Below are 72089 nucleotides of genomic sequence, written 5' to 3'. Positions count from 1 at the left end.
TATCATTAAGTATTAATATATTGTGTTTTATGACTTCATTATTTCATGACAAATTTCATAATTTATACATTCATCATAATATTCATACATTCCTTACATCATTCATATTGATCACAATTCACAACAATGGTGTTCATGTACCATTGTACTCAAAACATTCTCTCTTTCTCTTATAAAGACAACTAATGTTCCATTCATATTTTCATATGATTCATTTATTCATTACAATATTTATATGAATTCATAACTCATACAAGATATTATCTTATTTGTATGGAAGCATAAATCCTAATGTAAACCTCATCCCATTTATACTCAACAATCCATCTAGGTTAATGTCATTTCATATTCAAGTGGTATTACTTATGTTTTATTAGACCTACTAGTAATGGGACTACAAATTTTAACTATATACTCACATAACTTAAATGTTCATTAAGTAATTTCGGTGAATTACTATTTCTATTCCAAGTAATCCATGAATGTTTCATGGATTCCAAATTTCATACCTTAATTTCCCCTACCAATTTAGTTATTACACTTTGTGTCTTTGTATTACTATTCACATTACTATTCACTCAAATTATTGACTTTTTAATACATCATAAATTTACTGAACCTAAGTTCACAAAGATACCACATTTTGCATTTTAAAGTTGTTGGTATTGGTTGCCAATACCATTTCAAAGCTTACCTTATGTTATTCAAAATTTTCAGATTTCATGCCCTAGGTTTACTGTTCCATTGGTCATTTGTACAATAGGAATTTTATAAAATTGTCTTCATGAAAGTTGTTCCTTATTGTGTCTAGTTACATTTCTTTTTTCGAATCACTCCATTTGAAGTTCTGTAGCTCAAGTTATGGTCATTTTACCATAACTGGCCAGATTGACCTGTACCCAGAATTTCTGGGCAATTTGGTACTGCTAGATTTGGTGACCTATGTTTAGTTGGCAATTTGACTAGGTTATGGCCAGAATTTAGATTTGTGTTCTTCATAAAAGTTGTAGGGCTATGTCTCAGCTTTCTGCTGGTAAAATTTCAGATCAATTGAACTTTTCTACACTGAGTTATGACCATTTGAACAAATACTATTCATTTAGTCATTTTCCAGGGATAGCATGTTGGTCACCCGGATTGGGGCAGTTTTTAGGTTATCCTAAGTTGGTTTTCTGGGCATGGTTTCTTCACAAAAAATGTGTCATTATGTCCTAAGTTTAATGTCCAATTTTTCTCACCCCAATTGGTGTAACCTAACTCTACTTATGGTCACATTTATGTATTGGATAAGTCCAAAAAATCCTACATGAACACAACACTTCTAATACCCCCTATTCCACACTACTACCAACTTCAATCACATTCAATACACTTCAAATACTCCATAATTAATCTCAACACATCAATTTATCAACATAATATCAAATTCCCAATTTAGCAAAACCTAAATCGATTTGGTGCAACTTCAAAATCCAAAGGAATTGATAGCACTAACCTTGTTCCTTAGCTTCACTCAACTTCAATTCAACCTTCTAATCAATCAAAAACTTGAAGCTCCTTCTTGGTCCACCTTGGCTGAAATTCCTCTTGCCCCAAACCCTTAATTTTTTTTGGTTTTCTTAAGTGCTTTTTACTAATTAGGCTTTAGTTTTGGGTGGGCTATAATATTTCAAAGAGAAAATTTGGTTGAGACTTAGGGTTTCAAGCTTTGGATTTTGGGTTTCAATGGAGAATTTTAGAGAAGAAGGGAAGAAGGCAAGTGGACGGGAAGAAGAAGGGAAAAAGATGCAGATTTTTGTTCGATAATTAACCTATATAATAATTAAATATTTAATGGCAATATGGTAAATAAGTAGAATGGCAAATTTGAAATTATTTTGAAGTTTATAATCATTATAATTTGACTTTTCAATAATTATTTTTAATTTTCATAATTTCAATTAATTAAATTAATTTAGCTTCATTAAATTAATAATCATCATTTTTGGTCAATATTGGACTCTCAAATTTAATTGACCAAATTTTGCTCTTACTGAATTGTCGGTCTATCTTTCTTTCTTCTTTCTTTCACTCATTTTTAATTTAATTTTCATCAATATTTATTCATATTTTATGTCATAATAATTATTTATTTAATTGGACAAGTCAGTCAAAAGTCATCTCCGAAGACGAAATGACCAAAATTCCCTCCGTTTGGCTTATTGTGCCAAAATCATATGTACCGATCGAAAAAATTTTCTAAACCTTTTCTTGGCATTCTAATGTCATAGAAACCCCAATGACCCTTCTTTGGAGTCCCAAAAATTATTTTAAGAATTTTCCCCTAGGTCTAGGGCTCCTAGTTGCGAGAATCGCAACTTCCTGCTAGGTTACCCATCGCTTGAGCACCGGCTCATTTAACTTGGTTGTATTTTATTTCTAAAATTTTTTCTAAACTTTTCTTATTAATATTTGAGTTAATTATGGTTCCTCACTTTAGTTTAAATATTTTTTCCGGATGTTCTAACTGTCCGGACTGACACTGGTCACCGAAACAGTTGAATGTACGGAGTGGCTACAGGGAGGGTGTTACAGAGAGAATTGAATCTGAAGCGGCCCCTGAGAAAAAGAAATTAGAGAAGACATAAAAAGAGGAAAAGTCAATAGAACAGAGTTCCAGTGGTCCTACTGGGAAGAGGAAAAACTTTGGGGGACACAGCAGGGATGGTAAGAAGTCCGGTAGGGGAAGATATTCAGGACAGAAACCTCCTTTATCTGGTCAGCAGAGTATCAGAAGTTCCTACCCTCCCCGCCAATGTGAAACTTATGGAAGAAATCATGGTGGGGTGTGCTACAAGGCCATAGGAGCCTGTTATAACTGTGGAGGCGCAAGGTACTTTGCCAAAGACTGCACCAGTACTCGCAGAGTTGGACTCCTACTACTGCTGAAGGGTCAGTTTAGAGCCCTGTTACCAGAGGTTCACAACCACCTAGCAGAGGTAGAGGCAGGGGTAGATGTAGTCCAGTAGGTAGCCAAGGCACTGTGAATCAATCAGAGCAAGGCAGTGCTCCAGTCAGAGTCTATACAATGAGACAGAGAGAAGAGGCTGAGAAATCTGATGTTATGGCTGGTACCTTCTCAACTTTTAATCAAGATGTGTTTGTGTTATTTGATCCTGGTTCTACCCATTCTTATGTGAGTGCTAGCATCATTGATTGCATTGCTGTTCCATGTACAAAAATAGACTTTGAGGTGCTAGTAACAGGTCCGCTAGGACAAGAGGTCAGGGTTAATAGAATGTATCGGAATTGTCCTTTGGTGATCCAAGGACACACTTTTCTATCTAATCTCATTGAAATGCCCTTCAGAGATTATGATATCATCTTGGGCATGGATTGGTTAGCTAGGCATCACGCCATGATTGACTGTAGACTGAAGACAGTCACTTTTGGCCTTCCTCAGCACAGTGATGTGGTAATACATGGGGAGAGGCAGCTATTGCCATCAAACATCGTTTCGGCTGCACTAGCCAGAAAAATGATCAGAAAGGGGTGTGAAGCCTACTTGGCACATATGGTAGACACCTAAGTGGGGAGTCTAGCATTGAGGGACATCCCTACAGTATATGACTTTCCAGATGTGTTTTCTGATGAATTGCTAGGATTACCTCCAGAAAGAGAGGTGTAGTTTGAAATTAATGTTATGCCTAGTGTGGATCCAATCTCCATAACACCATACAGAATGGCACCAGTAGAGTTGAAGGAGTTGAAGGTACAGTTGCAAGAACTACTTGAAAAGGGCTTCATCTGCCCTAGTGTGTCACCTTGGGGAGTGCCAGTATTGTTTGTTAAGAAGAAAGATGGCACTCTCTGCTTATATATTGACTACCGACAATTGAATAAGGTGACAATAAAAAACAGATATCCATTGCCTCGCATTGATGATCTGTTTGATCAGTTGAAGGGTGCAGTTGTATTCTCTAAAATTAATTTGTGATCTGGTTATTATCAGTTGAAAGTACAAGAGCAGAGTATTCTAAAAACTGCTTTCAGAACTCGATATGGCCACTATGAGTTTCTAGTAATGCCATTCGGGTTAACTAATGCTCCAGCTGCTTTTATGGATCTGATGAACACTATCTTCAGACTATATCTCGACCAATTAGTGGTGGTGTTTATTGATGATATTTTGATATATTCAAGGAATGCAAAGGAGCATGATAGACATCTGCGGATTGTACTGCAGACTTTAAGAGAGAAACAACTATATGCCAAATTGTCGAAATGTGAATTTTGGCTGAAAGAAATCTCCTTCTTGGGACATGTTGTGTCAGCTGAAGGGATCAAGGTAGATTCCAATAAGGTAGAAGCTATCCTTAATTGGAAGCCACCTAGTAATATCGCAGAAATTCACAGTTTTCTGGGTTTAGCTAGATATTACCGCCGGTTTGTGAAAGGATTTTCTATGTTAGCTTCTCCACTGACCAAGCTGCTTTGCAAAGATGTAAAATTTCAGTGGACAGATAAATGCCAGCAGAGTTTTGATGAGTTAAAGTGGTGTTTGACTGAAGCTCCAGTCCTTACTTTACCTACACCGGGTAAAGAGTATATAGTTTATAATGATGCGTCTCATAATGGGTTAGGCTGTGTACTGATGCAAGATCGAAATGTCATTGCTTATACATCACGCCAACTGAAACTGCATGAGAGGAACTACCCAACACATGATTTGGAGCTAGCAGCTATTATTTTTGCTCTAAAGATCTGGAGACACTATTTGTATGGGGAGAAATGCTACTTTTACACAGATCATAAGAGCTTGAAGTATTTGGGCACTTAGAAGGAATTGAACTTGAGGCAGAGGAGATGGTTAGAACTGATTAAAGACTATGATTACGTAATAGACTATCAGCCAGGGAAAGTAAATGTGGTGGCTGACGCCTTAAGTCGCAAGACTATGGTAAGTCTCAGAGTTTCTCCTTTGTCTATGGTACATGAGTTGAAAGCACAGCATGCCAGTTTGGAGATTGATGATGAGGGACAGACAATAGTTGCGTGGCATGTATAGCCAGTGTTGATTGATCATATCAGAATGGCTACTTAGAGTGATGATAAATATCAGAAGCTACTGAAAGAAGTCCAGTAGGGCAAGAAACCTGAATTCTCTGTGAGAGATGATGGTTTACTACTACATCAGGGCAGAATGTGCATTCCTAATGATGTTGAATTGAGACAGATCATTATGAAGGAAGCACATGAATCTCCTTTTGCTATGCATCCTGGTGGAACTAAAATGTACAGAGGGCTGAAAGAGCATTATTGGTGGATGGGTATGAAGAAGGATATAGCTGAAATTATTTCCAAATGCCTAACTTGTCAGCAAGTAAAGGCAGAACATCAAGTACCAGCAGGTTTGTTACATCCATTGCCAGTACCAGAGTGGAAATGGGAACAGATAACTATGGATTTTGTGATGGGACTTCTGAGAACACAGAATAGTCATGATGCAGTATGGGTTATAGTTGATAGACTAACCAAGTCTGCTCACTTTTTGCCAGTCCGGATGGACTATAGCCTGGAGAGATTAGCCAGATTGTACATAAATAAGATTATAAGACTGCATGGAGTGCCAGTATCGATTGTATCTGACAGAGATCCTAGGTTTACTTCTAGATTCTGGGGTAGTCTTCAGAGAGCCCTAGGAACTAGATTGAACTTCAGCACAGCATTCCACCCACAGACAAATGGCCAGTCTAAGAGGGTAATTCAGATATTGGAGGATATGCTACAGGCTTGTGTGATTGAGTTTAAAGGTAGTTGGGATACACACATGCCTTTGATTGAGTTTGCTTATAACAATAGCTACCAATCAAGTATTGGGATGCCTCCATATGAAACTTTGTATGGCAGGAAGTGCAGAACTCCCCTAAGTTGGGATGAAATAGGTGAAATAAAGATAATTGGGCTTGAAATTGTTCAGCAGACAGAGGAAAAGATCAGATTGATCAGAGATCAACTCAAGGCTGCATCAGACCGTCAGAAGTCCTATGTTAATCTAAAGAGAAGAGATATTGAATATGCAGTGGGTGATAAGGTATTCTTTAAAGTTTCTCCTTGGAAGAGGATTATGAGTGTAACACGCTAGGTAAATCCCACATAGGCAAAACACGGGAGAGATGCTGGATTTATAAGTTAGTGGTTTGTAACCCCTAGTGACACGTTTTAAAATCGTGAGGGCTTCAGCTTAGAGCGGACAATATCACTAGTGGGCCGGGCCATTACATTTGTAGTGATATTGTCCACTCTGAGCCAAAGCCCTCATGGTTTTAAAACACGTCACTAGGGGTTACGAACCGCCAACTTATAAACCCAGCATCTCTCTCATGTTTTACCTATGTGGGATTTGCCTAGGGTGTTACAATACACCCCCCTTATGGGACTCAGCATCGTCGCTAAGGTTTGCCCCACCATCGCTCAAGGTTGCACGCGGAGCGGCTCTGATACCACAAATGCAATAGCCCGGCCCACTAGTTGATACTTTGTGCTAGAAATATTGTCACTCATATTCTTTTAATTTCTCATTAATTAAATTCATATTTAAACACTTTCAATATAAATTTAACTTATGCTATACATCCAATAATCTAGATTTGGTTTCAAGTCATGCTAGGGACTTTGCAATTTAATTGCAAACCAAACCTATTTAATTAATCAATTAGACTCTTTAATTAATTAATTAAATCATATTTAAATAGGTGATAACTTGTGTATGTGTGTGACTTACTAGGCTCATCACTAATTGGCAATGAGACATGATATCAACTCTTAATATCATCAGAACTCTTTCTTACCATAAATGATTTCTCTAAATCATTTTATGAACCTCATAGACCATGGTTAACATCTAGCATAGCATGCCATGGCCACCCAATTAGTAATAAGGTTTACCTTAAATGAACCTATAATCATATGTTACCATGCACTAGAATCTCTCTGCATAAAATCCCAACTCAAGCCGAGTCATGGTTTATGTCAAACTCCATTTGCTATGAATATTATGTTCTCTTTTAATTCCAGTTCTTGATTAAAAAGATTTTCTCATCAGAAACTCTTTTCTGAATAAATCTATCTGTCCTGGCCATGAACTTGAAACATCAAGAACAATTAAATGAACATAGAATTTTATCTCTATTTACTTAGAGGAACAGATTCCATCTTGATCAACACCTAACTCCATATATAACTAGTAGGAGCCAACAGATGCCCATATACCCATACATAGTACAAGTATGAAAGCAGTATCAAACTCAAACTACCTATATACAAGATAACTGTGCTATCTCAGGTCTAAAGATTATATGCACTGATATGATTTATGACAAAACATTGACAAGAGTAAACTCCATGTGCTTGTCATAAGTGTCACTGGTTCGGCCTACTTATTATTTATAAGTGCCTATCATGTTTGTTATATGGCATGAGACTCACCGTTCCATCTTATTTATATCTCATATAAATAACTTGGGAACAAATATGAATACAATCTTTCTAGATAAGTCATGTCCTTATTATGAAGTATCCTCGATTGTGAACCTATTTAAGATACTTTGTGCTAGAAATATTGTCACTCATATTCTTAACAACTTAAGAATAATATTTCTAACAAAATATCAATGGATTTTTCTATTACACATAAATATATTATGTAAACGGAAAAGCGAAAGTACCTTTTATTAATAAAAATATGTACAAGATACATATTAAATGATATGCTCTAGGGTATACTACTAACAATCTCCCACTAGCACTAGAGCCATTCATTACAATATCTTAGACCTATCTTCTCAAGATGTCGGTCTAACTGAGTCTGTGACATAGGCTTAGTGAATGGATCAGCTGGATTTTCAGTTGATCCTATTTTCTGTATGGCTACATCGCCTTGCCCAATTATTTCTCTGATAATGTGGTAGCGTCTTTCTATGTGTTTGGATTTCTGGTGAGACCTTGGTTCCTTAGCTCAGATGATCGCTCCATTGTTGTCACAAGTAGTGGAACTACGACTCAATGGAAGGAACTACTATAAGTTCTGTCACAAACTTCTTTATCCAAATACTTCCTTTGCAAGATCTCGATGCGAGAATATACTCGACCTCAGAGTGGAATCTGCGGTCATGCTCTGTTTAGAACTCTTTCAACCGATCGCACCTCCATTACAAATGAACACATATCCAGAGGTAGACTTTCTATCATCGATATCCGATTGGAAATCGAATCGTGATAACCATCCAATTGCAAGTCTCCACCTCCATAAATTAAGAATAAATCCTTATTTCTTCTCAAGTACTTAAGGATATTCTTGATACTATCCAGATGTTCCAAACCTAGATTGATTGATACCGTTAGTCAAACTAATAAAGATATGCGATATCCGGCCTAGTACACAACATTGCATACATTAAACTTCCAATAGCCAAAGCATATGGAATCCTGGCCATCTTATCTCTTTCTTCAGGTGTCTTTGGAGACATCTCTTTAGAAAGGTGGATGCCATGTCTCACTGGTAACAATCCTCTCTTGGAATCAAGCATGTTAAACCTCTTTAATACCTTTTCCAAGTATAGACTTTGGGATAAACCAATTATTCTTTTCGCTCTATCTCTATATATGCGAATCCCAAGAATATAGGTTGCCTCCCCTAAGTCTTTCATGGAGAATGTATTTGACAACCATACCTTTATAGTTGTCAACATACCTGTGTCATTACCCATCAACAGCATGTCATCCATATATAGGACAAGGAAAGTGATAGCACTGTCACTAAACTTCTTATATACACATGGCTCATCCTCATTTTTGGTAAAACCAAAGGATTTAATGGCTTCATCAAAACTGATGTTCCAACTCCTCGAAGCTTGTTTCAACCCATAAATGGATCGCTTTAGCTTGTATACCTTGGAACCATCTTGGGATTCAAAACCCCTAGGTTGTTCCATGAAAATGTTTTCTTCAATGTATCCATTAAGAAAAGCTATTTTGACATCCATCTGCCAAATCTCATAATCGTAGTATGCAGCTATTGCTAATAAAATCCTAATTGATTTAAGCATGGCAACAGGCGAGAAAGTCTCCTCATAGTCGACTCCTTGCCTTTCACGAAACCCTTTCGCTACTACCTTGCCTTATAGGTCTTTACCTTTCCATCAGAACAAATTTTCTTCTTGAAAACCCATTTGTTCCTTATAGGTACAATACCTTCAGGTGGGTCAACAAGATCCCAAACTTGATTCTTATACATGGAATCAATCTCGGATTTCATAGCATCAATCCATTTTGAAGAGTCTATATCTGATTTAGCTTCTTCATAGGTAAGTGGATCATCTCCATGATCTACTTCTTCATGAATAGACAACTCTTTTTCTTCTTCATAAAGAAAACCATATCTCACTGGTGGGTGAGATACCCTGGTTGTTCTATGAGGAATAGCTGTAGATGTTTCATCAACGGGTATAGGTTGACTAGATGGATCTATATCCATCTGATCTATTGGTTGGTCATAATTCTCCAATTCTAACTCTATTTGCCTTCCTTTGCCTCCTTTTTGAACAAACTATTGTTCAAGAAATGTGGCATCTCTACTTATCACAACCTTTTGTATAGTAGGCAAATAAAAATAATATCCAAAACCGTCTTTTGGATATCCAACAAATCAATCATTTTCTGATCTGGTCTCCAATTTATCAGTGTTCAGCTTTTTAATATAAGCTGGAAAACCCCAAATCTTAACATGCTTAAGACTTGGTTTTCTTCTATGCCATATCTCATAAGGTGTGGAAGAAACTGATTTTGATGGAATCCTATTCAGAATATACAAAGCTGATTCTAATGCAAATCCCCAAAAGAAGATTGGCATATTAGTATAGCTCATCATGCTACGTACCATATCCAATAGGGTACGATTTCTCCTTTCAGATACACCATTCACCGTATGCCTCGAGGAGTCAGCTGAGAAACAATGCCATGCTCTCTCAAGTATTCATCAAATTCAGTACTCAAATTTTCACCTCTACGATCTGATCGAAGAGCTTTAATACTCTTTCCTGTTTGATTATCTACTTCAGATTTAAATTCTTTAAACTTTTCAAAGGATTCATGTTTGTATATCATCAAATACAAATACCCAAATCTTGATTTATCATCAGTAAAGGTAATAAAATAATGAAAGCCCCCTCTAGCCATTTATTTAAATGGACCACATACATCACTATGTATCAGTTCCAAAATATTTTCAGCTCTTAGCCCTTGTCCAACAAAGAGTGATCTAGTCATTTTGCCCTGAAGGCAAGATTCACAAGTTGGAGTAGGCTCAGAGCCCAATAAGGATAGAATCCCCATTTTCTCCAGTTTTGCAATCCTATCTTCTGCAACATGACATAACCTTAAGTGCCAAATATATTTTGAACTTGAGTTGGTTTTCACCATGGCATTGCATTCTTTTAGATCACTTGAATTCAATTTGTGTTTGTCATTATTATCCAAATAATAAAGACCATCATTCATATAACCCAAACCAACATATTTATTTCCAAAATAAATATTGCAAACATCATCTGTGAACTGAAATTCATAGCCATTTCTAGTCAAACTAGAAAAAGAAATGATGTTCTTAAAAGCATCAGGTACATATAAAATATTATCCAAACACAAAACATGTCCAAACATGTAAAAAGATTTATATCCTATGGCTAAAGCTTCAACAGTTGAGCCATTGCCAATCCGAACTCTAATATCTTGAGAACGCAAGCTGCTACTATTTGTTAGTTCCTGCATATCATTAGAAATGTGAGAACTGGCACCAGTATCTAAAACCCAAGCTGTAGATGAACTATGAGTATCATTAGAATCTAAATAATAAGATATGGACATAACTTCCGAAGGTGTATCCTTCTTGTCCTTCAGAGAAGCAAGATACTCTGGGCAGTTCCTTTTCCAGTGCCCATCCTTTTAGCAGTGGAAACACTTTCCTTTGCCTCCATTAGCTTTAGTCTTCCTTTTATGTTTAGCTATTTTCTTGGAAGGACCTGAAATATGAGGTTTCTTTTTCTTATTACCCTTCTTCTTGTTGGACTTTCCAGCAGAAGAAGAAGCAATCAAAGCTACCTCTTTTCCTTTATTGCCCGACATATTCTTTTGGGCAATAACCAGCATGTTGAGTAAACCAGCTAAGGTGCATTCCTGTTGAGTCATATGGAAATTTGTCACAAAATTCCCAAAAGACTCAGGAAGGGACTGAAGGATCAAATCCGTCTGTAGTTGGAAATCCATGTTGAAGTCAAGATGTTCCAACTGCTCAATCAGCCAAATCATCTTGTGGACATGATCCCCAACATTTTGTCCCTCAGACATCCTCATACGGAATAGCTTTCAAGATATCTCATACCTAGCATTCTTGCTGTGCTCACCACACAACTCTTGTAGGTGAAGGAGGATCTCACTCGCACTCAACATGTTCTGATGCTGCTTTTGTAACTCATTACTCATTGAAGTAAGCATGTAACACTTAGCTCTCATATCATGCTCCTTCCACTTATCCAAAGTTTCATGTTCCTCTTGTGTGGCCTCTGGAGGTAAGGGACCAGGAACATTTGAATCTAGAACATGTTAGTAGTATGCCCTAGAGCATATCATTTAGTATGTATCTTGTACATATTTTTAATAATAAAAGGCATTTCCACTTTTCCGTTTACATAATATATTTATGTGTAATAGAAAAGGTCCATTGATATTTTGTTAGAAATATTATTCTTAAGTTGTTAAGAATATGAGTGACAATATTTCTAGCACAAAGTATCATAAATAGGTTCACAATCGAGGATACTTCATAATAAGGACATGACTTATCCAGAAAGATTGTATTCATGTTTGTTCCCAAGTTATTTATATGAGATATAAATAAGATGGAATGGTGAGTCTCATGCCATATAACAAACATGATAGGCACTTATAAATGATAAGTAGGCCGAACCAGTGACACTTATGACAAGCACATGGAGTTTACTCTTGTCAATGTTTTGTCATAAATCATATCGATGCATATAATCTTTAGACCTGAGATAGCACAGCTTATCTTGTATATAGGTAGTTTGAGTTTGATATCGCTTTCATACTTGTACTATGTATGGGTATATGGGCATGTGTTGGCTCCTGCTAGTTATATATGGAGGTAGGTGTTGATCAAGATGGAATCTGTTCCTCTAAGTAAATAGAGATAAAATCCTATGTTCATTTAATTGTTCTTGATGTTTCAAGTTCTGCCAGACAGATAGATTTATTCGTAAAAGAGTTTCGATGAGAAAAATCTTTTAATCAAGAACTGGAATTAAAAGAGAACATAATATTCATAGCAAATGGAGTTTGACATAAACCATGACTCAGCTTGAGTTGGGATTTTGTAAATGAGAGATTCTAGTGCATGGTAACATATGATTATAGGTTCATTTAAGGTAAATCTTATTACTAATTGGGTGGCCATGGCATGCTATGCTAGGTGTTAACCATGGACTATGAGGTTCATAAAATGATTTAGAGAAATCATTTATGGTAAGAAAGAGTTCGATGATATTAAGAGTTGATATCATGTCTCATTGCCAATTAGTGATGAGCCTAGTAAGTCACACACATACACAAGTTATCACCTATTTAAATATGATTTAATTAATTAATTAAAGAGTTTAATTGATTAATTAAATAGATTTGGTTGCAATAAAATTGCAAAGTCCCTAGCATGACTTGAAACCAAATCTAGATTATTGGATGTAGTATAAATTAAATTTATATTTAAAGTGTTTAAATATGAATTTAATTGATGAGAAATTAATTAATAGAGATTAATTAATTAATTTATATTTGATATAAATTAATTAGAAGAAGAAAATAATTATTTTGGGTTAAGAACTCAAAATTAAGACACGAGGCATTTTGGTCATTTTGCAGTGTGACACGTGGCACCATGAGATGGTGACACATGGCATAACACATAAGCTTGCCAAATATTTTTAATCATGTAAGATGATTAAAATCAAGATTAAATATAGGTTTGACACTTGGCACAATGTGATTGGGTCACTTAAACCTAGAGCTAATCAAAAGGTGACATGTGGCTAGGGTTTAATGTGTTAACCTAGCTATTTAAGTGGGGTTATGAAAAGAAAACATAACCAGCAGCCTCTCCTCTCATATGTCACGCCATTTTGAGCCTCTCCAGCTATTTCTCTTCATCTCTCATCAATTCAAAGAGATTAGCCATCAATCTCTTGAATTAAGAACACTAGAAATTGTTTCTAGTGTCCTGTTTGCATCTCTAATCTCTTAAAAGGCAGAACTCGAATTTCTAATTAATAGAAAAGGCTTTAGAAGCTGTTCAAGGGCTGCCATAGGTGTTCTTGGTGTGGACAAGCTAGAGGGACAACATCCGTGTCTCAAGACGAATCTCAAAGCGCAGACACGCTACAGCACATCAAGAGGTTAGTGTAATCGTTCTTGATTTAATCTAGGGTTCTAAAATTAATCTGATTAATTTTAAAATCTTAAATGGCAAATACAGATCCAAAAACATATTAAAAGAGTTTTAATATGTTGCTTATCATTGAAATCAAATAGATAAAAGTAAATCTTGCATGGTGCTTGTGACTCTAGGTGAAAATTTTTGAATTCAATGGTATAATCTTGTGTTTTTCACGCTTCCGTTCCTTCAATTGGTATCAGAGCCACTATATTTGCCATTTAGATTGTTGATTATATAATTTAATTGTGTGTTTAATCATGAGATCAAGAGATTCATTGCTGGTTGGATCATGAGATGTGGCGTCACACATGGAGAAGCCACCATTGGTGGCGGCAACAATGGTTCCATGGGTGGTTCAAGGTTTGGCTTTTAATTCTGCAATTGTTGTATGATCTAAGGCCTATTCTTTGACTAATTAAAGTGTTTAATTAGTTGTTTTAATCACACAATTAAATTATGATTCAAATCAGAATTTTAAAAATTGTTTGAATGTGATTCAAATCTGAATTTTAAAAGTTGTTTGAATGTGATTCAAATCTGAATTTTTAAAGTTGTTTGAATCATATTTAAATCTGATTTTTTAAAATTGATTCAATAAAATTCAGATCTGATTTTTTAAAAAATATTTGAATGTGATTCAAATCTGATTTTTTTAAAAATGTTTGAATGTGATTCAAATCTGAATTTTTGAAGTTGTTTGAATGTGATTCAAATCTGAATTTTTAAATTTATTTGAATGAGATTCAAATCTGAATTTTTAAATTTATTTGAATCATATTCAAATCTGGATTTTTAAGTTGAATATGAGATATTCAATTTAATTTAAGTATGTATGTTTTATTTAATTGTTAAATAGTGATATGCATGATGGATGATCATGGACTATAAAAGACAAATGTGATTGGATTTATTTCTTTTATGTTTCTTTGGGATTGTAAATTAATTAATTTATTTTAATTTATTTTGGGCATGTATTATTAAGTTTGTAATATTTTTGGGTTGTAATTTCATTTATTTAAGTTCTTGTAAATTCGCCTTGGTATGCCAAGGATTACTATGTAATATTGGATTGCAAGAAGTTCAAGGAGGTCAAGAGCATTGGTGGGACCAGTGGGAGGAATTCAATGTCAAGTGTTGATTATGTACTCCTTCAGCAACTCTTGTAAAATGAATGAATGAAATGCACCTAGGAATGCCCTGATTCAATTCTTGGTGGCTCAGAATTGAATCCCTTAGAAAGTCCATGATCATACCATATTTACTGCTTATCCATGAATGCATGAGATGTATGGGAATGTATGCAATTATATGATATATGCATGCTAAATGGATAAAGTGCAAAGTGAGACCTTAATAGTAATTAGGATGGCTATAAAATCTTCCAAACAAATGATTAAGTTGAAAATGCTATAATTAAAGTAATTATAACATAAGCCCTCCATTGGGGCAATTATTTTAAGAAATTTTAAATAGTTGCATGAGATGCAATTAATTTAATAGATTTTCTTAAGAATAATTGTTAAGCATGAGATGTTGTAAATATGTAAATGGTTTGGTGGCCAATATTGGATGTACCTGAGGACATTAAAATTATTTGCATAATTACTGGCTCAATGGGATCAACTTAACTAATGCAAGATAAGTCAATATTGGATGTACGAGATTTTGAGCATTAGGGGCTAGCAAAGGATTGAACCTCACATGAGATGTGATGGGCAAGGAGTTGCTCACTTATAGTTTATTGTAATTCCAATAATGGATGTACCTGAGGATGATCAATAGAATTATAAGAATTCAATCACCCACTAGAAATCCATCCAACTAGGATTTCCGTTTTCTACTTTGGAAGTGTAGGATTCGCTAAGTTAGTGGGAGGACCAATTTGATTAAAAGACCATAATCATTTTGGTTAATTACATGATACATTTACTAATTAATCTGGTTATTTTCTGCGGTTAATTTTACGATAAAAATGAGCACAAAACAACCACCACCATCCAATATCCTTGCAAGCATACTTGATCACAACAGTTGACAGGACCTAATCATGCGATTGGCTAAGAAATTTGAAACTTGTCCTGAACCTTGAACATATAGGATATGTTCTATATTCAAATGTTCTGGTCCCTTACCTCCGGAGGCCACACAAGAGGAACATGATACTTTGGACAAGTGGAAGGAGCATGATATGAGAGCTAAGTGTTACATGCTTGCTTCCATGAGTAATGAGTTCTGAAGCAACATGAGAACATGCAGAGTGCTAGTGAGATCCTCCTTCACCTACAAGAGTTGTATGGTGAGCACAAAGAGGAATGCAAGGTATGAGATATCTAAACAGTTATTCCGTATGAGGATGTCGAGGGCAGAATGTTGGGGATCATGTCCACAAGATGATTCGGCTGATTGAGCAGTTGGAACATCTTGACTTCAACATGGATTTCCAACTACAAACGGATTTGATCCTTCAGTCCCTTCCTGAGTCTTTTGGGAATTTTGTGACAAATTTCCATATGACTAAACAGGAATGCACCTTAGCTGAATTACTCAACATGCTGGTTATTGCCCAAAAGAATATGCCATGCAATAAAGGAAAAGAGGTAGCTTTGGTTGCATCTTCTTCTGCTGGAAAGTCCAACAAGAAGAAAGGCAATAAGAAAAAGAAACCTCATATTCCTGGTCCTTCCAAGAAAATAGCTAAACAGAAAAGGAAGACTAAAGCTGATGAAGGCAAAGGAAAGTGTTTCCCTTTGCCAAAGGATGGGCACTGGAAAGGAACCGCCTGAGTTTCTTGCTTCTCTGAAGGACAAGAAGGATACACCTTCGGAAGGTATGTCCATATCTTGTTATTTAGATTATGATGATACTTATAGTTCATCTACAGCTTGGGTTTTAGATACTGGTGCCAGTTCTCACATTTCTAATGATATGCAGGAACTAGCAAGCGATGGCGACTTGCATTCTCAAGATATTAGAGTCCGGATTGGCAATGGCTCAACTGTTGAAGCTTTAGCCATAGGATCTAAATCTTTTTACATGTTTGGACATGTTTTGTGTTTGGATAATATTTTATATGTACCTGATGCTTTTAAGAACATCATTTCTATATCTAGTTTGACTAGAAATGGCTATGAATTTCAATTCACAGATGATGTTTGCAATATTTATTTTGGAAATAAATATGTTGGTTCGGGTTATATGAATGATGGTCTTTATTATTTGGATAATAATGACAAACACAAAATGAATGCAAGTGATCTAAAAGAATACAATGCCATGGTGAAAACCAACTCAAGTTCAAAATATATTTGGCACTTAAGGTTATGTCATGTTGCAGAAGATAGGATTGCAAAATTGGAGAAAATGGGGATTCTATCCTCATTGGGCTCTGAGCCTACTCCAACTTGTGAATCTTGCCTTCAAGGCAAAATGACTAGATCACCCTTTGTTGGACAAGGGCTAAGAGCTGAAAATATTTTGGAACTAATACATAGTGATGTATGTGGTCCGTTTAAAGAAATGGCTAGAGGGGGCTTTCATTATTTTATTACCTTTACTGATGATAAATCAAGGTTTGGGTATTTGTATTTGATGAAATACAAACATGAATCCTTTGAAAAGTTCAAAGAATTTAAATCTGAAGTAGAAAATCAAACAGGAAAAAATATTAAAGCTCTTCGATCAGATCGTGGAGGTGAATATTTGAGTACTGAATTTGATGAATACTTGAGAGAGCATGGCATTGTTTCTCAGCTGACTCCTCCAGGAACGCCACAACTGAATGGTGTATCTGAAAGGAGAAATCGTACCCTATTGGATATGGTACGTAGTATGATGAGCTATACTGATCTGCCAATCTCCTTTTGGGGATTTGCATTAGAATCAGCTTTATACATTCTGAATAGGATTCCATCAAAATCAGTTTCTTCCACACCTTATGAGATATGGCATGGAAGAAAACCAAGTCTTAAGCATGTTAAGATTTGGGGTTGTCCAGCTTATATCAAAAAGCTGAACACTGATAAATTGGAGACCAGATCAAAAAAAAGGTCGATTTGTTGGATATTGAGGAACGGAAGCGTGAAAAACACAAGATTATACCATTGAATTCAAAAATTTTCACCTAGGGTCACAAGCACCATGCAAGATTTATTTTTATCTATTTGATTTCAATGATAAGCAACATATTAAAACTCTTTTAATATGTTTTTGGATCTGTATTTGCCATTTAAGATTTTAAAATTAATCAGATTAATTTTAGAACCCTAGATTAAATCAAGAACGATTACACTAACCTCTTGATGTCTTTGCAGCGTGTCGCGCCTTTGAGATTCGTCTTCAGGACACCAGATGTTGTCCCTCTAGCTTGTCCACACCAAGAACACCTATGGCAGCCCTTGAACAGCTTCTAAAGCCTTTTCTATTAATTAGAAATTCGAGTTCTGCCTTTTAAGAGATTAGAGATGCAAACAGGACACTAGAAACAATTTCTAGTGTTCTTAATTCAAGAGATTGATGGCTAATCTCTTTGAATTGATGAGAGATGAAGAGAAATAGCTGGAGAGGCTCAAAATGGCGTGACATATGAGAGGAGAGGCTGCTGGTTATGTTTTCTTTTCATAACCCCACTTAAATAGCTAGGTTAACACATTAAACCCTAGCCACATGTCACCTTTTGATTAGCTCTAGGTTTAAGTGACCCAATCACATTGTGCCAAGTGTCAAACCTATATTTAATCTTGATTTTAATCATCTTACATGATTAAAAATATTTGGCAAGCTTATGTGTTATGCCATGTGTCACCATCTCATGGTGCCACGTGTCACTCTGCAAAATGACCAAAATGCCCCTGTGTCTTAATTTTGAGTTCTTAACCCAAAATAATTATTTTCTTCTTCTAATTAATTTATATCAAATATAAATTAATTAATTAATCTCTATTAATTAATTTCTCATCAATTAAATTCATATTTAAACACTTTAAATATAAATTTAATTTATACTACACATCCAATAATCTAGATTTGGTTTCAAGTCATGCTAGGGACTTTGCAATTTTATTGCAAACCAAATCTATTTAATTAATCAATTAAACTCTTTAATTAATTAATTAAATCATATTTAAATAGGTGATAACTTGTGTATGTGTGTGACTTACTAGGCTCATCACTAATTGGCAATGAGACATGATATCAACTCTTAATATCATCAGAACTCTTTCTTACCATAAATGATTTCTCTAAATCATTTTATGAACCTCATAGTCCATGGTTAACACCTAGCATAGCATGCCATGGGCACCCAATTAGTAATAAGATTTACCTTAAATGAACCTATAATCATATGTTACCATGCACTAGAATCTCTCTGTTACAAAATCCCAACTCAATTTGGAGTCATGGTTTATGTCAAACTCCATTTGCTATGAATATTATGTTCTCTTTTAATTCCAGTTCTTGATTAAAAGATTTTTCTCATCAGAAACTCTTTTCTGAATAAATCTATCTGTCCTGGCCAGGAACTTGAAACATCAAGAACAATTAAATGAACATAGGATTTTATCTCTATTTACTTAGAGGTACAGATTCCATCTTGATCAACACCTAACTACAAATATAACTAGCAGGAGCCAACACAAGCCAATATACCCATACATAGTAAAATTATGAAAGCGATATCAAACTCAAACTACCTATATACAAGATAAGCTGTGCTATCTCAGTCTAAAGATTATATGCATCGATATGATTTATGACAAAACATTAAAAACAGTAAACTACATCTGCTTGTCCTAAGTGTCACACGTTCGGCCTACTTATCATTTAAAAGTGCCTATCATGTTTGTTATATGGCATGAGACTCACCATTCCATCTTATTTATATCTCATATAAATAACTTGGGAACCAACTTGAATACTATCTTTATGGATAAGTCATGTCCTTATTGTGTAGGATCCTCGTTTGTGAACCTATTTATGATACTTTGTGCTAGAAATATTGTCACTCATATTCTTAACAACTTAAGAATAATATTTCTAACAAAATATCAATGGACCTTTTCTATTACACATAAATATATTATGTAAACGGAAAAGTGGAAATGCCTTTTATTATTAAAAATATGTACAAGATACATACTAAATGATATGCTCTAGGGCATACTACTAACAATCTCCCACTAGCACTAGAGCCATTCATTACAATATCTTAGACCTATCTTCTCAAGATGTCGGTCTAACTGAGTCTGTGACATAGGCTTAGTGAATGGATCAGCTGGATTTTCAGCTGATGCTATTTTCTGCATGGCTACATCGCCTCGCCCAACTATTTCTCTGATAATGTGGTAGTGCCTTTCTATGTGTTTGGATTTTGGGTGAGACCTTAGTTCCTTAGCCTGTATGACTGCTCCATTATTGTCACGATGTAGTGGGCTGGCGACTCAATGGAAGGAACTCTTGTAAGTTACATCACGAACTTCTTTATCCAAACGACTTCCTGCGGCATCGATGCGACAATATACTCGACCTCGATGAGTGGAATCTGCAGTCGTGCTCTATTTGGAACTCTTCCAACTGACTGCATCTCCATTACAAATGAACACATATCCAGAGGTAGACTTTCTATCATCGATATCTGATTGGAAATCAGAATCAGTATAACCATCCAATTGTAAGTCTCCACCTCCATAAATCAAGAATAAATCCTGTGTTCTTCTCAAGTACTTAAGGATATTCTTGTGACTATCGATGTTCCAAACCTGGATTGGATTGATACCTGCTAGTCAAACTAACAGCATATGCGATATCCGGCCTAGTACACAACATTGCATACATTAAACTTCCAATAGCCGAAGCATATGGAATCCTGGCCATCTTATCTCTTTCTTCAGGTGTCTTTGGAGACATCTCTTTAGAAAGGTGGATACCATGTCTCACTGGTAACAATCCTCTCTTGGAATCAAGCATGTTAAACCTCTTTAACACCTTTTCCAAGTATAGACTTTGGGATAAACCAATTATTCTTTTCGCTCTATCTCTATAGATGCGAATCCCAAGAATATAGGTTGCCTCCCCTAATTCTTTCATGGAGAATGTATTTGACAACCATACCTTTATTGTCGTCAACATACCGTATCATTACCCATCAACGAGATGTCATCCACATATAAGACAAGGAAAGTGATAGCACTGTCACTAACCTTCTTATATACACATGGCTCATCCTCATTTTTGATAAAACCAAAGGATTTAATGGCTTCATCAAAACGGATGTTCCAACTCCTCGAAGCTTGTTTCAACCCATAAATGGATCGCTTTAGCTTGCATACCTTGGAACCATCTTGGGATTCAAATCCCTAGGTTGTTCCATGAAAATGTTTTCTTCAATGTATCCATTGAGAAAGTCGCTTTGACATCCATCTGCCAAAACTCATAATCATAGTATGCAGCTATTGCTAATAAAATCCTAATTGATTTAAGCATGGCAACAGGCGAGAAAGTCTCCTCATAGTCTATTCCTTGCCTTTGGCGAAACCCTTTCGCTACTAGCCTTGCCTTATAGGTCTCTACCTTTCCATCAGAACCAATTTTCTTCTTGAAAACCCATTTGTTCCCTATAGGTACAATACCTTCAGGTGGGTCAACAAGATCCCAAACTTGATTCTTATACATGGAATCAATCTCGGATTTCATAGCATTAATCCATTTTGAAGAGTCTATATCTGATATAGCTTCTTCATAGGTAAGTGGATCATCTCCATGATCTACTTCTTCATGAGTAGACAACTCTTGTTCTTCTTCATGAAGAAAACCATATCTCACTGGTGGGTGAGATACCCTGGTTGTTCTACGAGGAACAGATGTAGATGTTTCATCAATGGGTATAGGTTGACTAGATGGATCTATATCCATCTGATCTGTTGGTTGGTCAGAATTCTCCAATTCTAACTCTATTTGCCTTCCTTTGCCTCCTTCTTGAACAAACTGTTGTTCAAGAATGTGGCATCTCTACTTATCACAACCTTTTGTGAAGTAGGCAAATAAAAATAATAGAACATATCCTACGTGTTTAAGGTTCAAGACAAGTTTCAAATTTCTTAGCCAATCAGAGAGATTAGATCCTGTCAACCTATTGCGATCAAGTATGCTTGCAAGGATATTGGATGGTGGTGGTTCTTCTGTGCTCATTTTTATCAAAAAATTAACTACAGAAAATAACCAGATTAATTAATAAATGTATCATGTAATTAACCAAAATGATTATGGTCTTTTAATCAAATTAGTCCTCCCACTAACTTAACAAATCCTACACTTCTAAAGTAGAAAACATAAATCCTAGTTGGATGGATTTCTAGTGGGTGATTGAATTCTTATAATTCTATTGATCATCCTCAGGTACATCCATTATTGGAATTATAATAAACTATAAGTGAGCAACTCCTTGCCCATCACATCTCATGTGAGGTTCAATCCTTTACCTAGCCCCTAATGCTCAAAATCTCAGGTACATCCATTATTAACTTATCTTGCATTAGTTAAGTTGATCCTATTGAGCCAGTAATTATGCAAATAATTTTAATGTCCTTAGGTACATCCAATATTGGCCACCAAACTATTTACATATTTACAACATCTCATGCTTAACAATTATTCTTAAGAAAATCTCTTAAATTAATTGCATCTTATACAACTATTTAAAATTTCTTAAAATAATTGCCCCAATGGAGGGCCTATGTTACAATTATTTTAATTATAGCATTTCCAACTTAATCATTTATTTGAAAGATTTTATGGTCATTCTAATTACTATTAAGGTCTCACTTTGCACATTATCCATTTAGCATGCATATATCATATAATTGCATACATTCCCATACATCTCATGCATTCATGGATAAGCAGTAAATATGGTATGATCATGGACTTTCTAAGGGATTCAATTCTGAGCCACCAAGAATTGAATCAGGGCATTCCTAGGTGCATTTCATTCATTCATTTTACAAGAGTTGCTGAAGGAGTACATAATCAACACTTGATCTTGAATTCCTCCCACTGGTCCCACCAATGCTCTTGACCTCCTTGAACTTCTTGCAATCCAATATTACATAGTAATCCTTGGCATACCAAGGCGAATTTACAAGAACTTAAATAAATGAAATTACAGCCCAAAAATTATTACAAACTTAATAATACATGCCCAAAATAAATTAAAATAAATTAATTAATTTACAATCCCAAAGAAACGTAAAAGAAATAAATGCAATCACATTGGTCTTTTATAGTCCATGATCATCCATCATGCATATCACTATTTAACAATTAAATAAAATATACATACTTAAATTAAATTGAATATCTCATATTCAACTTAAAAATCCAGATTTGAATATGATTCAAATAAATTTAAAAATTTAGATTTGAATCTCATTCAAACAAATTTAAAAATTCAGATTTGAATCACATTCAAACAACTTTAAAAATTCAGATTTGAATCACATTCAAACATTTTTTAAAAAATCAGATTTGAATCACATTCAAACATTTTTTAAAAAATCAGATCTGAATTTTATTCAATCAATTTTAAAAAATCAGATTTAAATATGATTCAAACAACTTTAAAAATTCAGATTTGAATCACATTCAAACAACTTTTAAAATTCAAATTTGAATCACATTCAAATAATTTTTAAAATTCTGATTTGAATCATAATTTAATTGTGTGATAAAAATTCTAATTAAACAATTTAATTAGACATAAAATGGATCTTAGATCATACAACAATTGCACATTCACCATCCATTTACCTTTGCACACCATTGTGGTGCATCAACCATGTGCACCATGGTGTTCATCATTTGTGCCGCCGCCTTGGCTTTGCAACCAGCAATGAACTTTTGATCTCATGATAAAACACACAATTAAATCATATAAACATTAATCTAAATTGCAAATATAGTGGCTCTGATACCAATTGAAGGAACGGAAGCGTGAAAAACACAAGTTTATACCATTGAATTCAAAAATTTTCACTTAGGGTCACATGCATCATGCAAGATATATTTTTATCTATTTGATTTCATTGATAAACAACATATTAAAACTCTTTTAATATATTTTTGGATCTGTATTTGCCATTTAAGATTTTAAAATTAATCAGATTAATTTTAGAACCCTAGATTAAATCAAGAACGATTACACTAATCTCTTGATGCACTGCAGCGTGTCTGCGCCTTTGAGATTTGTCTTCAGGACACCAAATGTTCTCCCTCTAGCTTGTCTACACCAAGAACACCTATGGCAGCCCTTGAACAGCTTCTAAAGCTTTTTCTATTAATTAGAAATTCAAGTTCGGCCTTTTAAGAGATTAGAGATGTAAACATGACACTAGAAACAATTTCTAGTGTTCTCAATTCAAGAGATTGATGGCTAATCTCTTTGAATTGATGAGAGATGAAGAAGAATAGATGGAGAGCCTCAGAATGGCCTGACAAAGGAGTGTGGCTGTTTTAAGTCCCTAGCATGACTTGAAACCAAATCTAGATTATTGGATGTATAGTATAAGTTAAATTTATTTTGAAAGTTTTTAAATATGAATTTAATTAATGAGAAATTAATTAATAGAGATTAATTAATTAATTTATATTTGATATAAATTAGAAGAAGAAAAATAATTATTTTGGGTTAAGAACTCAAAATTAAGACACAGGGGCATTTTGGTCATTTCACAGTGTGACACGTGGCACCATGAGATGGTGACACATGGGATTACACATAAGCTTGCCAAATGTTTTTTAATCATGTAAGATGATTAAAATCAAGATTAGATATAGGTTTGACACTTGGCACAATGTGTTTGGGTCACTTAAACCTAGAGCTAATCAAAGGGTGACATGTGGCAAGGGTTTAATGTGTTAACCTAGCTATTTAAGTGTGGTTATGAAAAGAAAAATAACCAGCAGCCACTCCTCTCCTTTGTCACGCCACTTTGAGGCTTTTCATCTATTCTTCTTCTTCTCTCATCAATTCAAAGAGATTAGCCATCAATCTCTTGAATTAAGAACACTAGAAATTGTTTCTAGTGTCCTGTTTACATCTCTAATCTCTTAAAAGGTAGAACTTGAATTTCTAATTAATAGAAAAAGCTTTAGAAGCTGTTCAAGGGCTGCCATAGGTGTTCTTGGTGTGGACAAGCTAGATGGACAACATCTGGTGTCCTGAAGATGAATCTCAAAAGCGCAGACATTGCGATTGCATCAAGAGGTTAGTGTAATCGTTCTTGATTTAATCTAGGGTTCTAAAATTAATCTGATTAATTTTAAAATCTTAAATGGCAAATACAGATCCAAAAACATATTAAAAGAATTTTAATATGTTGTTTATCATTGAAATCAAATAGATAAAAATAAATCTTGCATGATGCATGTGACCCTAGGTGAAAATTTTTGAATTCAATGGTATAAACTTGTGTTTTTCACACTTCCGTTCCTTCAATAGTGATATTATCCTCTCTAGGCCGAAGCCCTCACAGTTTTAAATTGAGTCACTAGGGGTTACGAACCACCAACTTATAAACCCAGCATCTCTTTTGTGTTTTGCCGATGTAGGATTTGCTTAGGGTGTTACAATGAGATTTAGCAGAAAGGGGAAACTGAGTCCTCGTTTCATCGGACCATATGAGGTTCTAGAAAGAGTGGGTCCTTTTGGCATATCGATTGGCATTACCTCCAGAGCTAGAAAGGATACACAGTGTCTTCCATGTGTCCATGTTAAGGAGGTACAGATCTGACCCATCTCATGTTCTATCAGTTGAAGAGATTGAGCTAAATCCAGACCTCTCATATGATGAAGAACCCATACAAATTCTGGCATATAAGGTGAAACAGCTGAGGAACAAACAGATACACTTGGTTAAAGTGCTGTGGAACCATCATTCAGGCCAAGAAGCTACTTGGGAACATGAAGAGGACATGAGGAGACAGCACCTACAGCTGTTCAGAAACTGATGCCAGGTAAAATTTTGAGATGAAATTTGTTTTAAAGGGGGGTGAATTGTAACACCCTTATGTTCGGCAGTGCGTTCTACTGTTCCGATGACTAGTGTCTGTCCAGATGGCTAGAATGCCTAGAACTATACTTAAATATTGATGAGGAGGCATAAAATAATAAAATACAAGAAAAGAAAATATAAGAAAAACAAAGGAAAAATAATAGCAATGAAATGTAACCAAGTTAAACGAGCCGAGAACCTTAGCGATGGGTGACCGCACCGGGAAGTTGCGGCGTGGACCGTTGACTAGCCCTGAACAGCGGGGAACTCAGGAAAATATTTTTAAGACATAATTAAAGACTTATTGAAGTATAAATATCATTAGAAATATCAAAGAAAAATTAATTGATTAGTACAAAGAAAAACGAGAAATCGAGAAAACGACAAAACTCGGTGTTACCGAAAAATCGGGAATGCAATCCGAATAGGGGCATTGTGGTCATTTGACAGCCCGAGTTGTCTTTTAACCTAAATTTCTATTAAAAATAAATGATATTACACTTGGAAAATGTCATGAAAAATTAAAATAGTGGTACATAATCTAAATAGCAAAAGATAGGAGGAAAATATGGAAAATTGGAAAGTTTAACATTAAAATATACTTTTAATTCAACTAGTGCTCCACTAACACCACTAAAGTGGACCATTAAGCATCATTGTGGCAGAATATGCCTTCATCTTGCTCACTTTGCAAAACCAGCCGAAACCTTGGTGAAAGAAACCTCCATGGCCGAATTGCATGCAAGCTCCATTCTTCCATCTTCAAGCCATGATCATTGCATTTTCCTTCACTAAACTTCACCTACGCATCTTGGGAAACATATAGGCAGCAAGAAAGTTAAGTTTTGGTGAGGTTTTGAAGAATTTCAAAAGTGGTAAGTATGTATTTTTTATTCTTGTTTCATTAAACTTTGAATGGATGTTGTGGGTAGTTGATTTGTGGAAGAACTTTTGAAGTTTGATGAGTTAGAGGAAATGTACATTTTGGCAGCTATGGAACTTCACTATGAACAGTTTTTTCTTGCATGTAAATAGTGGTTTGAATGATGATTTAAATGTTTGGTTGTATTGTAGTTGAATTCCATGAGTAAGGTTTGATTTGTAAGCTTGAAAATTGTAAATGGAGGTTGATGGGTATGTGTAAACTTGTGGCAGCCTCATGAAGAAGATTGAAGTGTTTGAGTTCATGAAATATTGTTGAATTATGTTATCATGGATGGCAGCATGTGTGTGTGTTTAATTGTTACAATTTGGACATGGAAATGAGGTATGTTCTTGTGGTTGAATTGTGGTAAATGGGACTTTAATTGTCGCAAATGGGACTTTGGAAAATTCTGTATTATTGTGTGTATGTTGAGAGTGGTTACAAGCTGCCAAAATGACAAAAAATGTGTTGCTAAATGTGTTAATGTTATGGTACAAACCAGAATTGGCATGGAAGAGTGAACTTGGTAAGCATAGGATGTGTAATTGGTAAAGGATGAACAAATTGTAATAGGGTAGTGTATGTTTTGGCTTAGAACATTAAGTGTGTGACTCCAATTGATATTAGACCAATTAGAGGTGAAACTAGGCACAAAATGTGCCAACTTTCATGAAGGAAGCTTACCAAAATTCTGCCTAGAAGGTGACTTGAAAAATGACCAAATCCGGATTAGTGCTTTGAAAGCTTGAAAATTGACCATTTGCACAGTAGTTAGTGTTTTGGCCATAACACACTCAAAATAGGTCCAATTGATCTGCAATTTTTACCATGAATAGTTTAGACATAGATCTACAATTCTTATGAAGATACCAAAGCCCAGAAATGGCCAGAACCAAGCCAAATAGCTTGCATAAGTTCGGGTATAAAAACTAGCCGAACCAAAAGTGACCTAAAAATGACCTAAAGTTACCATTTTGGTGCATTCTGTCCAGCATTGGTAAATTGACCATAACTTGGTCTACACAACTCAGAATGACCTGAAATTTTACCTCGCGTGCAGTAGGATATTGACCTACAAGTTTGTAGTTTGGACCGAAACCTGAAAACCGAGGGAACTAGGTCATCCAGCTAGGTCAAATTAGTATACCGAAATCCGGCAAATTGCAATAAAATGCAATATACTTGAAAATGAATTCGGTAACATGTACCAACACTAAAAGGCTATAAAATGTGACATATTGGTAACATCAAACCTAATTCACCTAGAGTGCATCGAGGGTCGACATTTTAGGTTGACTAAGGGAAATAATAGTATTCAATAAACTAATTATTAAGCATTCTTGTTATAGACAGTTTAAATGAGTACTGAAACACTTCAAATTATGTGTTTCAATTAGCAAAGACTCAGGAAAGGGGAAGGAAACACTGAGTCTGGGCTAAGAGGCTACACTTCAGAGGTTTGTGCACAACAGTTATTTCTTTTGACTTTTTAATTGAAATAAATTATGAGAATTTTGTATGTTATTGTTTTGAATTGTGAAAATTTGTTTGAATGATATTTGATGGATACTTAGTGATTGAAAAGCATTCTAAATGGTTTGAAACCACAGCTATCATGTATATTGATTGAATTCCTCACTAGCTTGTCTAGTAGGATGAATTGACTTTGAATTTCCTCTCTGGCTGAAGTGTTGAGGTGTGTGCCTGTTGAGGACGAATAGAATGAGTACTCATATTATTGCTAGCTATCTATGTTATTTCTCATTAGCCATCGGCTCTCGGGATGAATTGGACTTTGGAACATGATTAAGCTGTGTGTGATTTTATTGATATTTATTGTGATATTATGAAATGGAGTTTAAATTCTTTATGACATTCACTGTCTTTGAATTTAACTATGGTTTTAAGTATCCACTATTTATATGACTTATGATTTGTGATTTAAAGTTGCATTGTGTTAATGTTGTGCACCACTGAGACATTGGCTCAACGATAGCTTTTCATTGCTGTCGCAGGTAGACAGACTGACAGGGCAGCAGACTAGGCTGCTAGTGCTTCAATGAGAGTTCATCGGGTATATTGAGTATACCATACTTTGCATTTTGTATTGTAATGTATGTTCACTGTATGTATATATTGTTCTTGGTTTTGAGCAGTTATAAATTAAAATTGTACATTAAAGTTGTAAACTAAATTTGTGAATTATTTTGGATTGTAAAATTTGTGATATATTTCTTTTATCTTAGCTTTTGAAAACACTGGAAAAATTATTGTGGATTTGAGTTGGCAAATGTTGAGAAAAATATTGTGTTGATTAAATATTGGACTTTGGGGATTGAACAAAATATAGGAAGTGATTTTTTTTTTCAGATTTTTGAAGAACTGTTTTATTCAAAGTATAGATGGCACTCTGCCAAATTTTTTTACAGAAATGATTAATTCTTCAAATGTGTTATCTGGTTTCACATCAGTTAAAAAAAAATTTTTTAAACACCTGTAAATAGTGTTGACCACTCTAAAAAGAAATAAGAAAAGATTTAAAATCCTTTGTAGTGTATTTAATGGGTTATCAATAGACAAAGTTGGTAATTCATTAAGTGTACTATGGGATCATGTTATACCTTACAGAGGGGTAGGGTGTGACATCGAAACTCTGTTGGCATTTATCTGTCCACTGAAATTTCACATCTTTTCAAAGTAGCTTAATCAATGGAGATGCCAACATGGAGAACCCTTTCACAAATCAGTGGTAGTATCAGCTAAACCTAGAAAACTGTGAATTTCAGTGATATTTCTAGGTGGTCTCCAATTAAGGATAGCTTCTATCTTACTTGGGTCTACCTTGATGCCCTCTACAGATACTACATGTCCCAAGAAGGATATTTCTTTCAGCCAAAATTCACACTTCGACAATTTGGCGTATAGCTGTTTCTCCCTCAAAGTCTGCAGTACAATCTGCAGATGTCTATCATGCTCTTCTACACTCCTCGAGTATACCAATATATCATCTATGAATACCACAACAAACTGGTCAAGGTATGGTCTGAAGATAGTGTTTATCATATCCATAAAAGCAGCCGGAGCATTAGTTAACCCGAATGGCATGACCAAGAACTCATAATGGCTATAGCGGGTTCTAAAGGCAGTTTTAGGAATACTCTGCTCTTGTACTTTCAGTTGATAATAACCCGATCTCAGGTCAATCTTGGAGAACATAGCTACACACCTCCATTGATCAAACAAGTCATCAATGAGGGGCAATGGATATCTATTCTTTATTGTCACCTTATTCAATTGCTGATAGTCAATGCATAACCGGAGAGTGCCATCTTTCTTCTTTACAAACAACACGGGCTCTCCCCAAGGTGACACACTAGGGTGGATAAAGTCCTTTATCAAGCAGCTCTTGCAATTGCACTTTTAATTCTTTCAATTCTGCTGGTGCCATTCTATATGGTGTTATCAAGATTGGGTCCACACCAGGCAAAACATCAATTTCAAACTGCACCTCCCTTTTTGGAGGTAACCCTGGAAACTCATCAGGAAACACATCCGGAAAGTCACATACTGTAGGGATGTCCCTCAGTACTGGACTCCCCACTTGGGTGTCTATCACATGTGCCAAGTATGCTTCACACCGCTTTCTGATCATCCTTCTGGCTAGTGCAGCCGAAATGATATTTGATGGTAGTAACTACCTCTCCTCGTGTATTACCACATCACCATATAGAGGGAGACCAAAAGTGACTGTCTTCAGTCTACAGTCAATCATAACATGATGCCTAGCTAACCAATCCATGCCCAAGATGATATCATAATCTCTAAAGGGCATTTCAATCAAATCTGATAGAAAAGTGTGTCCTTGGATCACTAAAGGACAATCTCTATAGATTCTATTGACCCAGACCTCTTATCCTAACGGACTAGTTACTAGCACTTCAAAATCCATTTTGGCACACGGAACTGCAAGAGAACTAACTATGCTAGCACTAACACATGAGTGGGTTGAACCCAGATCAAATAGTATAAATACATCTTGATCAGAGATAGAGAATGTACCGGCCACAATGTCAGAAGTTTCTGTAACATCCTCACTTTAGCTAGTCCGTACAGTCTACTGTTCCGGTGACCAATGTCAGTTTGGGTAGCTAGAATGTTTGAAATTATAAATAGAATAGAGTAAGGAGTTATAAAGAAACTAAATAATTCTCATAAAAAGCAAGGAAAAATTTTAGAAACCAAATACACTAAGATTAAACGAGCCGAAACCCCAGTGATGAGTAACCCGAAGGGGAAGTGATGGTGAAGGCCGTTAACAACCCTAAACCCGGGGGAAAAATTATAAAATAATTTTTGGGACTCCACAAAAGGGTTATTGAGATTCTTATGGCATTAGAATGCCAAGAAAATGCTTAGAAAAATTTTTCTATCGGTACACACAATTTTGGCTTTTTAAGCCAAATGGAGGGCATTTTGCTCATTTTGTCTTCAGAGATGATTTTTGGCCTACTTGTCCAGTTAAATAAATAATTTATATGACATAAAATATGAATAAATGTTGTTAAAAATTTAATTGAAATTAAATATATAAGAAAAGAATAGAAAATGAAAGAAAATGGAATTTTGACATCATAATGATGTCATTAAAATTCTTCCACCCAATCCAATGTTGACACATGGCATAAGTTTATTTAAAAAGACTAAATGGTCAGAAAAATGAAGGAAAAAAAATAAGAACTCTCTCTTACCTTCTTCCTTGCTGCCACCCTTCCCTCCATGGCCACCATGAGCAAGCTTCTTAAAGCTTGATTTCCCTAGCTTTTACCCAACTAAACCCTATATTCCCAACACAAAAAAGGGTTTTTACATCTTGGTGAGTCTTTTGGGAGCAAAAAGAAAAAAAAAGAAGAACCCTAGCAAGTTGGAAATCTCACTCCATTAGAGGTTTGTGACCTAACCTTGGTTTTCACTTTAAATTCATGTTTAAGGACTATGAATGAGTGCAAATTACAAAGAAATTTATTAAATACCATTTGTATGCCATCCCATAATTTCAGTAGCCTTGGTTGGGGTAAGATTGTGATGATTTTTATGGAGTTAAAATGGTAGTATGGCTGCCCTCAATATGCATCTCTTGAGTGGAGTGATGAAATGCAAATGATAATGCGTGGTTAATGATGTTTGAGGTTTGGGATGAAAATGAGACTTTGATCATGTTATGATGAAAGTAGATTTTAATGGTCAATTAGCGACCATTTTGTTTTGTTTGAATAAAAAATGAAGTGGGTTGTGTACTGGGATTTGAGTTTGCTGTGGCTGCCCTTGGTGACCTGCAGGACTGGGCATGAGTCCAGTAGGTTTGGGCAGCAATAACTAGAGTTGTAGAGGTTCAATTGGTGTAAGGCCAATTGAACATGAAACTAGACATATAATGGCACAACTTTTATGAAGAAACCATGCCCACAAAACGAAACCAAGTTGACCTAAAGATTGCCCTAATCCGGGTGACCTGCATTCTGCCTAGGCAAAATGACCAAATGAATAGTATTTAGTCATTTGGTTATAACTCAGTGTAGAAAGGAGTGATTCAAAAAAGGAAATGTAACTAGACAAAATAAGGAACAACTTTCATGTTGATCATTTTGCCAAATTCCCACTGCAAAAATGACTAATGGAATAGTAAACACAAAGCTTGAAAACTAAAAATTTTGTACAATTAATGTTAAGCTTAGAAATGGTATTGGCAACCAATACAAACAAGTTTAGAATGCAAATGTGGTATGTTGGGAGTATTAAAACCAATGTACCTATTGTCCATGTAAAAGTCAACATTTTGTTGACTAATGAATTGAATAGTAACCCAAAACTTGAATTTCAAGAATTATGAAACTTAAAAGTGTAATATGCCCTAGTATACCTAGCAAGATTGATTTGGATAGATTGGCATGCCAATAGGGTTCTGTTAGCAGTACTGTATATGGCTTCATGCCCTTCTATGTTTCATGGCCTCCCATGCCATTCTGTGATAAAATAGCCTTCTGCTGTGGTAATTGAGTTATTATACTTGAATAATATCCTTGATGATTATTACAGCTTATTAGCTGTTCTGTTGCACACCGGGAGACACAATGTGACCGATGGTGTGATGGTCTAAGGTACTTAGTACCCAGTGCCAGTTTACCCGTTTATCCAGTCTAGTCAACTAGTATGGGTTACTCAGGCAATGATAATAAATATTACCAAATTTTAATCGAATAATACTGGAATAAATATCAGAAATTAAGTCTACCAAAAATATAAATATACATTATGCATATTTATATTATTTTAGTTATTTTATTTTATTTTATTTTATTTTATATTGTCACCACTAAGCAGAATTACTTAGCGCGTCGCTTTTGCCATGCGCAGGTACTGGAGACCTAGCTGGGGAGGCCAGCAGACATCAGACCGGGTGAACTTTCAGAGCTGCATACTGAGTCCAGAGTCACCTCACATCTGCAGTGCACTTGGTAGGACATTAGGACTTTAGGTGGCATTTTGTATTTTGTATTTGGTATTAGTTTTGGATTGTAACTATAAACTCTTGAAATTATTTGATAATGTAAATATATGAAATTTCATGTTATTGAAATTTTCTGTATAATGTATGTTGAAAAATAAAATGTTGAGAAATATTCATGAATATGCTTCAAGTGGTGATGTGAACAAAAAAATTCTAAAAATAGTATTGAGATTTTGAGATTGATTTGAAATGTGTGTATAATGGAGTTATAGATTTGGAAATTATATTGGAAGTGTCTTTTAAACAGGTTCAGAAGAACTATTTTTCCAATTTATAGCCGGCACTCTGCCGGATTTTCTATAAAAATTGCAAAAAAATTCAGATTTATCAAAAATTGTAAATAAAGGAATTAAAAGGGATAAATTATAATTGAAATACGAATTGGTGCTCCGGCACACTGAGTGGTATATCTTGCTCGGCTACACTGTAGACGGGTAAGGGGTGTCACATTTTGTGGTATCAGAGCATCTGTTTAGGCATTTTTAGGCCTAGATAGAGTGCATACCATTGCATTACATTTGTAAGTGTTGAGGTGACACTGATGCAGATCTGTTTGTTTTCTTATTTTGAATAGGATATGGATCCTGCTTCTCAAAGAGCAATTGATGAAGAGGTGGAGAGTCATGCTCCACCAAGGGCTAAATCTGGGGGCAGGGGAGAATCTGCTCCACCAGTAGCTGAGGCACCTGCCCAACCTCAGTTTGCACTATTTCAGCAAATGACCGAATTCTACAAGCAAATGATGGGGGCAATTCCACCACTATAACCACAACCACAACCTCCACCAGCACCACAGAAGTCCCATCTGGAGAAACTGCGAAAACATGGGGCTGTGGATTTCTTTGGGAAGAGGGAGGATGATCCCATGACAGTAGAAAACTGGTTGGATAGAACAATCAGTCTTTGAAAGCGACTTAAGCGCAACCCGAGCAGAACCTGGAGGGTGTTGTATCCTTACTTCAGGATGATGCATATCAGTGGTGGGACACAATAACCAGTGAGGTGCAACCAAAATGAATCACCTGGGAATTCTTCCTCACAGAGTTCAGGAAGAAATATGTTAGCAAAGTGTATTTAGAAGAGCGAAGAAGGGAATTTATCAGTATGAGACAGAGGTAATTATCAGTGGTAGAGTATGAGCGGGAATTCGTCAGACTGAGTCGGTATGGGAGGGAGATAGTCCCTACAGAGGCAGAGAGGTGCAGAAGGTTCGAAGAAGGGCTCAATGACAATATCAAAGTCATGATCACAGCATTGGAGATTACGGATTTTGTAAGCTAGTAGATGCTGCATCAAAAGTAGAAAGGGTCCGAATAAATGAGCAAACTAGAAGGGAAAGACAGCAGAAGAGGGGTCCAGGTCAGTCCAGTACATTTTTTGCTCCTAGTAAGAAGAGTAAGGGTCCTCGTGCTCAGGATTCAGGATAACCACAAGGTCAGGGTCAGTCATAGGGGCCCAGACCACAGTTCACACCTAGGAGAGGCCAGTCCACACCATCAGTGGGCAGCTCTCTAGGGACGGTGTTCAGGGGACCAGCCCCACCATCTTCTGCCTGCCTGTACTGCCAGAAGTGGCATAAGGGGGACTGTTGGTGAGTGACCAGTGCATGTTTACGGTGTGGATCTATAGAACATCAAATCAAGAATTGTCCGAAGAGGACTACTATAGTTACTCCAACATAAGCTGACAGACCTGCTCCTGCACCACAAAAAGGTAGGAAGCCCGATAAATCTGAGGCATCTAGTCCATCACTGAGGCTTGCATCTGAGTCAGCTGAGAGGCTAGAGACTAGAGTACCTGCCAGGGCCTATGCCATCAGAGCTCAGGAGGAGCAAGATGCCCTAGATGTCATCAGGGGTACATTTTCCCTCTACACCACTTCTGTGCATGCATTGGTGGATCCAAGATCCACTAATTCCTACATTTGCATCAAACTACCCATAAAGAGGGGAGTTCTAGTAGAGGAGAGTGATCAAGACATTCTGGTCACAAATCCACTAGGCCACAATGTGGTAGTGAATAAGGTGTATAAAGGTTGCCCGTTGAGGATTCAAGGGTATGAATTCTCGATAGACCTAATTGAATTGCCCTTCCATGAGTTTGACGTGATTTTGGGGATGGACTGGTTGTCACATCACCAGGCAATAGTTAATTGCAAATTGAAGAGGATTTCTCTGAAAACTTTTGAGGGTAATGAGATTACTGTTATGGATGAAAGGACAAATTTCCTGTCCAATGTTATCTCAGCCACAGCTGCAAGAAGATTGATGAGAAAAGGCTGTGAAGCTTACCTAGCACACATGGTTGATACTAGGCTGGCTAAGCCAAACCTGTGTGATATACTCACAGTAAGAGACTTCCCAGATGTATTTCCTGAAAAGTTGCCTGGTTTACCACCAGAAAAGGGAAGTCGAGTTTGCTATTGAGGTAATGCCGGGTACAACACCAATTTCTATTGCCCCTTATAGGATGGCACCTCCTGAATTGAGGGAGTTGAAAATTCAGTTGCAGGAGTTACTCGATAAGGGGTTCATACGCCCCAGTGTGTCACCATGGGGAGCTCCGATGTTGTTTGTGAAGAAGAAGGATGGAACTTTGAGATTGTGTGTTGATTACCGGCAGTTGAACAAAGTAACAGTGAAGAATAAATATCCATTGCCTAGAACTGACGATCTGTTTGATCAATTGTAGGGAGCTGGTGTATTTTCAAAAATTGATCTCAGATCAGGATATCATCAGTTGAGGGTAAAGGATGAAGATGTGTCAAAAACTGCATTCAGAACCCGGTATGGGCATTATGAATTTTTAGTGATACCGTTTGGGTTAACAAATGCACCAGCAGCATTTATGGACCTTATGAACCGTATCTTCCATCCATACTTAGATCAGTTTGTAGTGGTCTTTATTGATGATATTCTGGTGTATTCCAAGGCTAGGGAAGAACATGATGAACATTTGAGGATTATTATGCAAACCCTGCGAGAAAAGAAGCTGTATGCTAAGTTGTCCAAATGTGACTTCTAAATGAGTGAAATCTCTTTCCTTGGACAAATAGTATCAGCAGAGGGGATTAGAGTGGATCCCAAAAAGATAGAAACAGTGATGGAATGGAAGCCTCCCAGAAATACAACTGAGGTCATAAGTTTCTTGGGGCTAGCTGGGTATTACAGAAGATTTGTGAAGGGGTTCTCTCTTATAGCTGCTCCAATAACCAAGTTGTTGCAAAAAAATGTGAAATTTGGCTGGAACGACAAGTGCCAAGCCAATTTTGAGAGGCTGAAGGCTATGTTGATAGAAGCACCAGTGTTAACACAGCCAGTGTCGGGAAAGGACTTTGTGGTCTACAGTGATGCCTCACATAATGGGCTAGGGTGTGTATTGATACAAGAGAAGAAAGTGGTCGCCTATGCTTCCAAGCAGTTAAGGCCACATGAACATAACTACCCTACTCATGACCTGGAGTTTGCAGCAATTATCTTCGCACTGAAAATATGGAGGCATTATTTATATGGTGAAAAATGCTACATCTATACAGACCACAAGAGTCTAAAATATTTGCCAATCCAGAAGGAGCTCAATCTTAGACAGAGGCAATGGATTGAGTTCCTCAAGGACTATGATTGTGTGATAGATTATCATCCTGGGAAGGCAAATGTTATTGCTGATGCCTTGAGCAGAAAATCCATCACAGCTTTAAGATCACTAAATGCCTATCTGTCCTTAGCTCAAGATGGAGCTATTTTGGCTGAGTTACAAGTGAGGCCAACCCTGCTATAGCAGATACAAGATGGGCAGAGGGCAGATGAAAAATTGATGGCCATTGTGGGTAAAATTCTAGAGGGAAAGGAAACTGATTATGAGGTGAAAGCAGATAGGTGTCTGTATTACAAAGGAAGAGTGTGTGTACCAGATGATGGGGAACTGAAGGCTAGTATTTTGAAAGAAGCACACACTAGTGTTTATGCTATGCACCTGGGAAGCACAAAAATGTATAATGGTTTGAAGCCTCATTATTGATGGCCTGGTATGAAGAAGGATATAGCTGACTATGTGACTAAGTGTTTGACATGTTAGCAAGTTAAAGCAGAACATCAAGTTCCATCAGGATTGCTACAACCTATAAGCATACCTGAATGGAAATGGGACCGGGTCACTATGGATTTTGTTAGTGGTTTACCTCTCACCCATGTCGCAAGGGGTTTTGTGGTCGCCTGGACGGACACTCACCGAAGTGGGAAAGAGTGAGGAGTCGCCACTTTAATTTTGAGAGAAATTAAAGAAAACCATTTTTGAAATGCAAATTAAAATGAAACCACTTCAAATACAGAGATTCTAGGTTCGGGGTCCATAAACGGGTGGGGAAGGTGTTAGGCACCCCATCTCGTCCCTCAATGAGGGTGAGCAGATTTAACCTTACGTTCTTTATAAATTAGAATCGATAGTTAGGGGGGTTCGAATGGAAATGTTAATCCTTTTGATAAAAAGGAATATTTGATTTTTCACTAATTCAGATTACCCAGATACATAAGTAAATGAGACAACCTTAGTGAATAGGTGTTGTGTTGCGGTTTTCGTTTGTGGGATTACTTTGCATATTTGTTAGAATTCGATTTGAGAATCGGATAAGAACTCTCCTCCAATCCCTTTTAGATTAAAATTTCAATTGGAGATCGGATAAGAACTCTCCTCCAATCTCTTTTAGATATTTATTAAAATTTTAGATTGAGAATCGGATAAGAACTCTCCTCCGATCTCTTTTAGATATTTATTAAAATTTTGGATTGAGAATCGGATAAGGACTCTCCTCCGATCTCTTTTAAATATTTATTAAAATTTTGGATTGAGAATCGGATAAGAACTCTCCTTTGATCTCTTTTGAATATTTATTAAAATTTTTTATTGAGAATCGGATAAGAACTCTTCTCCGATCTCTTTTGAATATCTATTAAAATTTTGGATTGAGAATCGGATAAGAACTCTCCTCCAATTTCTTTTGAATATCTATTAAAATTTTGGATTGAGAATCGGATAAGAACTCTCCTCCGATCTCTTTTAGATATTTATTAAAATTTTTTATTGAGAATCGGATAAGAACTCTCCTCCGATCTTTTTTACTTGAATGGGAGCCCGATAAGGATTTTTTTGACCTCTTAAAATTTGATTACAGCTACACATCATAAGAGCCTAAGATTAAGGGTTCTAGCATCCGACGGTGCCGGGGACCCGAATGAGGCTTCTTTTAACTCATTGGTACCTCATGACTAGATAGGGGACATCAGACTGAATTTGACCGACCTCCTTTGTGATCGCCTCACTAATACCTTCTGGCAGGCAATATTTGCTCTATTTCATTTGCTAATCTGAAATTCAATTTTATTCCGATACTCCACCTTACCCAATCATCTTCTCGAGCTAGTCTAGTGGTTCGACTTCATAACCCTTTGATTTATTATCCGAACGTTTATAAAAAAACTCTTATGTTAAGATACTACTACCAACATTTTATCAGACTACCGATACGTTACCCGTAACCCGAAAACCTGCGTTGGGAGATAAATAAAGATCAAGAATAAATGAATAACATGAACTATTGTATCAAAAGATAAACTCATGAGAATAACTACCTACGTGGGATCTTCTGACATAAGATAAACTTTAATGAAAATTACGAGCATTAATAAAAAGAAAATAAAGACGAACACTGGATAAGGCAACGGTTCAAACACTCACCTATAGGAAGTTAAACCTATTGAACTAACTATGGAGTCACGAATGTTGCAGAGTTCGGGCTAACAGTCTGGGGACTAATGCTTGCCTTGAAATGACGAATGCCTAGTTAGCATATGATCGAATCGGAATGATAATGAATGAGATTGAACTCAGAAAATAAAAGTGGATATAAAGGTGGTGAAAACAGAATTGAAACTTAAAAAAAAGGGTATCACAGAGCAATGAACAAACTGGAAATCAGGAGTTCCAGTGTCCAATACTTCTTCAGAGAAAATACTTAAGAAAACTGGTTTCTAAAGTCTTTCTAGCTTAAAAATAGCAGAGTAGCGAAACTGAATTAATTTTCAGAGCCCTTCCGCTATAATTACCACCCTTTTTTTCTTCGTCCCCCTATTGAACAGTTTTCATGCAGGTATTTATAGGGATCGGGTTCTCCCCATGAAGGGTCAGGATTTATTTTGAGGGAGATGGAAGGTTTGGATTTTGAAGGACATGATCTGACGCTTGGGAATTAAAGAGAATCAGAATGAACGGCTAAGATCCTTTTCAAAAAATTTTGTACTTTTTCTCTTCTAATCTGACGGCTCAAATTTTCTTGTCTAGGGCGATTCGAGGGCTGGGAATAAAAGGCACTACTCTTGTCGTCTTCTTCTTTGATCTAAGGGCCCCGGGCTCGTCCTTAAAAGTAAGATCAACGGTGGAGATTGGGATGCACAGCGCTGTGATGACATACTCTGGCACTTGTCAGTAATGTGGGCAATTCTGAGGTGTGCGGTGGAGATTTCGTCTACAACGCTTTAACTACCTCGGCTCTGATTATGATGACAGTTAGCGAAAGTTGTCTTATTCTCTTTGTTTTTCGACCTCCCCTCCCTTTCGATCTTTCTAACATGATCCTTTTCTGATCTCTCATGCTGGGCTCCCCTCTTCTGACCTCTCCTACTCCAGTCTTTTCCTTTATCCGGTCCGGTTCAGTCAAAGCATTTATTCCTTCGATTTCCGAGGCATCCGTTTCGTATTCTGCTCGCCATAAATGCTCAGACTTTCCCTATATATATACCCTCAACGGGAAACCCCTCCGCATTTGATTTTCTCCTTTTCCTTCTGACATTTCCTGTTCTAACCGCTCCGGCAATAATCCCGGCCATGATAGTTGCTTTTGATCTTTTTCCAATTGTCCTCTTTATTCCTCGACTGAAAATTTACGATCCCGGTGATCGGAGAATTATGATAACCTCATTTGATGACAGTGAGAGAACCGAACTAATTTGCCGACCTGGATCGAGGACCTCGATCGTGTCGATCTCAAATCGTTTGACCGATATAGTCGGCGAACTGATTTCAGGCGAGAAGACTGCTAATATTCCCCTTAACATCGGTGACTACCCCTTGAAGTTCATTTGGCTCCTCACCACATTGGGCGTCCCGACTACAGCTCGGTTCTGGTCGATGACAGTGGAGATGACTCTCCATCCTCATGAGAGTCATAATCACCCCGTCTGAGCTGTACGTCAATCCGCTGTCTATGGCCGGATAAATCTTTTGATTCAGCCACGAGACTAGGCTTTGACATAGGCCTTTATTAGATAGGATGTTCCACTGATCTCTAAAGATCGCCCCTATGATGTAATCAGACCTTTAATGTAATCCGATCTCTAGAGATCGTCCAAATGATGTAATCCGACTTTTTATGTAATCCGACCTCTAGAGATCGCCCAAATGATGTAATCTGACCTTTCGGAAATAAAGTTTTATTTTGATAACTATCATTTTTATTATTATTGCATTGATTATTTTTCGATCTCTGATGTGTTTATCCGATCCAGTTCCTAATAGAACAGCCCTTGACCGATCCGCGCTTCTAAACATTCACCTTAATTCACCGATCTCTAACTAGCCGATCTCTCCTTATAATGGAATTTCTGGAATATTCGTGAGACGTGTTAGAAAAATCTGGCGAATCCCGCTAACCGATGCGCCGCTTGGGACACCGTGAGCATTAAATGCTCAGACTAGTATAAATAAGGGATGAGTCTGCCAGTTGTTCCCTTATGTCATTTTCAGCCTTTCGCGAGCGATTCCAAAATCCTCTCGTTTTTTCAAGTTCTTCCGACACCGATTACACTCCGGTAAGGGTTTTGATCTTTCTTTTAGCTTAAATTTCCTCTTTTCTTTGAAAATGAGCGGCGCCGAGGGTCAGAGAGTGGCAAGCCCCTTTTTCCGTTCATGTCTCGTGGTCGTCAGATGAGGTAGAGGTAGTCGGAACAAGCGGCCGATCTGATCTCCCTAGGACCTCCATTCCAGCCCGCGGTCAAGCAGCATCCTCGAGGCAAACACATTCTTCAGGGAGAGAGAACCTTCCCATGGACGAGCTGCCACCAATCCTTCAAGAAACCGACCTGCAGTCGTTCAGCCAAGAGTATAACATTCAGCCCGATTCATATGAACTCATTAAGTGTCACGGCAATCTTCGAGCTGAGCACTTCTTCGAAGAGAATGATATGATCATGGTATATGAAGAGCAACTAAAAGCCGGGCTGCGGTTCCCTCTTGACAACTTCTTCAAGGAAGTTTTAAAATTTCACTAAGTGTGCATAGCCCAAGTTCACCCGAACTCATGGCGGATCCTAATGGCCTTCAGAGGCCTTTGCCGAGCTAAAGGACTCAGTCTAATGGCGAAGGTATTCGCCAAGCTACATAGGCTAACTCGTCGAAAGGACGATGAGTACTGGTTCTTTCAGGCAAAGCCACATTGCGAGCTCCTTACCGATCTGCCCTCCTCCCTGAAAAATTAGAAGAATCGTTTCTTTATTTTGAGGAGCAAAATTCCGAACGGCTTTGAGGGTTTCCCACGTAGCTGGTTACACTAGGGCCCGTTGATTCCGAAGCGCATCACCTTGAATAGAGAGGAGGGCCTAATGGTGATGGAACTGAAAGATCAGGAGGCTAGATAGAAATTCTTTTGTTTAGATGCAGTGACAGCCGAACTGCATCATTGGACTATGCAGCTGGTCACCGGCCAAAAACGTGGGCTTCAGCTCTCTGACCTCGGCTTCGGTACTTTCTATATCTCTGATCTTTGGGCCTTAGTGATCTCACTGACCTTTTCTCTGTGCAGGTATGGCAAGCGGCGAGGCTTCTAAAGAGAGCCGGAAGCGGAAAAGAGAGGTCTCTCGGAAAGTGCGGGAGATGAAGTGGGCCGAGCTGCTTCAGACGCCCAGGCATGATCCTGGGGAAATGCAAGGAGGCTCGTCTCAACCCTCGGGACAGCCGATCCCCGACATAGAAGTGGTTCGGTCTCCTCCTCGTCAAGAAGAGTCACCACCACCACCCCCTTCAGTTGCTTAGAGTGCGGAAGGGGGTCCTTCCCAACCACCAGTGAGGACCCTTTCCCGCAGCGCCCAGATCCTGATCCACTCGCTGGAGAAGAACCCCACGGTTCAAGAGAACCCGGGTTTTGCTAAGGTCTTGGGGTCCTCCATCTGCCTTCGGGAGGATCGGGATAGGCTAACCACGAACAGCCTTGCCGATATCCTGAAACAAACTATGAGCCTGAGTGTAGAGAGTCTGGTGAACAAATATATTATCCGGGAGAAGGCTCACCGCTTGAGGCAGGATGTCGAGAAGGTGGGTCAGGAAGCTGCTTCCCTCCGATCTCAACTTTCGTCCGCCCAAAACTACATATCTGAAATTGAGGGGCGGATGAAATTCTACGAGGATAAGATGGCCGAGCAGGCTCATGTTCTTGAAGAGGTTCGGGCGCTCCGAGCTGCTAAAGTCGCTCGCCTCACTGAGGAGCTTAAAGCAAAAGAAAAAGAGGCAGTGACAAGGGAGGCCGGTGCTTATGTGAACGCTTATGGGGATCTCTTGGCCAAGCTCAGGAAGCGTTATCCCGAGGAGGACTTCTCCTGGATGGTGGATCTAGCTCCCCAAGATGAAGAGGATAGCGAGGAGAAGGCTGAAGGTGAGAGAGGAAGCGAACAAAATGTAGAACAGGCTGGGGGTGATCCTCCAGCCGAATGACTTGTATAAATTTTAGTTTGAAATGAAATGAAATTCCCTTTTTGTTCAATGAATGGATCGGATCGGAAAGTATCTAAATTGCATAAGCACTTGATTGTCTGAACATATCACAACAATTAAAAGTGATTATTAATCTAAGTGTAAGAGGTCGGAAAACACTATAAGCATGAGATCGATTGAGAACAAACGCTAAACGGGACTTGATTAAAATTGAAAATTTGACTTGAACACTTGAGATCGGAATCATCATTAAACCGGATTGGAACCTTAACTTTATCAGACGATTATCCCCAAAATTTTAAAAGGGAGATCGGCAATAAGACTGGTGGCATAAAGGCCTAATGTTGGTTCAATCTCGTTTGACAAGAGAGATCGGAAATATAATAGACTGGTCAAGGGACTTGACAATTGGTTTGAGAGATCGGTGAGGCTTTAAATGATATGGGGACTTAGTATTGATTAGATTTCTTTTGAGGAGAGATCGGAAATGTGATTGGCTGGCAAAGGGAGACTCAGTGCTGGGGATCAGTTTCAGAGTTTATTAATTTCGGGGATCGGCCAAAATATGGTGTCGACAACCCAGAAGAAGCATGATGCAGTATGGGTGATAGTGGATAGATTGATGAAGTCAGCACATTTTCTGCTAGTTAGGACTGACTACTCACTAGAGAAGCTAGCAGAATTGTATATCAGTGAGATAGTTAGACTGCATGGAATCCCACTTTCCATCATATCTGATTGAGACCCAAGGTTTACATCGAGATTTTGGAAAAAGTTACAACAAGCCTTGGGCACACAACTTCGTTTTAGCACGGCTTTTCACCCCCAGACGGATGGACAGTCAGAACGAGTAATCGAGGTAAACCTAAGAACTAATTGAATTTTCACAAATAATAAATTGAATAATAGTAACAATGTGAATTGTGTGATAGATCCTGGAGGATATGCTGAGGAGTTATGTCATTGAGTTTGAGGGGAGTTGGGATAGATATCTCCCACTGGTAGAATTCGCATATAACAATAGTACCAAGCTAGCATTCAAATGGCTCCGTATGATGCATTATATGGGAGGAAATGTAGAACCCTAGTGTGTTGGATTGAGTTAGGCGAAGATAAGCTGGTAGGACCAGACCTGGTGAAACAGACTGAGGAGAAAGTGAAGATAATCAAAGCTAACTTGAAGGTTGCCTTAGATAGACAAAAATCTTATGCCGACTTGAAGAGAAAAGAGATAGAGTATGCAGTGGGCGATAAAGTGTTTCTCAAAGTCTCACCATGGAAGAAACTACTGAGGTTTGGAAGAAAGGGTAAGTTAAGCCCTAGGTTCATTGGCCTATATGAAGTCATTGAACGTGTGGGACCAGTGGCCTATCAGCTAGCTTTACCACCAGAACTGGATAAAATTCATAATCCATGTTTCTATGCTGAGAAGATATCGCTCAAACCCTTCACATGTCATTTCCAAGGAAGAGATTGATATCCAACCGGACTTGACATATATAGAAGAACCTATACAGATCCTAGCTCAGGAAGTGAAGGAACTGAGAAATAAACAAATTCCACTGGTGAAAGTGCTTTGGAGGCACCACAACACTGAAGAGGCAACTTGGGAAAGTGAAGAGACAATGAGGCAACAGTTCCCTCAACTGTTTGCATCAGATAAATTTTGAGGACAAAATTTTTATTAGAGGGGAAGAGTTGTAACATCCTCACTTTAGCTAGTCCATACAGTCTACTGTTTCGGTGACCAATGTCGGTCCGGGCAGCTAGAATGTTTGAAATTATAAATGAACTAGAGTGAGGAGTTATAAAGAAACTAAATAATGCTCATAAAAAGCAAGGAAAAATTTTAAAAACCAAATACAATAAGGTTAAACGAGTCGAAATCCCAATGATGAGTAACTCGAAGGGGAAGTGACGGTGAACGCCATTAAAAACAATAGACCCAGGGGAAAAATTATAAAATAATTTTTGGGACTCCAAAGAAGAGTTATTGAGATTCTTATGGCATTATAATACCAACAAAATGCTTAGAAAATTTTTTCTATCGGTACACAATTTTGGCTCGTTAAGCCAAACGGAGGGCATTTTGGTCATTTCGTCTTCAGAGATGAATATTGGCCAACTTGTTCGGTTAAATAAATAATTTATATGACATAAAATATGAATAAATGTTGTTAAAAATTTAATTGAAATTAAATAAACAAGAAAAGGATTGAAAATGAAAAAAAATGGAATTTTGACATCATAATGATGTCATTAAAATTCTCCCACCCAATCCAATGTTGACACATAGCATAAGTTTATTTAAAAAGACTAAATGGGCAAAAAAATGAAGAAAAAAAATCAGAACTCTCTCTTACCTTCTTCCTTGCCGTCACCCTTCCCTCCATGGCCACCATGAGCAAGCTTTTTAAAGCTTGATTTCCCTAGCTTTTACCCAACTAAACCCTATATTCCCAACACAAAAAAGTGTTTTTACATCTCGGTGAGTCTTTTGGGAGCAAAAAGAAAAGAAAAAGAAGAACCTTAGCAAGTTGGAAATCTCACTCCATTAGAGGTTTGTGACCTAACCTTGGTTTTCACTTTAAATTCATGTTTAAGGACTATGAATGAGTGCAAATTACAATGAAATTTATTAAATACCATTTGCATGCCATCCCATAATTTCGGCAGCCTTGGTTGGGTTAAGATTAAGATGATTTTTATGGTGTTAAAATGGTAGTATGGCTGCCCTCAATATGCATCTCTTGAGTGGAGTGATGAATTGCAAATGATAATGCATGGTTGATGATGTTTGAGTTAGGGTTTGGGATGAAAATGAGACTTTGATCATGTGATGATGAAAGTAGGTTTTAATGGTCAATTAGTGACCATTTGGTTTTGTTTGAATAAAAAATGAAGTGGGTTGTGTAGTGAGATTTGAGTTTGGTGTGGCTGCCCTTGGTGACCTGCAGGACTGGGCATGAGTTAAGCAAGTTTGGGTAGCAATAACTGGAGTTGTAGAGGTTCAATTGGCGCAAGGCCAATTGGACATGAAACTAGACACATAATGGGACAGCTTTTGTGAAGAAACCAATCTCAGAAAACCAAACCAAGTTAACCTAAAGATTGCCCTAATCCGGGTGACCTGCATTCTGCCTAGGCAAAATGACCAAATGAATAGTGTTTAGTCATTTGGTTATAACTCAGTGTAGAAAGGTCCAATTGACCTGAAATTTTACCAAAGCTAAGCTGAGATATAGGCCTACAACTTTCATACAGAAACCTAACCCAAATTATGACCATAACATATTCAAAAAGTGACCTGCAGTCACTGCTCCTAATACTGTAGATTTGGTCAGTCCAGAAATTCTGAAAAAATTATAATCCGGCCAGTTGTGGTTTTTGGGCCATAACTTGAGCTACAAAACTCTAAATGGAGTGATTCCAAAAAGGAAATGTAACTAGACAAAATAAGGAACAACTTTCATGTTGATCATTTTGCCAAATTACCACTACAAAAATGACAAATAGAACAGTAAACACAAAGCTTGAAAACTAAAAATTTTGTACAATTAACATTAAGCTTAGAAATGGTATTGGCAACCAATACGAACAAGTTTAGAATGCGAAATGTGGTATGTTGGGAGTATTAAAATCAATGTACCTATTGTCCATGTAAAAGTCAACATTTTGTTAACTAATGAATTGAATAGTAACCCAAAACATGAATTTCAAGAATTATGAAACTTAAAAGTGTAATATGCCCTAGTATACCTAGCAAGATTGGTTTGGATAGATTGGCATGCCAATAGGGTTCTATTAGCAGTACTGCATATGGCTTCATGCCATTCTATGTTTCATGGCCTCCCATGCCATTCGGTGATAAAATAGCCTTCGGCTATGGTAATTGAGTTATTATACTTGAATAATATCCTTGATGATTATTACAGCTTATTAGCTATTTGGTTGCACACCAGGAGACACAATGTGACCGATGGTGTAATGGTCCGAGGTACTTAGTACCCAGTGCCAGTTTACCCGTTTATCCAGTCCAGTCTACTAATATGGGTTACTCCGGCAATGATAATAAATATTACCAAATTTTAATCGAATAATACTACAATAAATATCAGAAATTAAGTCTACAAAAAATATAAACATACATTCTGCATATTTATATTATTTTAGTTATTTTATTTTATTTTATTTTATTTTATTTTATACTGTCACCACTAAGCAGAATTACTTAGCCTGTCACTTTTGCCACGTGTAATTACTGGAGACCTAGCTGGGGAGCCCAGCAAACATCAGACCGGGTGAACTTTTAGAGCTGCATACTGAGTCCAGAGTCACCTCACATCTGCAGTGCACTTGGTAGGACATTAGGACTTTCGGTGGCATTTTGTATTTTGTATTTGGTATTGGTTTTGGATTGTAACTATAAACTCTTGAAATTATTTGATAATGTAAATATATGAAATTTCATGTTATTGAAATTTTCTGTATAATGTATGTTGAAAAATAAAATGTTGAGAAATATTCATGAATATGGTTCAAGTGGTGATGTGAACTGAAAAATTTTGAAAATAGTATTGAGATTTTGAGATTGATTTGAAATGTGTGTATAATGGAGTTCTGGATTTGGAAATTATATTGGAAGTGTCTTTTAAATAGGTTCAGAAGAGCTGTTTTTCCAATTTATAACCGACACTCTACCGGATTTTCTATAAAAATTGCGAAAAAATTCAGATTTATCAAAAATTGTAAATAAATGAATTAAAAGGGATCAATTGTAATTGAAATACGAATTGGTGCTCCGGCACACTGAGTGGCATATCTTGCTCGGCTACACTGTAGATGGGTAAGGGGTGTCACAGTTTCAGCTTCTTCCCGCTATCTCACAGTGTAGACTCTGGCCGGAGCACTTCCTTGTGCTGACTGGCTAACAGTACCCTGACTACCAGAAGCATTGCCTCCACCTCTACCTCTTCCTCTGCTAGCTGGTTGTGAACCTCTAGTAGCAAGACTCTGAATGGATCCTTCTGTAGTAGTAGGAGCTGGACCAAATCTGAGGGCACTCGTGAAGGAGCGAAAGCATGAAAAACATAAGTTTAGATCATTGAATTCAAAAATTTTTCACCTAGGGTCTCATGCATCATGCAATATTTATTTTTATCTATTTAATTTCAATGATAAATAGCATATTAAAACTCTTTTAATATATTTTTGGATCTACATTTTCCATTTATGATTTTAGAATTAATAGATTAATTCATTAGAACCCTAGATTAGATCAAGAACAAGTGCACTAACTTTTTTGATGCACTGCAGTGTGTTTGGCACCTTTGGGATGCACTTAGGACACCAGATGTTGTCCCTCTAGCTTGTCCACACCAAGATCACCAATGGCAGCCCCTTGAACAGCTTCTAAAGCTTTTCCAATCAATTAGAAAACCAAGTTTTGCCTTTTGAGAGATTACAGATGTAAACAGGACACTAGAAACGATTTGTAGTATTTTTAGTTCAAGAGATTATTGGAAAATCTCTTTGAACTGATAAGAGATGAAGAAGATGAGAGGGAAAGCAAGGCAAGGGTGGCAGCACCTTTGGATGAATAAGCAAATTGTTATTTTTCTTTTCATCATTTTCCTTATATAGCTAGGTTACCACTTAAAACCTTTGCCACATGTCACCTTCTGATTGGCTCTAGGTTTAATTGACCCAATCACATTGTGCCAAGTGTCAAACCTATATTTAATCTTGACTTTAATCATCTTACATGATTAAAAGACATATGGCAAGCTTATGTGTAGTGTCATGTGTCACCATCTCATGGTGCCACATGTCACCCTATGAAATGACCAAAATACCCCTATGTATTAATTTTGAGTTCTTAACCCAAAATAATTATTTATCTTCTTCTAATCAATTTATATCAAATATAAATTAATTAATTAATTTCTATTAATTAATTTTTCATAATTAAATTCATATTTAAAAACTTTAAATATAAATTTAACTTATACTATACATCCAACAACCTAGATTTGGTTTTAAGCCATGCTAGGAACTTTGCTATCTAATTGCAAACCAAACCTATTTAATTAATCAATTAAACTCTTTAATTAATTAATTAAATCATATTTAACTTGGTGATTACTTATGTATATGTGTGACTTACTAGGCTCATCACTAATTGGCAATGAGATATGATATCAACTCTTAATATCATCAGAACTCTTAATATCATCAGAACTCTTTCTTACCATAAATGATTTCTCTAAATCATTTTATGCAGCTCATAGACTATGGTTAACACCTAGCATAGCATGCCATAGCCACCCAATTAGTAATAAGGTTTACCTTAAATGAACCTATAATCATATGTTACCATGCACTAGAATTTCCCTGTTACAAAATTCCAATTCGAGCTAGAGTCATGATTTATGTCAAACCCCATTTGCTATGAATATTATGTTCTCTTTTAATTCCAGTTCCTGATTAAAAAAATTTTCTCATCATAAACTCTTTTCTGATTAAATCTATCTGTCCTGGCCAGGAACTTGAAACATCAAGAACAATTAAATGAACATAGGATTTTATCCCTATTTACTTAGGGTAACAGATTCTATCTTGATCAACACCTACCTCCGTATATAACTAGTAGGAGCCAACACATGCCCATATACCCATACACAGTACAAGTATGAAAGTAGTATCAAACTCAAACTACCTATATACAATATAACTGTGCTATCTCAGGTCTAAAGATTATATGCACTGATATGATTTATGACAATACATTGACAAGAGTAAACTCCATGTGCTTGTCATAAATGTCACTGGTTCGGCCTACTTATCATGTATAAGTGCCTATCATGTTTTCTCTATGGCATGAGACTCACCATTCCATCTTATTTATATCTCATATAAATACATTGGGAACAAACATGAATACAATCTTTCTGGATAAGTCATGTCCTGTGTGAAGTATCCTCGATTGTGAACCAATTTATGATACTTTGAGCTAGAAATACTGTCACTCATATTCTTAGCAACTTAAGAATAGAATTTCTAACAAAATATTAATAGAACTTTTCTATTACACATAAATATATTATGTAAACAGAAAAGTGAAAATGCCTTTTATTAATAAAACATGTACAGGATACATACTAAATGATATGCTCTAGGGCATACTACTAATAATCTACCACTAGCACTAGAGCCATTCATTACAATGTCTTAGACCCATCTTCTCAAGATGTCGGTTTAGCTGAGTTTGTGACATAAGCTTAGTGAATGGATCAGCTAGATTTTTAGCTAATGCTATTTTTTGTATGGCTACATCGCCTTGCCCAATTATTTCTCTGATAATGTGGTAGCGCCTTTCTATGTGTTTGGATTTCTGGTGAGATCGGGGTTTCTTATATCCAAATAGTTTCTTTTGCAGCATCTAATGCAGCAATATGATTGGCCTCTATAGTGGAATCTATAGTCGTAATCTGTTTGGAACTCTTCCAACTGATTGCGCCTTCAGTATAAATGAACACATATCCAGAGGTAGAATTTCTATCATCGATATCTGATTGGAAATCAGAATCAGTATAACCATCCAATTACAAGTCACCACCTCCATATATCAAGAATAAATCCTTAGTTCTTCTCAAGTACTTAAGGATATTCTTAACAGCTATCTAGTATTCCAAACCTGGATTGGATTGATACCTGCTAGTCAAACTAATAGCATATGCAATATCCGGCTTAGTACACAACATTGCATACATCAAACTTCTAATAGCCGAAGCATATGGAATCCTGCCATTTTATCTCTTTCTTTAGGTGTCTTTGGAGACATCTCTTTAGAAAGGTGGATACCATGTCTCACTGGTAATAATCCTCTCTTGGAATCAAGCATGTTAAACCTCTTTAACACCTTTTCCAAGTATTGACTTTGGGATAAACTAATTTTTTTTTCGCTCTATCTCTATAGATGCAAATCCCAAGAATATAGGTTGTCTTTCCTAAGTCTATCATGGAGAATGTATTTGATAACCATACCTTTACAGTTGTCAACATACCTGTGTCATTACCATCAACAGAATGTCATCCACATATGAGACAAGGAAAATGATAGCATTGTCACTAACCTTCTTATATACACATGGCTCATCCTCATTTTTGATAAAACCAAATGATTTAATGGTTTCATCAAAATGGATGTTTCAACTCCTCAAAGCTTGTTTCAATCCATAAATGGATCGCTTTAGCTTGCATACTTTGGAATCTGAAGGAACGGAAGCGTGAAAACACAAGTTTATACCATTGAATTGAAAAATTTTCACCTAGGGTCACATGCATCATGCAAGATTTATTTTTTTATCTATTTGATTTCAATGATAAACAACATATTAAAACTCTTTTAATATGTTTTTGGATCTGTATTTGCCATTTAAGATTTTAAAATTAATCAGATTAATTTTAGAACCCTAGATTAAATCAAGAACGATTACACTAACCTCTTGATTCACTGCAGCGTGTCTGCGCCTTTGAGATTTGTCTTCAGGACACCAGATGTTGTTCCTCTAGCTTGTCCACACCAAGAACACCTATGGCAGCCCTTGAAGAGCTTCTAAAGCTTTTTCTATTAATTAGAAAATCAAGTTCTGCCTTTTAAGAGATTAAAGATGTAAACAGGACACTAGAAACAATTCCTAGTGTTATTAATTCAAGAGATTGATGGCTAATCTCTTTGAATTGATAAGAGATGAAGAAGAAGAGATAAAAACCCTCAAAGTGGCATGACAAAGGAGTGTGGCTGCTGGTTGTGTTTTATTTTTCTCATAACAACACTTATATACCTAGGTTAACACATTAAACCCTTGCCACATGTCACCCTTTGATTAGCTCTAGGTTTAAGTGACCCAATCACATTGTGCCAAGTGTCAAACCTATATTTAATCTTGATTTTAATCATCTTACATGATTAAAAAAACATTTGGGAAGCTTATGTGTTATGCCATGTGTCACCATCTCATGGTGCCACTTGTCACACTACCAAATGACCAAAAAGCCCCTGTATCTTAATTTTGAGTTCTTAGCCCAAAATAATTATTTTCTTCTTCTAATTAATTTATATCAAATATAAATTAATTAATTAATCTCTATTAATTAATTTCTCATTAATTAAATTCATATTTAAACACTTTAAATATAAATTTAACTTATATTATACATCCAATAATCTAGATTTGGTTTCAAGTCATGCTAGGGACTTTGCAATCTAATTGCAAACCAAACCTATTTAATTAATCAATTTAAACTCTTTAATTAATTAATTAAATCATATTTAATTAGGTGATAACATGTGTATGTATGTGACTTACTAGGCTCATCACTAATTGGCAATGAGACATGATATCAACTCTTAATATCATCAGAACTCTTTCTTACCATAAATGATTTCTCTAAATCATTTTATGAACCTCATAGACCAAAGTTAACACCTAGCATAGCATGCCATAGCCACCCAATTAGTAATAAGGTTTACCTTAAATGAACCTATAATCATATGTTACCATGCACTAGAATCTCTCTCACATAAAATCCCAACTCAAGCTGGAGTCATGGTTTATGTCAAACTCCATTTGCTATGAATATTATGTTCTCTTTTAATTCCAGTTCTTGATTAAAAAGATTTTCACATCAGAAACTCTTTTCTGAATAAATCTATCTGTCCTGGCTAGGAACTTGAAACATCAAGAACAATTAAATGAACATAGGATTTTATCTCTATTTACTTAGAGGAACAGATTCCATCTTGATCAACACCTATCTCTATATATAACTAGTAGGAGCCAACACATGCCCATAGACCCATACACAGTACAAGTATGAAAGCAGTATCAAACTCAAACTACCTATATACAAGATAACTGTGCTATCTCAGGTCTAAAGATTATATGCACTGATATGATTTATGACAAAACATTGACAAGAGTAAACTCCATGTGCTTGTCATAAGTGTCACTGGTTCAGCCTACTTATCATGTATAAGTGCCTATCATGTTTGTTATATGGCATGAGACTCACCATTCCATCTTATTTATATCTCATATAAATAACTTGGGAACAAACATGAATACAATCTTTCTGGATAAGTCATGTCCTTATTATGAAGTATCCTTGATTGTGAACTTATTTATGATACTTTATGCTAGAAATATTGTCACTCATATTCTTAACAACTTAAGAATAATATTTCTAACAAAATATCAATGGACCTTTTCTATTACACATAAATATATTATGTAAACGGAAAAGTGGAAATGCCTTTTATTAATAAAATATGTACAAGATACATACTAAATGATATGCTCTAGGGCATACTACTAACAATCTCCCACTAGCACTAGAGCCATTCATTACAATACCTTAGACCCATCTTCTCAAGATGTCAGTCTAACTGAGCTTGTGACAAAGGCTCAATGAATGGATCAGCTGAATTTTTCAGCTGATGTTATTTTTCTGCATGACTATATCGCCTTGCCCAATTATCTCTGATAATGTGATAGTGCCTTTCTATGTGTTTGGATTTTGGGTGAGACCTTAGTTCCTTAGCCTGCATGACCGCTCCATTATTGTCACAGTGTAATGGAACTGCTGACTCAATGGAAGGAACTACTGTAAGTTCTGTCACGAACTTTTTATCCAAACAGCTTCCTTTGCAGCATCTGATGCAGCAATATACTCAGCCTCTGTAGTGGAATCTGCAGTCGTGCTCTGTTTGGAACTCTTCCAACTAACTGCACCTCCATTACAAATGAACACATATCCAGAGGTAGACTTTCTATCATCGATATCTGATTGAAAATCAGAATTAGTATAACCATCCAATTGCAAGTCTTCCACCTCCATAAATCAAGAATAAATCCTTAGTTCTTCTCAAGTACTTAAGGATATTCTTGACAGCTATTCAGTGTTCCAAACTTGGATTGGATTGATACCTGCTAGTCAAACTAACAGCATATGCGATATCCGGCCTAGTACACAACATTGCATACATTAAACTTCCAATAGCCGAAGCATATGGAATCCTGGCCATCTTATCTCTTTCTTCAGGTGTCTTTGGAGACATCTCTTTAGAAAGATGGATACCATGTCTCACTGGTAACAATCCTCTCTTGGAATCAAGCATGTTAAATCTCTTTAACACCTTTTCCAAGTATAGAGTTTGGGATAAACCAATTATTCTTTTCGCTCTATCTCTATAGATGCGAATCCCAAGAATATAGGTTGCCTCCCCTAAGTCTTTCATGGAGAATGTATTTGACAACCTTACCTTTATAGTCGTCAACATACCTGTGTCATTACCCATCAACAGTATGTCATCCACATATAAGACAAGGAAAGTGATAGCACTGTCACTAACCTTCTTATATACGCATGGCTCATCCTTATTTTTGATAAAACCAAAGGATTTAATGGCTTCATCAAAACGAATGTTCCAACTCCTCGAAGCTTGTTTCAACCCATAAATGGATCGCATTAGCTTGCATACCTTGGAACCATCTTGGGATTCAAATCCCTTAGGTTGTTCCATGAAAATGTTTTCTTCAATGTATCTAGTGAGAAAAGCTGTTTTGACATCCATCTGCCAAATCTCATAATCATAGTACGTAGCTATTGCTAATAAAATCCTAATTGATTTAAGCATGGCAACAGGCGAGAAAGTCTCCTTATAGTCGATTCCTTGCCTTTGGCGAAACCCTTTCGCTACTAGCCTTGCCTTATAGGTCTCTACCTTTCCATCAGAACCAGTTTTCTTCTTGAAAACCCATTTGTTCCCTATAGGTACAATACCTTCAGGTGGGTCAACAAGATCCCAAACTTGATTCTTATACATGGAATCAATCTCGAATTTCATAGCATCAATCCATTTTGAAGAGTCTATATCTGATATAGCTTCTTCATAGGTAAGTGGATCATCTCCATGATCTACTTCTTCATGAGTAGACAACTCTTGTTCTTCTTCATGAAGAAAACCATATCTCACTGGTGGGTGAGATACTCGTTGTTCTACGAGGAACATCTGAGATGTTTCATCAACGGTATTGGTTGACGAGATGGATCTATATCCATCCGATCTGCTGGTTGGTCGAATTCTCCAATTCTAACTCTATTTGCCTTCCTTTGCCTCCTTCTTGAACAAACCGTTGTTCAAGAAATGTGGCATCTCTACTTATCACAACCTTTGTGAAGTAGGCAAATAAAAATAATATCCAAAACTATCTTTTGGATATCCAACAAATCGACCTTTTTCTGATCTGGTCTCCAATTTATCAGTGTTCAGCTTTTTGATATAAGCTGGACAACCCCAAATCTTAACATGCTTAAGACTTGGTTTTCCTCCATGCCATATCTCATAAGGTGTGGAAGAAACTGATTTTGATGGAATCCTATTCGTAATATACAAAGTCGATTCTAATGCAAATCCCCAAAAGGAGATTGGCATATCAGTATAGCTCATCATACTACGTACCATATCCAATAGGGTACGATTTCTCCTTTCAGATACACCATTTAGCTGTGGCGTTCCTGGAGGAGTTAGCTGAGAAACAATGCCATGCTCTCTCAAGTATTCATCAAATTTAGTACTCAAATATTCACCTCCACGATCTGATCGAAGAGCTTTAATATTCTTTCCTGTTTGATTTTCTACTTCAGATTTAAATTCTTTGAGCTTTTCAAAAGATTCATGTTTGTATTTCATCAAATACAAATACCCAAACCTTGATTTATCATCAGTAAAGGTAATAAAATAATGAAAACCCCCTCTAGCCATTTCTTTAAATGGACCACATACATCACTATGTATTAGCTCCAAAATATTTTCAGCTCTTAGCCCCTGTCCAACAAAGGGTGATCTAGTCATTTTGCCCTGAAGGCAAGATTCACAAGTTGGAGTAGGCTCAGAGCCCAATGAGGATAGAATCCCCATTTTCTCCAGTTTTGCAATCCTATCTTCTGCAACATGACATAACCTTAAGTGCCAAATATATTTTGAACTTGAGTTGGTTTTCACCATGGCATTGCATTCATTTAGATTGCTATACTCTGGCCAGTGGAAACACTTTCTTACTGGCAATGGAAACACTTTCCTGTTGGTAATGGAAACACTTTCCTGTTAGCAGTGGAGACACTTTCCTTTGCCTTTATCAGCTTTAGTCTTCCTTTTCTGTTTAGCTATTTTCATGGAAGGACCAGGAATCTGAGGTTTCTTTTTCTTATTGCCCTTCTTCTTGTTGGAACTTCCAGCAGAAGAAGATGCAACCAAAGCTACCTCTTTTCCTTTATTGCCTGGCATATTCTTTTGGGCAATAACCAGCATGTTGAGTAAACTAGCTAAGGTGCATTCCTGTTTAGTCATATGGAAATTTGTCACAAAATTCCCAAAAGACTCAGGAAGGGACTAAAGGATCAAATCCCTCTGTAGTTGGAAATCCATGTTGAAGTCAAGATGTTCCAACTGCTCAATCAGCCGAATCATCTTGTGGACATGATCCCTAACATTCTGTCTCTCTGACATCCTCATACGAAATAGCTGTCTAGATATCTCATACCTAGCATTCCTGCTGTGCTCACCATACAACTCTTGTATGTGAAGGAGGATCTCACTCGCACTCTGCATGTTCTCATGTTGCTTCCGTAACTTATTACTCATGGAAGCAAGTATGTAACACTTAGCTCTCATATCATGCTCCTTCCACTTGTCCAAAGTTTCATGTTCCTCTTGTGTGGCCTCTGGAGGTAAGGGACCAGGAACATTTGAATCTAGAACATATCCTATATGTTCAAGGTTCAGGACAAGTTTCAAATTTCTTAGCCAATCGATGATTAGGTCCTGTCAACCTATTGTGATCAAGTATGCTTGCAAGGATATTGGATGGTGGTGGTTGTTTTGTGCTCATTTTTATCGTAAAATTAATCGCAGAAAATAATCAGATTAATTAGTAAATGTATCATGTAATTAACCAAAATGATTATGGTCTTTTAATCAAATTGGTCCTCCCACTAACTTAGCGAATCCTACACTTCCAAAGTAGAAAACGGAAATCCTAGTTAGATGGATTTCTAGTGGGTGATTGAATTCTTATAATTCTATTGATCATCCTCAGGTACATCCATTATTGGAATTACAATAAACTATAAGTGAGCAACTCTTTGCCCATCACATCTCATGTGAGGTTCAATCCTTTACCTAGCCCCTAATGCTCAAAATCTCAGGTACATCTATTATTGACTTATCTTGCATTAGTTAAGTTGATCCCATTGAGCCAGTAATTATGCAAATAATTTTAATGTCCTCAGGTACATCCAATATTGGCCACTAAACCATTTACATATTTACAACATCTCATGCTTAACAATTATTCTTAAGAAATTCTCTTAAATAAATTGCATCTTATGCAACTATTTAAAATTTCTTAAAATAATTGCCCCAATGGAGGGCCTATGTTATAATTACTTTAATTATAGCATTTCCAACTTAATCATTTGTTTGGAAGATTTTATGGTCATTCTATTTACTATTAAGGTATCACTTTGCACATTATCCATTTAGCATGCATATATCATATAATTGCATACATTCCCATACATCTCATGCATTCATGGATAAGCGAGAAATATGGTATGATCATGGACTTTCTAAGGGATTCAATTCGAGCCACCAAGAATTGAATCGTGGCATTCCTAGGTGCATTTCATTCATTCATTTTACAAGAGTTGCTGAAGGAGTACATAATCAACACTTGATCTTGAATTCTCCCACCGGTCCCACCAATGCTCTTGACTCCTTGAACTTCTTGCAATCCAATATTACATAGTAATCCTTGGCATACCAAGGCGAATTTACAAGAACTTAAATAAATGAAATTACAACCCAAAAATTATTACAAACTTAATAATACATGCCCAAAATAAATTAAAATAAATTAATTAATTTACAATCCCAAAGAAACATAAAAGAAATAAATCCAATCACATTGGTCTTTTATAGTCCATGATCATCCATCATGCATATCACTATTTAACAATTAAATAAAACATACATACTTAAATTAAATTGAATATCTCATATTCAACTTAAAAGTCCAGATTTGAATATGATTCAAATAAATTTAAAAATTCAGATTTGAATCTCATTCAAACAAATTTAAAAATTCAGATTTGAATCACATTCAAACAACTTCAAAAATTCAGATTTGAATCACATTCAAATATTTTTTAAAAAATCAGATTTGAATCACATTCAAACATTTTTTAAAAAATCAGATCTGAATTTTATTCAATCAATTTTAAAAAATCAGATTTAAATATGATTCAAACAACTTTAAAAATTCAGATTTGAATCACATTCAAACAACTTTTAAAATTCAGATTTGAATCACATTCAAACAATTTTTAAAATTCTGATTTGAATCATAATTTAATTGTGTGATAAAAACTACTAATTAAACACTTTAATTAGTCAAAGAATAGGCCTTAGATCATGCAACAATTGCAGAATTAAAAGCCAAACCCTAAACCACCCATGGAAGCCAAACCATGCGCACCATTGATGGTGTTTTTTCAAGTATGCCGCCAACTTGCTTTGCAACCAGCAATGAACATTTGATCTCATGATCAAACACACAATTAAATCATATAATCAACAATCTAAATGGCAAATATAGTGGCTCTGATACCAATTGAAGGAACGGAAGCGTGAAAACACAAGTTTATACCATATCACCTAGGGTCACATGCATCATGCAAGATTTATTTTTTTATCTATTTGATTTCAATGATAAACAACATATTAAAACTTTTTAAATATGTTTTTGGATCTGTATTTGCCATTTAAGATTTTAAAATTAATCAGATTAATTTTAGAACCCTAGAGTAAATCAAGAACGATTACACTAACCTCTTGATGCACTGCAGCGTGTCTGCGCCTTTGAGATTCGTCTTCAGGACACCAGATGTTGTCCCTCTAGCTTGTCCACACCAAGAACACCTATGGCAGCCCTTGAAGAGCTTCTAAAGCTTTTTCTATTAAATAGAAAATCAAGTTCTGCCTTTTAAGAGATTAAAGATGTAAACAGGACACTAGAAACAATTCCTAGAGTTCTTAATTCAAGAGATTGATGGCTAATTTCTTTGAATTGATAAGAGATGAAGAAGAAGAGATAAAAACCCTCAAAGTGGCGTGACAAAGGAGTGTGGCTGCTGGTTGTGTTTTATTTTTCTCATAACAACACTTATATAGCTAGGTTAACACATTAAACCCTTGCCACATGTCACCCTTTGATTAGCTCTAGGTTTAAGTGACCCAATCACATTGTGCCAAGTGTCAAACCTATATTTAATCTTAATTTTAATCATCTTACATGATTAAAAAAACATTTGGCAAGCTTATGTGTTATGCCATGTGTCACCATCTCATGGTGCCACGTGTCACACTGCAAAATGACCAAAATGCCCTTGTGTCTTAATTTTGAGTTCTTAACCCAAAATAATTATTTTCTTCATCTAATTAATTTATATCAAATATAAATTAATTAATTAATCTCTATTAATTAATTTCTCATTAGTTAAATTCATATTTAAACACTTTAAATATAAATTTAACTTATATTATACATCCAATAATCTAGATTTGGTTTCAAGTCATGCTAGGGACTTTGCAATCTAATTGCAAACCAAACCTATTTAATTAATCAATTTAAACTCTTTAATTAATTAATTAAATCATATTTAATTAGGTGATAACTTGTGTATGTTTGTGACTTACTAGGCTCATCACTAATTGGCAATGAGACATGATATCAACTCTTAATATCATCAGAACTCTTTCTTACCATAAATGATTTCTCTAAATCATTTTATGAACCTCATAGACCATGGTTAACACCTAGCATAGCATGCCATAGCCACCCAATTAGTAATAAGGTTTACCTTAAATGAACCTATAATCATATGTTACCATGCACTAGACTCTCTCTGCTACAAAATCCCAACTCAAGCCGAGTCATGGTTTATGTCAAACTCCATTTGCTATGAATATTATGTTCTCTTTTAATTCCAGTTCTTGATTAAAAGATTTTCTCATCGAAACTCTTTTCTCAATAAATCTATCTGTCTGGCCAGAACTTGAAACATCAAGAAAAATTAAATGAACATAGTATTTTATCACTATTTACTTAGAGGAACAGATTCGATCTTGATCAACACCTACCTCCATATATAACTAGTAGGAGCCAACACATGACCATATACCCATACACAGACAAGTATGAAAGCGAGATCAAACTCAAACTACCTATATACAAGATAACTGTGCTATCTCAGGTCTAAAGATTATATGCACTGATATGATTTATGACAAAACATTGACAAGAGTAAGCTCCATGTGCTTGTCATAAGTGTCACTGGTTCGGCCTACTTATCATGTATAAGTGCCTATCATGTTTGTTATATGGCATGAGACTCACCATTCCATCTTATTTATATCTCATATAAATAACTTGGGAACAAACATGAATACAATCTTTCTGGATAAGTCATGTTCTTATTATGAAGTATCCTTGATTGTGAATCTATTTATGATACTTTGTGCTAGAAATATTGTCACTCATATTCTTAACAACTTAAGAATAATATTTCTAACAAAATATCAATGGACCTTTTCTATTACACATAAATATATTATGTAAACGGAAAAGTGGAAATGCCTTTTATTAATAAAATATGTACAAGATACATACTAAATGATATGCTCTAGGGCATACTACTAACAGAATCATCTTAGGATTCAAAACCCCTAGGTTATTCCATGAAAATTTTTTTTTCAATGTATCCATTGAGAAAAGCTATTTTGAAATCCATTTGCCAAATCTCATAGTCATAGTATGCAGCTATTGCTAAGAGAATCCTAATTGATTTAAGCATGGCAACAGGCGAGAAAGTCTCCTTATAGTCAATTCTTTGCCTTTGGTGAAACCGTTTCGCTACTAGCCTTGCTTTATAGGTCTCTACCTTTACATCAAAACCAATTTTCTTCTTGAAAATCCATTTGTTCCCTATAGGTACAATACCTACAGGTGGGTCAACAAGATCCCAAACTTGATTCTTATGCATGGAATCAATCTCAGATTTCATAGCGTCAATCCATTTTGAAGAGTCTATATCTGATATAGCTTCTTCATAGGTAAGTGGATCATCTCCATGATCTATTTCTTCATGAGTAGACAACTTTTGTTATTCTTTATATAGGAAACCATATCTCACTGGTGGGTGAGATACCCTGGTTGATTTACGAGGAACAACTGTAAATGTTTTATCAATAGGTGTAGGTTGACTAGATGGATCTATATCCATCTGATCTATTGGTTGGTCATAATTCTCCAATTTTAACTCTATTTGCCTTCCTTTGCCTCCTTCTTGAACAAACTATTGTTCAAGAAATGTGGCATCTCTACTTACCACAACCTTTTGTGATGTAGGCAAATAAAATTAATATCCAAAACTATCTTTTGGATATCCAACAAATCAAACCTTTTCTGACCTGGTTTCCAATTCATCAATGTTCAGCTTTTTGATATAAGCTGGACAACCCCAAATCTTAGCATGCTTAAGACTTGATTTTCTTCCATGTCATATCTCATAAGGTGTGGAAGATACTGATTTTGATGGAATCTTATTCAGAATATGCAAAGCTGATTCTAATGCAAATCCTCTAAAGGAGATTGACATATCAGTATAGCTCATCAAACTACATACCATATCTAATAGAGTATGATTTCTCCTTTCAGATACCCCTTTTAGCTGTGGTGTTTCTAGAGGAGTCAGCTAAAAACAATGCCATGTTCTTTCAAGTATTCATCAAATTTAGTACTCAAGTATTCACCTCCACGATCTGATCGAAGAGCTTTAATGTCACGCCCTACCCCTCTGTAAGGCATAACATGATCCCGCTGTATACCTAATGAATTACCAAACTTCGTCTACTGATAACCTATTAAATAGAGTATAAGGGATTTTAAACCTTTTCTTATTTATTTTTACAGTGGTGAGCACTTTTGACAAGTGTTAAAATATTTTTAACTGAAGTGAAACCAAATAACAAATCTGAATATTAACAATTTCTATAAAAATTTTGGCAAAGTGCCATCTGTATTTTGAATAAAACAGTTCTTCAAAAACCTGTAAAAAGCACTTCCAATATATCTCTTCAATCCCAAACTCCAATAATAGTTCAACACAATAAATTTCTCAACATTTGTTAACTCAATTCAACACCAATTTTCCAGTGTTTCCAAAAGTTGAGATAAGAGAAATATGTCATAATTTTTTTTACAGGCCAAAATAATTTACAATTTTAGTTTACAACTACTCAAGACCAAGTACAATATATACATACAGAGCACATACATTACAATAAAGACTGCAAAAATATGGTATACTCAATACACCCGGCAAAATCTCAAAATATAGCACAAGCAGCCTACTCTGCTACTCTGTCTGTCTGCCTACCTGCGACAAAAATGAAAAAGCTATCGCTGAGCCAATGTCTCAGTGGTGCACAACATTAAGAAAATATAATTCAAAACCATAAACCATAAATCATATGAACTGTGGATACTTAAAATCATTGTTGAATTCAAAAGACAATGAATGTCATAAAGAATTAAACTCTATTTCACAATATCACAATAAATATCAATAAATTACACACACAACTTAATCATGATTCCATAGTCCAATTCGTCCCAAAAGCTGATGGCTAGTGAGGAATAACATAGCTAGCTAGCAATTAAATGAGTACTCATCCTATTCGTCCTCAATTGACACACACCTCAGCACTTCAGTCAGAGAGGGAATACAATGCCAATTCGTCAAACTAGATAAGCTAGCGAGGAATTCAATCAATATATATGATAGCTGTAGTTTCAAACCATTTGCAATATTTTTCAAGCAATAAATATCCATCAAATTTCCATTCAAACAATTTTCCACAATTTAAAACAATAACATACAAATAGTCATAATTTATTTCAATTGAAAATTCAAAGAAATAACTGTTGTGCACAAACCTCTGAAGAGTAACCTTTTGGCCCTGACTCAGTGTTTCCTTTCCCTTCTCTGAGTCTTTGCTAACTAAAACACACAATTTAAAGTGTTTCAGTACTCATTTAAATTGTCTCTAATAATAAGGTTCAATAATTAATTTATTTAATACTATTGCTTTCCTCAGTCAACCTATAATGTTGACCCTTAATGCACTCTAGGGGAATAAATTTTAATGTTACCAATATGTCACATTTTATAGTCCTTTATTGTTGATACATGTTACCAAATTTATTTTCAAATGTATTGCATTTTATTGAATTTATCGAATTTCGGTATGCTATTTTAACCTAACCAGATGACCTAGTTTTCTCGGTTTTTGGTTTCTGGTCCAACTTACAAACTTGTAGGTCTATGTCTTAGTGAACTTTTGCCACAAATTTTAGGTCATTTGGAGTTTACTAGACCAAGTTATGGTCATTTTACTATTGCTAGTCAGATTGCACTAAAATGGCAAACTTAGGTCATTTTTAGGTCATTTCCGGTTCTGGCAGTTTTTATATCCGAACTTGTGCAAGAATTTTGACTTACTTATGATCATTTCTAGGTTTTGGTGTCTTGATAGGAGTTGTAGCTCTATGTCTAAGCTACCCATGGTATAAATTTCAGGTCAATTGGACCTGTTTTGAGTGAGTTATGGCCAAAAAACTGACTACTGTCCAAATCGTCAATTTTCAGGTTTTCAAAGTCACTAATCCATATTTGGTCAATTCTCAAGTCATGTTCTGGACAGAATTTAGGTAAGCTTTCTTCATGAAAGTTAGCAAATTATGTGCCTAGTGTCACCTCCAATTGGTCTCATACCAATTGGAGTCACACACTTAGGGTTATAGGCTCATTTGCACACTGCCCTCTACATGCCTCTCAAACACCAAATCAAACACACATTCACCAACTATATCTTCACTTCTCCAATTCATTCTGCATTTGATACTAACCATAAGCATTCATTTCTTCACATTATAGGTCAAGTTGGACAGAATATAACAACTTCACAATACACCAAATGCAATCATAATTCACAAAGTCTAAATCCAATAATATATACACAAACACTCCTAATTATTACATACAATTTATACTACCAATTTACATACATTATCACCACTAATTCATATACATATGTTGTCATTCTTTTGTACCATAATTCAACCACTTTTCATGAACTTAAACATTACCAATCTTCACCATGAGGCTTCCCAAGTAACACATTCACATTAAACTTCCATTTTCACTTTTTAAACTTACCATTCAAACTTTATACATGGAAATCAACTTCAATACATTTAAACACATAAATCAATACCCCAAATCATCCAATACATAAAGAAAACAAGCTAACATATTGAACTTCCATGGCTGCCGAATTGGAGCATCAACCTAACTCATCAAAACTTCAACTTTTCTTCCATAAATCAACTCACCACAACCGTAGTTACAATTTTAATGAAACAAGAAATGAAAATAACCACTTACCTCTTTTGAAGCTTCTTAAAAACTCACCAAAACTTATCTTTCTTGCTCCCTAATTGCTGCCCAAGGTGTATAGACTAAGTTTAATGAAGAGAACTTGCAAGAACTTTGGCTAAATCATTGAGATGGGAGCATGCAAATGGGGCGGCCATGGATAAGAGCTTAGGAGAGAATTTTGGCTGTTTTGGAAATGAGAGGTTGAAGATGAAGTTTCTGCCCACCATTATGATATTTTAATGTCCACTAACTTAACTTAGTGGAGCACTGAGTTTGGTTAAAGATTTAATAATCCAAAGTTTCACAATTCACACATTTTACCTCAATTCTTTTACTATTCCTATAATGTACCACAATTTTAATTTTCATGATATTTTCAAAGTTTAATATCATTTATTTTTAATGGAGATTTAGGTCAAAAGGAAACTCAAGGTTTCAATTGGCTAAAATGCCCCCATTCGGGTTGCATTTTGAATTTTTTGGTAACACTGATTTTTGTCAATTTCTCAATTTCTCGTTTTTCTTTATACTAATTAATTAATTTTTCTTTGACATTTCTAATGTCATTTATACTTCAATAGATGTTTATTTTAGTCTTAAAAATATTTCCCAGGGTTCCCCGCAGTCCAAGGCAAGTCAATGGTCCTCGCTGTAACTTCCCAATGCAGTCACCCATCGCTACGGTTTTTGGCTCGTTTAACTTAGTTACATTTCATTGCTATTATTTTTCCTTTATTTCTCTTGTATTTTCCTCTATTGTATTTCATTATTTTATGTCACCTCACTAATATCTAAGTGTAGTTCTAGGCATCCTAGCTGTCCGGACAGACACTGGTCACCGGAGCAGTAGAACGCATTACCAAATATAAGGGTGTTACATTTCTCCCCCCCTTAAAATGAATTTCACCTCGAAATTTTACCTGGCATCTATTTCTGAACAGTTGTGGGTGCTGTCTCCTCATGTCCTCTTCACGTTTCCAAGTAGCTTCTTGGCCTAAATGATGGTTCCATAGCATTTTAACCAGGGGTATCTGTTTGTTCCTCAGCTACTTCACCTTATATGCCAAAATTTCTATTGGTTCTTCCTCATATGAGAGGTCTGAATTTACCTCAATCTCTTCAACTGATAAAATATGAGATGGGTCAGATCTGTACCTTCTTAACGTGGACACATGGAAGACACTGTGTATCTGTTCTAGCTCTAGAGGTAATGCCAACCGATATGCCAAAGGACCCACTCTTTCCAGAACCTCATATGGTCTGATAAAGTGAGGACTCAGTTTCCCCTTTCTGCCAAATCTCATAATCCTCTTCCAAGGAGAAACTTTGAGGAATACCTTATAACCCATTGCATATTAAATATCTCTTCTCTTCAGATCAATATAGGACTTCTGACAGTCTGATGCAGCCTTGAGTCAATCTCTGATCAATCTAATCTTTCCCTCTGTCTGTTGAACAATTTCTGGCGCAATCTTCTTTCTTTCACCTACTTCATCCCAACATAGGGGAGTTCTGCACTTTCTACCATACAAAGCTTCATATGGAGGCATCCCAATGCTTGATTGGTAGCTGTTGATATAAGCAAACACAATCAAAGGCAAGTGTGTATCCCGACTACCTTCAAACTCAATCACACAAGCTTGTAGCATACTCTCCAAGATCTGAATTACCCTCTCAGACTAGCCATCTGTCTGTGGGTGGAATGTCATGTTGAAGTTCAATTTAGTTCCTAGGGCTCTCTGAAGACTACCCCATAATCTAGAAGTGAACCTAGGATCTCTATCTGATACAATCGATACTGGCACTCCATGCAGTTTTACAATCTCATTTATGTACAATTTGGCTAATCTCTCTAAACTATAGTCCATCCGAACTAGCAAAAAGTGAGCAGACTTGGTCAGTCTATCAACTATAACCCATACTGCATCATGACTATTCTGTGTCCTCGGAAGTCCCATAACAAAATCCATAGTTATCCATTCTCATTTCCACTCTGGTACTGGCAATGGATGTAACAAACCTACTGGTACTTGATGTTCTGCCTTCACTTGCTGACAAGTTAGGCATTTGGAGACAAAATCAGCTACATCCCTCTTCATACCCATCCACCAGTAATGCCCTTTTAGCCCTCTGTACATTTTAGTTCCACTAGGGTGCATAGCAAAAGGAGACTCATGTGTTTCCTTCATAATGATCCGTCTCAATTCCACATCATTAGGAACGCACATTCTACCTTGATGTAGTAATAAACCATCATTTCTCATAGAAAATTCATGTTTCTTGCCCTGCTGGACTTCTTTCAGTAGCTTTTGATATTTTTCATCATTCTGAGCAGTCATTCTGATCTGATCAATCAACACTGGCTGTACATGCCATGCAACTACTGTCTGTCCCTCATCATCAGTCTCCAAACTGGCATGCTGTGCTTTTCAACTCATGTGGCATGGACAAAGGAGAAATTCTGAGACCTGCCATAGTCTTGCGACTTAAGGCGTCAGCCACCACATTTGCTTTCCCTGGCTCATAGTATATTAAGTAATCATAGTCTTTAATCAATTATAACTATCTCCTCTGCCTCAAATTCAATTCCTTTTAGGTGCCCAGGTAGTTTAAGCTCTTGTGATATGTGTAGATGTAGCATTTCTCCCCATACAAATAGTGTCTCTAGATCTTCAGAGCAAAAATAATAGCTACTAGCTCCAAGTCATGTGTTGGATAGTTCCTCTCATGCGGTTTCAGCTGGCATGATGCACAAGCAATGACATTCCGATCTTGCATCATTACATAGCCTAACCCATTGTGAGAAGCATCACTACAAACTGTGTATTCTTTACCCGATGTAGGTAAAGTAAGGACTGGAGCTTCAGTCAAACACCTCTTTAACTCATCAAAACTCTGCTGGCATTTATCCGTCCACTGAAATTTCACATCTTTTTGAAGCAGCTTGGTTAATGGAGAAGCTAACATGGAAAACCCTTTCACAAATCGGAGGTAGTATCTAGCTAAACCCAGAAAACTGTGAATTTCTGTGATATTCCTAGGTGGCTTCCAATTAAGGATAGCTTCTACCTTGCTGGAATCTACCTTGATCCCTTCAGCTGATACAACATGTCCTAAGAAAGAGATTTTTTTCAGCCAAAATTCACATTTCGATAATTGGACGTATTGTTGTTTCTCCCTTAAGGTCTGTAGTACAATCCACTGATGTCTGTCATGCTCCTCTACATTCCTCGAATATATCAAAATATCATCAATAAACACCACCACAAACTAGTCGAGGTATGATCTGAAGATAATGTTCATCAGATCCATAAAAGCAGCTGGAGCATTTGTTAACCTGAATGGAATTACTAGAAACTCATAGTGGCCATATCGAGTTTTGAAAGCAGTTTTTGGAATACTCTGCTCTTGCACTTTCAACTGCTAATAACCAGATCACAAATCAATTTTGGAGAACATAGCTGCACCTTCAACTGATCAAATAGATCATCAATGCGAGGCAATGGATATCTGTTCTCTATTGTCACCTTATTCAACTGCCAGTAGTCAATACATAAGTGGAGAGTGCCATCTTTCTTCTTAACAAACAATACTAGCACTCCCCAATGTGACACACTAGGGCGGATAAAGCCCTTTTCAAATAGTTCTTGCAAGTGTACCTTCAACTCCTTCAATTTCGCTGGTGCCATTCTATATGGTGTTATGGAGATCGGATCCACACTAGGCATAACATCAATCTCAAACTGCACCTCTCTTTCTAGAGGTAATCCTGGCAATTCATCAAGAAACACATCTGGAAAGTCATATACTGTAGCGATGTCCCTCAATGCTGGACTCCCCACTAGGGTGTCTACCATATGTCCCAAGTATGCTTCACACCCTTTTCTGATCATTTTTCTGGCTAGTGCAGTCGAAATGATGTTTGATGGTAATAGCTGCCTCTCCCCATGTATTACCACATCACTGCACTTAGGAAGACCAAAAGTGACTATCTTCAGTCTATAGTCAACCATGGCGTGATGCTTGGCTAACCAATCCATGCCCAAGATGATGTCATAACCTCTTGTCCTAGCGAACTTGTTACTAGCACCTCAAAGTCCATTTTCACACATGGAACAGCAATGCAATCAATGATGCTAGTACTCACATAGGAATGGGTAGAACCCAGATCAAATAACACAAACACATCTTGATTAAAAGTTGAGAAGGTACCAGCCACAATATCAGATGTCTCAGCCTCTTCTCTCTGTCTCATTGCATAGACTCTGACTGAAGCACTGCCATGCTCTGATTAATTCACTGTGCCTTGGCTTCCTGCTGGACTACTTCTACCCCTGCCTCTACCTCTGCTAGGTGGTTGTGAACCTCTAGTGGCAGGATTCTGAACTGATCCTTCTGTAGTAGTAGGAGGTGGCCAACTCTACGGGCACTGGTACAGTCTTTAGCAAATTGTCCTGTACCTCCACAGTTATAATAGGCTCCTGTGGCCTTATAGCATACCCCACCATGATTTCTTCCACAAGTTTCACATTGGCGGGGAGGGTAGGAACTTCTGGTAGTTTGCTGACCAGATGGAGGAGGTCTCTGTCCTAAAAATCTTCCCCTACCGAACTTTTTACCACCCCTGGTGTGTCCCCCAAAGTTCTTCCTCTTTCCAGTAGGACCACTGGAACTCTGATCTACTGACTTTCCCTCTTTTTCTTTTTCTGTCTTCTTTTATTTCTTTTTCTCTGGGGTCGCTTTTGGCTCGATTCTTTCTAATTCCAGTGCTTGAGAAATGAGCTCAGAGAAGTTAGTATGTTTGAATCCGACCACCTGTAATCTGATACTAGGCTTCAAGCTGGTTTCAAACCTCTTACATCTTTCCCTGCTGGTAGCAAGGAGACTTCCTGCATAGTGGCTCAGGCAGGAAAATTCCCTTTCATATTCTGCCATTGATCTACTTCCCTGTTTCAGACTTAAGAACTCCTATAGCTTCTGGTCCACATAGGCATTTGGGACATATTTTTGTCTGAACTCCCGCAGAAAGTCATCCCAGGTTAGCACTGGAGGTTCCACCAAACTATGAGGAATGGTTTTCCACCAGTCATATGCATCCCCCTGTAGTAGTGATACTGAATACTCAAATCTGAGCTCCTCTGTACAGTGTAGTTTCTTGAACACCCTATCCATTCTCTCCAACCATTATTCTGCCTCTAGTGGATCTACTGTCCCCTTGAACTCAGTAGCCCCATATTTAATCAGCTTGTCATACTGCCTAGCTGAAGACTGTGGTTGTACCATTGGTGTCTGCAGTGGGGCTTGAGTAGGCATGTTACCCGCCATTTGTTGGAACATTACAGCCATCTGCTGAGCAAACTGAGCAGGGAACTACGGTACTAAGGGGACTGGTGCGGCTGATCCACTCACATTATGAAGGGCTGGGGCTTCCCCTTGCACCTCAGCCTCTATTGATTGATCGACTGAACGGTCCCCTTCTTCCATAGTTAATTAGAGAACACCTCCTGGACAAATAACACAAGGAGATTTCCTCCCGTTAGTGCATATTTATAATGTAATGTACTGTATGTATCAAACAATGACAATGAGTAGTTGTACTATCAAGAAAAAATATTCAAATTACAGGTCAAAACAGAATTTAAAAACTAGCTCTGATACCACTAAAACATGTCATACCCTACCCCTCTGTAAGGCATAACATGATCCCGTAGTATACCTAATGAATTACCAAACTTCGTCTACTAATAACCCATTAAATACACTACAAGGGATTTTAAACCTTTTCTTATTTCTTTTTATAGTGGTGAGCACTTTTGACGAGTGTTAAAATATTTTTAACTGAAGTGAAACCAAATAACAAATCTGAGTATCAATAATTTTTGTAAAAATTTTGGCAGAGTGCCATTCGTATTTTGAATAAAACAATTCTTCAAAAACCTGTAAAAAGCACTTCCAATATATCTCTTTAATCCCAAACTCCAATAATAGTTCAACACAATAAATTTCTCAACATTTGTCAACTCAATTAAACATCAATTTTCCATTGTTTCCAAAAGCTGAGATAAGAGAAATATATCACAATTTTTTAACAGGCCAAAATAATTTACAATTTTAGTTTACAACTACTCAAGACCAAGTATAGTATATACATACAGAGCACATATACTACAACAAAGACTACAAAAATATGGTATACTCAATATACTCGACGAAATCTCAAAATGTAGTACAAGTAGCCTATTCTGCTGCTCTGTCCGTTTGTCTAACAGCGACAATAATGAAAAAGCTATCGCTGAGCCAATGCCTCAATGGTGCACAACATTAAGAAAATATAATTTAAAACCATAAATCATATGAACTGTGGATGCTTAAAATCATAGTTGAATTCAAACATAATGAATGTCATGAAGAATTAAACTCCTTTTCACAATATCACAATAAATATTAATAAATCACACACACAACTTAATCATGATTCCATAGTCCAATTCGTCCTAAAAGCCGATGGCTAGTGAGGAATAACATAGCTAGCTAGCAATTAAATGAGTACTCATCCTATTCTTCCTCAACTGACACACACCTCAACACTTCAGTCAGAGAGGGAATTCAATGCCAATTCATTCCACTAGACAAGCTAGCAAGGAATTCAATCAATATATATGATAGCTGTGGTTTCAAACCATTTGCAATATTTTTCAAGCAATAAGTATCCATCAAATTTCCATTCAAACAATTTTCCACAATTTAAAACAATAACATACAAATAGTCATAATTTATTTCAATTGAAAATTCAAAGAAATAACTATTGTGCACAAACCTCTGAAGAGTTACCTCTTGGCCCTGACTCAGTGTTTCGTTCCCCTTCTCTGAGTCTTCGCTAATTGAAACACAAAATTTAAAGTGTTTCAGTACTCATTTAAATTGACTCTAACAATAAGGTTCAATAATTAATTTATTTAATACTATTGCTTTCCTTAGTCAACCTATAATGTTGACCCTTAATGCACTCTAGGGGAATAAATTCTAATGTTACCAATATGTCATATTTGATAGTCCTTTATTGTTGATACATGTTACCAAATTCATTTTCAAGTGTATTGCATTTCATTGTAATTTATCAGATTTCGGTATGCTATTTTGACCTAACTGGATGACCTAGTTCCCTCAGTTTTTTATTTCTAGTCCGACTTAGAAACTTGTAGGTCTATGTCTTAGTGAACTTTTGCCACAAATTTTAGGTCATTTGGAGTCTACTAGACCAAGTTATGGTCATTTTACTGTTGCTGGTCAGATTGCACTAAAATGGCAAACTTAGGTCATTTTTAGGTCATTTTCGGTTCTGGCAGTTTTTATACCCGAAATTTTGCAAGAATTTTGACTTACTTATGGTCATTTCTAGGTTTTGGTGTCTTCATTAGAGTTGTAGCTCAATGTCTAAGCTATCCATGGTACAACTTTCAGGTCAATTGGACCTATTTTAATTGAGTTATGGCCAAAACACTGACTGCTGTCCAAATGGTCAATTTTCAGGTTTTCAAAGTCACTAATCCGGATTTGGTCATTTCTCAAGTCACTTTCTAGAAAGAATTTAGGTAGGCTTTCTTCATAAAAGTTGGCACATTTTGTGCCTAGTT

The sequence above is a fragment of the Hevea brasiliensis genome, chromosome 4 (genome assembly GCF_030052815.1).
Source record: "Hevea brasiliensis isolate MT/VB/25A 57/8 chromosome 4, ASM3005281v1, whole genome shotgun sequence".
NCBI lineage: Eukaryota > Viridiplantae > Streptophyta > Magnoliopsida > Malpighiales > Euphorbiaceae > Hevea > Hevea brasiliensis.
The sequence above is the reverse complement of the archived record's forward strand: the minus strand, read 5'-3'. Positions refer to the sequence as shown.